The sequence below is a fragment of the Camellia sinensis genome, chromosome 1 (genome assembly GCF_055761805.1).
Source record: "Camellia sinensis isolate YWXY chromosome 1, ASM5576180v1, whole genome shotgun sequence".
Lineage (NCBI taxonomy): Eukaryota > Viridiplantae > Streptophyta > Magnoliopsida > Ericales > Theaceae > Camellia > Camellia sinensis.
The window spans coordinates 224,358,688-224,421,846 of NC_138961.1; the positions used below are offsets into that span (position 1 = coordinate 224,358,688).

General features: G+C 35.6%; 2 protein-coding genes across 14 annotated transcripts; one reads left to right on the forward strand and one right to left on the reverse strand.

The window, feature by feature from the left end:
- Positions 1 to 5,979: 5,979 nt before the first annotated feature.
- On the reverse strand, positions 5,980 to 11,826 carry LOC114283264 (uncharacterized). Of its 2 annotated transcripts, XM_028226082.2 has the most exons (12): positions 11,035 to 11,826; positions 10,853 to 10,928; positions 10,183 to 10,255; positions 9,879 to 9,962; positions 9,533 to 9,649; positions 8,689 to 9,111; positions 8,189 to 8,592; positions 7,968 to 8,067; positions 7,804 to 7,863; positions 7,641 to 7,727; positions 6,670 to 6,798; positions 5,980 to 6,523 (listed from the first exon to the last, which is right to left on the reverse strand). In XM_028226082.2, the coding sequence occupies exons 2-12, from the start codon at positions 10,924 to 10,926 to the stop codon at positions 6,221 to 6,223; spliced, it is 1,854 nt and encodes a 617-aa protein (XP_028081883.2). In that variant the 5' UTR covers positions 10,927 to 10,928; positions 11,035 to 11,826; the 3' UTR covers positions 5,980 to 6,220. The 2 variants fall into 2 exon arrangements, with proteins under 2 accessions (XP_028081883.2, XP_082752822.1); XM_082896696.1 differs by lacking the exon at positions 11,035 to 11,826 and having other exon boundaries at positions 10,853 to 11,028.
- A 19,011-nt stretch (positions 11,827 to 30,837) lies between these two features.
- Positions 30,838 to 52,665, forward strand: LOC114283274 (histone-lysine N-methyltransferase SUVR5). Of its 12 annotated transcripts, none has more exons than XM_028226092.2 (13): positions 30,838 to 31,279; positions 32,111 to 32,222; positions 34,879 to 35,431; positions 39,157 to 39,459; positions 39,547 to 39,690; positions 43,381 to 43,491; positions 44,608 to 47,421; positions 47,698 to 47,859; positions 48,373 to 48,489; positions 48,558 to 48,661; positions 48,762 to 48,899; positions 51,635 to 51,722; positions 52,114 to 52,665. In XM_028226092.2, exons 3-13 carry the CDS (start codon positions 34,949 to 34,951, stop codon positions 52,219 to 52,221), a joined length of 4,572 nt encoding a protein of 1,523 aa, XP_028081893.1. In that variant the 5' UTR covers positions 30,838 to 31,279; positions 32,111 to 32,222; positions 34,879 to 34,948; the 3' UTR covers positions 52,222 to 52,665. The 12 variants fall into 12 exon arrangements, with proteins under 12 accessions (XP_028081893.1, XP_028081913.1, XP_082752860.1 ...); XM_028226112.2 differs by having other exon boundaries at positions 30,860 to 31,279; positions 39,547 to 39,657; XM_082896734.1 differs by having other exon boundaries at positions 30,886 to 31,279; positions 34,933 to 35,431; positions 39,547 to 39,657.
- Positions 52,666 to 63,159: the final 10,494 nt, after the last annotated feature.

A 63,159-nucleotide genomic window follows, 5' to 3' on the forward strand; every position in this document is an offset into this window, starting at 1 on the left:
CTGTTATTGCATTACTACTTCAGTTAAAATGGCAAGCACTTGTTCCATTCTGTTCATTCGGGCATCCGAGGACCCTGCTGTACCATCACTTCCTACATTGTCCATTTGCTATAGGTAAACAAAACTTTATAAACACAGGCAAATAGTCCTCGTTACTTTATTCAAATTCACATGATTATACTTGGATTATGCTTTTACTTTCAAACAACACACTTAGACATGCAGATGGGATGCCCCTACTTCTCACTAGGACACCCTAAACTCATATGGACTTGTGTGTGCGGTATTACTCGTGCTCTGATACCACTTTGTCACGACCCAAACCTGCCCCTACGGGTTTAGCATCGTAACCAGCCAATAATCCTTGGATTACCAAAGGCCTCTAGGCATAATAACATATAGCAGGGGCTGCGGAAGCAAATAATCAAGACATACATAGTCCATAGAGCTGTGCAGACATACATGAAACAGATAACTTAAAACTTCATAACAGTGTTACAACTTACACATCATTTCCCAACTTACAATATCAGACATTTTAACCAACCACAACATAGTATAAACATAACCTATCATGTTTACAAAAACAGCCATGAAACTTGACTTCAATCGGAACCTCCTCGGGAGGCACAATGGTTGGCTGACAAAACTGAAACTTAGGCCGTCAATTCTGGGCCTGGTCACGTGCCTGCTCACCTACATACATAATATAAACAGTGAGCGACAGCCTAGTGAATAATAACAAAGTAAAGACTTTAATGAATGATGTCCATAACTTGTCTCACAACATTTCAGGATCATAATTAGATAGTGAAATAGAATCATAGTCTTATCCTTGTTCAATCATGTGTGGTACATCCATTAGCCTAAAACATGTCTCTTTGGTCAAGCATATCAAGTTCCATAAAGGAACCTCCGATACCGGGTAACATATCTCATACATGGGCCACGGTATTATTTCCCCCAGGCGAGGGCCTGTGCCACGGTATTGTTTTCCCCGGGCGAGGGCGTGGGCCATGATATTCTTTCCCCCGGGCTACGGTCTCATGACCATAAGCCACAGTATTATGTCCTCTGGACGAGGGCCTCTGCTAAGGATACCACAATTTCGTTTCAAAGAAAATTAGACAATCATTCATTCACACAAAACATAGCATTTCAGAAACTTGTCATCTCATATCATCATAAAATAATCATAGTTAAACATAACTTTACAGAGTTATTACTCACAGATAATTGGTAGCTCCAGTTAGATGACAAAGTGGGCAATTCACTTATCTCGAGGCGCGTGACCTAAATAACATGATAGATACATACATTGAATTCCCACACTCAAATTGCACATAACTTAATTCATTGTTCTTAGTGTGTTTCTAGTCTTTAATCCTCATTATGGAGTCTTAACATGGCCTAGGAATGCCTATGATGGAATGAGGATGCAAAAATATGCTGGAAAATATTTTTCAAAACTTGCTGAAAATAGGGTCCACGCTCGAGCGTGGCTTTTCCTGCTCGAGAGGACATGCAGACAATGAACCTCCGCTCGAGCATGACTTCTCTCGCTCGAGCGGACTGCAAACTCTTGAAAAAGTACTGGTTGCATGTTTTTCACGCTCGATGGACGCTCGACCCACGCTCGAGCGTGAGACTCAGACCCTCGCTCGAGCGCGGATTCCCTCGCTCGAGCGGACTGCAAAACACATGAACTTCTGGGCATATGCATTTCAGGCTCAAGCGGTACTCAGAGTGTACGCTCGAGCGTGAAGTCCTCCGCTCGAGCGTGGATCAAAAATCTGAAATTTCCAAATTGATCCTCAAGCACAAAACTCAACCTTTAAAGCTTCAAACTCGATTTTTCTTGGCCAAAACTTGAGAAAAAAACATGAAGACCCTAAAGCAACATGAATTAAAGATATTTCAAGAAACCATGGCCCAAAGGCATGCCAATTGAACACAATCCCAACTAAAACTTCATGAATAAAACATATATACAACATGCATGATCTCCCTTGAGTTCAAACACTTCAAACCAAGATTAAATTTGGTAATTTGATAGAAAACATGATGAATTCTCAAAACATAGATGAAATAAATACATGCATGAAAGAATCCTTTGAAGTTATGCTGAAATTGTGAAGAATTGCACATGCATGTATGGTATGGCCCAATTCTCCCAACTCTAATGCAATTCTACCATGAATTTACTTAATTCATCAATAATCTTGTAGAATCTAACTCAATTACTCAATTTAGCGTTTAGTCCCTTACCTAGAGGCTTGAATCTACACTGGTTGAAGTCAAAACTCCTAAATCTTCATCAATGACAACAATTCCTAGCATCCTATAATTTGAGCCCCAAATTCTTTAAGTTTTGAGCCAATTCTTCCTTCTTCACTCTCTCTCACGTTTTGGGTCTTGAGGATGGAAAAGGACAAGTCAAAATATGTATAAGGTGTGCAACAATTTGCATAAGCCCACTCAATGGCACACTTGTAATTAATTTGGATTCAAATAATTCAACCTTATTTATTCTAATTTAATCATCCCAAATCGAATTTAAATTAAACCTACCATAAAATCCTATAAATCCTGATGGACATATAAATCAAATCAATTTCTATATCGGATGCCGATAAGGCCTTCAATTCGCAAATCGAAACTAAAACATAAACAGATCTTTCTACGCTAAACAGATAGAGACACATTAATAATGCAGCACACATGACATTAACTCATAATTTCTTTTTAATCACTTGTTAGGCACACTTAAGCATGAACTAACGTTAATTAAGGGTCGGGGTTGTTACACTCCATGTCCTCGTCCTCAATTTCTACTGTCTTTGCCTCTCGCACATTGCAGATGGATTTCATTGCTGCCATGGAACAATTCTTTGCCTGCACATGATCCCCTCTAACCTCCTCAATTCCATGCTCTGTTGGGAACCGTAACAGCTGGTGTAGCGTTGAGGGAACAGCCCTCATTGCGTGTAACCATGGTCTCCCCAAGATAACATTGTAAGGGGAGGGGGTGTCAATTACTGTGAACTTTGTACTTACCTTCTTGAAGCATGCCTATGCCTCCAAACTTATTGCTCTCAAGAGCCATGTCGGCGTTCCATTGAACCCAACCATTGGACTGTTGGGCTGCTCCAGATCATCTTGGTGAAGGCCGAGCTCCTTGTAACATTTGACATACATAATGCCACAAGAGCTGCCTTGGTCAATCAGAATGCGTCTGACCTGGCATTCTCCAATCTTGAGGGATATCACCAGAGCATCGTTGTGTGGATGCTACACCATGTCTGGATCAGCTTCAGTAAAGGACACCATCGGTCCCTGGTATTCGTCTGCCCTAGGCCTTTTTTGCTAGACCTGATACACATGTTGTAAGTGCTTTACCCTCTGAGTCTCCCCACGTACCTCGTTCTCATTGACCTTCGAGTGAATCGCGTTGATCACTTAAGGTCCATCTGTTTGCGATTTCAGTGCTGGTAGAGGTGGTGCTGCTGGTGCCTAGGGCCGCCTTGCTTGCTCTTCCCTTATTCTGGCCTCATCTACTAGGTCTTTTAAATGACCTTGTCTTACCAGATTTTCCAAATGTGCTTTTAGGGCTCTACAACCCTGTGTCAGGTGTCCGTCTTCGTTGTGGTAAGCACAGTGCTTTCCCAGGCTTCTTCTAATGAATTCGCCAGGAACCTTTTCTGGTGCTCTATAATACGGCTGGTTCTTGATTCTTTCCAGAACTTTATAAACCGGAATCCAGAATACGGTGGGGACTGCCTGTGCGACCCTCAGTCCTATCTCTTACATGTTATATCCAGTATTAACTTGACCTCGCTTCGGCGAGCCGTTTCTCTTTTCTTGTTTCAATGCTTTTGTCCCTAGTGTGTCTTCTTCAGCTCTCGCATATTTCTCGATCCTGGCCATGAGTTCCTCCATACTTTTTGGCAGCGTCTTTGCGAGTGACTTTCGAAGCAGGCAATCATCGTTCAGGCCGTTCTTAAAAGATACGACTGCCAACTCTTGGTTACACCCTGGTATTCGATTAAAAACCTCATAATACCTTTTGGCATAAGCTCTGAGGCTTTCATCCTCGCCGATTCTTAGAGCCATCAGGGAGTCTACCCTCAAAGGCTGCAGTTTGTTTGTAACAAAACTAGCCACAAACATCTCGGCCAGGCCTTCCCAACTTTTCACAGTTCCTTTCGGCAACTTGTGAAACCAATCTGATGCGATTTCTCCAAATGATGAGGAGAACACCTTGCAGAGCAACGGTTCGTTCCCGATATATAGTGCCATTGAGTTCAAGTATAAACCAACGTGAAAGTTAGGATCGGATTTACTATCGTATATCTAGAATCTTGACATGTGGAACATTTTCAGGGCCTTAAACTTATCCAGCTTTACTGAGAACGGCATTCTCGGTTTGATCAGAGATGTGACTTCGGCATCTTGTCGCTTCCTCTAGAGGTAGTCTCTCAAGTCCTCCTTAGTCCATCCAGAAGCTTGGTTGTCAACAGATTTCAGCCTTTTTGGTGCGCTACTTCCTGTGTTGTTATGAGTCCTCTTGGACCTCCCTCCATTCGTTGTGTCAAAACAAAGCTCCTTTCCCTAAACATGCCGATGTTCCTTGGCATAAGTTTCCTTGACACGAGGTGTCTTTTGAGACTCTCCTTTCATCGATTCTTCTCACCCGACGTCCCGTGAAGGCCAATGAGAATGCTCATTTGCCCGGTCATGCTGAGGGACTGTAGGGATTGCTTTTTGCCCCCTTTTCTGGGCATCGTTCTTGGCCGCTGGAATCGGCATGTCCTCCAATGGGAACGGTGGCTGCCTGACGTTGTTCTGCATCATAAAATTGACAACTGATTGTAGGTCTACCAATTTGTTTGTCATCCCCTTCATCTCGCCGTCTCTCCTCAGGCATCTATCTTTCCATACCTGGAGGTCGTTTTCGTTATAATACTCGCATTGGCCTGCCTTCTTTGGAATGTCTCCCTCTTGGCTGATGTCCTTTTCCTCGGGATTCTTCATTACAGGTCTCTTCTCTTACATTGGGATCGGTATGTTTGCCACTCCCACTAGGGATGTCATCTCCAATCTTCTCTTTCTGCCTGTCGTTGGCCATCTATTCTCCTTACGTTCCCATAGACGGCACCAAATTGTGGGTGTTGATTTCCGACCACACTGCCAAACAGGAACCCAGCAGGAGAGCACAGGTAGAATAGATCACGCCTGAACAACCTGTCACAGAAAGATAAGACTCCGGCGATGGTTCATCCACCCGAGGGCACTTCGACGATCAAGTCAGTACTCAGTTATCTCTCAAAGATAGTAAATAGTGCTTAACTCACAAGCCATAATACAAAAAACATACCTTAGACTTTCGAGGGTGCCTTACTTTTATAACCAGCACTAACCTGATCCTTGTAGATACCTAACTTCAATGGACTCTAACTCAATGCTCATCTTGGATTCCCAGTCAGATAAAGATAAACTCCCTAAGAACTTTATTTTTATCCAGATTGAGATCCTCCTCCATTCTAGAACTTTTATCCCTTATCCGTTCATCTCGGATTCCGGTATCTCCGCAGATAACCTCGGCCTAACCGAGATCACCTCGGTGCCATGACCAAGACACGTGACACCTCAGCTAACACTTTGGTGTTACCTTGACCACGTATTGTAATTCACAAAATATATCCCCCCATGATGGATGAATATTTACTTCAATTGTGGATCCTATCAAACATAAAAATAGTATTGTTTTCTCGTATTTGTGTTCGAATTATTGGTCCCTAAAATTATTATTATAATTTTTTTTGGTTAAACCTTGTTACTTGATAAGTAAACATTATTGTTTAGGAATAGAAGCAACAATGCCACAGATTTTAAAAGACAGTAGCTAAGCTACAGTAAGTTAATGGAAATATCCAACATCAACATTAAAAAAAAGAAAAAAAAGAAAAGAAGACGATGAAGAAGAAGAAATATACTTCCCATTTAATTCATGATGGAGCAAAATGGAGATTACATTAACACAAAATACAAACTGTAGTCCAAGACATACAATCCTCCCATTTCAGCCTTTTCCTATTCTAATTCATTTGTACAAAAGGTACATAAAAACTCTCCCAGTGTTTTTTTTTTTTTTTAAAAAAGAAAACAAATGAACAATGCTATGGAGCTCTCCAGTATCAGAATTTACCAGTGCAAGCAATCACTTCACCAGCTCTTTTGATATGAGATATCGGAAAGCAAAATTGTAAGGAATCCATTCAATGCTCTTCCGTGACTTCCCAACCAGACATTTCTTAATACTCTTTCTCACAGATTCAGGCACACACTGTTGGATCATCTCTAACAAGCCAGCTGGACACAACCCTGAATCTTTAGCAAAGGACTCCACGGTTTTTGGTAAAAGAATTTTATGGTCTTTTCTTACACCAAAAGTAGCCCGAATGTACTCTTCTTTTGCAACTTCCAACTCTTGAAATACTCTCTTGGGTGTGTAAATACGAATCTGAACATGAACAAAAGATCACTATTTCAAAATGATAATAAGAACATAGTATAACTAGATGTTGTGTTCCCATATAAATAACAATCCAATCTATCTGCATCACATATAAATGGAGTGCTACTAAAGTAATATAGAGAGGCAATTACCGCAGGATCAGAATGGCTTCCTGAACATAGTGCGAAGTGTAAAAGGGGTACGGGATGTTCAATTGCATATGCTTGTCGTTCATCTCCAACCTTAAACTTTGTTCTGGAAGAAAGTAACAAGCGAAGCCACTACAAGCAGAAATAAGTTTTATTAGGCCCACTACATATGACAATAGTTACTTCAAAGTTCACACACATGATTGATTGTATGAAATTACTTCATAATTCAGGAGTTTTTTTTTTTTTTTTTGGAAGTTTGGGAAGGGGGATGTCTACAAAAAGATCCTCACATGAAAGATGTTCAACAATTTTTTGTCTCAATTACTTGGAATCAGTTACATGGATCCATTTCCGTCAATTGGCTTTATTCAGTCATATCCTTGGTTAAAGTAAGATAGCCATGCCCTTTCTTATTGCCTAAGCCTAAGTTCTTCTCCTTACTCTATTTCTTTTGTCATCGTCTACGTGTATCAAATCACTCCTCTTCTCAAGCACATTAATTGGCCTATGATACATATGACCATATCATATCAAATGATTTTTGCTCATCCTACCTTCAATTGGTGCCATTCCTAACTTCTTCCTAATGGAATAATTTCTTGTCACACTACTCATCCATCCCGACATTCTCATTTCAACTTAGTTCGTTTACTAAACATGTTATTTCTTAACTGCCAGTATTCAATACAATATACATCATAACAAGCCTAGTAACAGTACCACGAAATTGTCCTTTCAATCTAATAGGAATCTTAATAGCGTAAAACACTCTTGATCTGATGTAGTCCTCCGTTTCATCCATCCTACCTTAATTTTATGGCCCACATGCTTTAATCTCTGCTCAATTAGCATGCATATATAAAAGATATGAGAAGTAAAAGCTTAACTTCAAAGACTATAACAAAATGAACACCAAGGACTTCAAGAAAGGAAAAAAAGCTTCAAAACAAAACCCATAGCAAGGGATCTACCTGTCCAGGACGAGACATGCGGCATCCAAGGATAGAATTCTGTATTGTATCTGCACTTACTACATGACCTCCAACATTGTAGGCAGCCTGGATTAAATAAAATTGTAAGAAAATGAAATCCAAACTGAAATTTCGTACAAGCGAAACCAACAAAACTTCTTACTTTCAAGAGTAGAAATACTCTCTTTACGTTGTTCTGTGGAATCCCATAAGCCAGAAATGCCTGTTCAGAAAGCGGAATTCATTATACTGTGGTTAAAGCAGAGAAGAACTGTACAGAATAGATTATATTATAAATTTTGTATTTCAATTGATGAGATTCAATACATGCATCACCAACGCATTGTGAATGTTGATCCAGAATGCTAGCTTCTCCTCATATTTCATCTTCCTGGGATCTACTTCTTCTAATCGACCAATAAGTGACCTATGATATAACAACTCAATGAGAAAAATGAAACAAACCATAGATTCCAAGTTATGTTCATTATGCTAAAGATACACTCATTATGACTTTCTTGTGACTTTAAAATGTCAAAAAGTCTCACCTGAAATTTTGTAACATGTCCTCAACGTCACCCAATTTCTGACTATCTCTGTATATACATGGCACTTCAACCATTGTGCTGTAAGGTCCACTAAACTCCTTTAGTCCTTGCACGTGGAAAGGGTTATCTAACCGTACATCAAAAGATGAATCTTTCCTGAACCCGGTACTCCACAGATCACACTGATCTTTTGGAGAAAATGCACTCATTGATGACAAAGATGAATTGGGAGATGAGAGACCCTGATTTGTCAATGGTGGATCTGCAAGCTTGCAATATATAGCTGACATGCATTTGATCATATCTTCAGAAAGCTTATTAGGTGTCTCAGGAACATGATCAGAAATGCAGGTACCAAGATGCTCAGCCAGACTGATTACATTTGAAGAAGCATTCTGGGCATACTGTGGAAAAGCAACAAAATTCATAATCTACAAAATATTTGGAAATCAAATTCAACTGGTGATAGTTAAAGAATTATGTGATTAAACCTAAGTTACCTCCATCATGGATAAAGGTTGAGAATAACAGGCACGAACAGCTTTACCCAGAGACTCTGCCGGAGGAGAAGTTCTATTTGATGGAGCGGAACATTGTGATAGTGATGAGTAACAGCGGTGAATACTGGAATCTACTGGCTTCTCTTCACCTATATTTCTGGACTCATTCCATGGGTTTGCAATCGACAGAGAACTAGCTTGAACGGTTGAACTTTCCCTCCTTGTTGTAATATCAGATCTGGAAACTTGCAGATACCTTCCTTTTGGGGTAGTGAAGGGTGATTTTGATCTTTCATCTTTTGTTGATGGAGATGAGGAATTTTTTTGGTCAAATGCTTGCCGGTACAATGAGAGAAGATATTGCTCCAAATGCACAACTTCCAGCTCCAATACCGCTATTTCTTTAATCAGTTCTGTCGCCGGCTGGAGTAAAATAAAAGAATTCTTTCAATTCAACCAGAAAGAAATAGTGGTACATAGCAAAAAAATATATCCAAGTTAATACTATGATTCATAGAGTAAGTTTCTCACTGTGTTACTGATATGGTTAAAAGGTTATCAAAGATGAAACACATTAGTTATGTGAAACAACAGGCATACGCCACCAGTTACATCAAATTTAACAAAATAGTTTGATAAGTCAATCTTATTATATATGCATATTAGTTGGGGGGGAAAAATTCATAAAGAAAAAACATACAGACATTAACAATAATTGGTTAAGACTTGAGCCTTATATTTTGTAAACATATACCAGCTAAAAAGAAATTCTCAAAAGGGTGTACTGGTGTGTGGGTTAAAAAATAACATATGTTTCCATAAGGTGAAGATAAGGAAAAGCTACCTTAGGCATTGAGACTTCATTTGTTATGGCATGAGAGGAAGACCTATAACCCAGTGCTTTTTCTAAAGCATGGCGGACAATGACTTGGTCTTGTAGTCTTTTCTCAAGCTGTAGGATCTGCATAGAATGTGAAATTGATCATTAAATAATATAACACAAGATTGAATCCTCGTCAAGACAGGGCTACCAAGGCCATGAGCAAGAACATTGATTGCCTTATGCATCTTTTGATGCCATGTGCCTTGAGATCAACATGTTCTAGTTACATACTTCACTTTAAAAAATTTGGATTTCAGTGTAGGAAATCTAAACTGTATTGCAGGGACTGACTTATTTAGTTCTATACCTCTTGCCTCAGAGAATTTTGGACTTCAGAGCTAGGCGATTGTTTCTTCTTGGTCCTCACACAGTCCTTAAAGTGCCCCATATCCTGATAGCAAATTAACTCCAAGATCAAAAATTGGGAATTGCTTGTTAAATGATCCTCTAGCAGTTGATTCATTCAATTTGAGAGTTCAGCATGGAACTATCTAAATAGTATCACTCCGCTAGCAAATGCATTAGATAATCAAGAAGAAGTTATCCAACCTTGGCCCCAGTACTGTGAATTACTCACTAAGGGAAACAAGTCAGAAGAATACAACTCTTACCAATTTTGGCCGGGGCGAAGCTTTGAGGAAATTATCCAATTTGTCTTCTTCAAGTCCCCTCTTATCAGGGAAGCTGTCATTGAGAAAGAACAACTCTAATGTCAAGAGAAATAGATGTGAGATGAAAGCATTTGGCCATAAGCAGGTACATATTTGGCCATATTCAAATCTGTGTTATTGTTGACAAGCTCAAGCCACAGTGCAATCTGTGTAATTTTGTTACATAGAATAAGTCCCATCTCTACTGAATCCTCACAGTGATTATTTCTACCATAACCACCGATATACAAACCAAACTAAGCGCCGTGTCCCAATCAAGTGGGGTTGGTCTGCTACTGAATCCGTTATTTCGCCATTATGCTCTATCAAGGCTACATGCTCATTCAGATTAAATAGATTTACCAACAATATCAGAAGATATAAAAGCCAAAAGTCTACAATCTTGAAACAAAGAACAAGGTAAGACTTGGTGTCTGAAACCCAGATTCAAAAGTTCACAACATTTCTAAAAACTAAAAACACTTTCTACTACTAATTTTGGCTACAAAACCTCCAAAGTTTCCTACTCGAATTCAATGTTTCAACGAGAACGGGAAAATAGCAGAACAAATAAATACCCAAAACTGACTAAGATAGATTACCAAGTAATAACAATAAATCTAATGGTTACCTCTTGCAACGCTTGTGTACGGAAGTTACTCCCACTCCAAGCTCTTTGCTACTGCCACACCCTTCAAACCCCATCTCTGAAAACCAAAACCCAAAATGCTTCAGCAAGATTTACCTCTAACAATGGAGGGGAAGATAAATTAGAGAAAACAGAGTACTCCTTGGGAGCAAACAAAAGAGTACCCAGATGGAATGTGTAGGAGGGAGATGAACCAGAAAAGACCCAACAGACCAAATGGGTCCTCAGTCAAAACCCCACTTTGTCTTCTTGCAATGCAAAACAACAACACACCACCAAGTACTAGCAATCAATTGATGGTTCGCTTGTGAAGCGCGAACAGGGCAGAGGTCTAAATGGGCTGTGAAAAGATGACCCTTTGACCGGTATGTCTTCTCTATGAAGGGACTCACTCTCACTCTCTCTCTCCTGCTCTCTCCTCCAAATCTGTTAACTTTTTGGCAATGGAGAGTCTTTTGGCATCAAAAGAAGTAAAACCAGCTCGTGGGCTTTTCCGTTGGAGAAAGTCTCCTAGTGCACCCCAAAATGTCAATGGGTGTACAAAAAGTAGATAAATTTACTCAACCATAGGAGTTGTAGTAATAAATGGACAAATCAGAGGAAGATTAAAAAAAAAAAAAAAAAAAAAAAAGTGGGTGAGGATGTGGTTAATAATGGGGTTTCTCATATAACAACCCTAACCCCACATTCTCTTCTCTTGTTGGGAAGCAAATGGGAGTTGGTGACCGTTCCTCCACCTTTGTCTTCTACGTATTTATATACACTCTCTTGTGTTTTGCCTAATGTATTATTAGGCCATCTTTAAATCAGGTGATTTTTTAATACAGTTACAAAGTAGTATATGATAATTTATCATCATAAAAGTAAATGATCGCCAACTTTACCCAATTATTTGACTATGAAAAAACAATATGATTACATATATCTCAGTCAAGATTCAAACAATCACAGCAATAATACACGGGGCATCATTGCAGCAGCCCCTGCTTTTATTTTAGAACTAATTGAGTGAGCTCATTGTCGATATTTTCCTTACCACATAAAAAAAATAGTTGAACGTAACATTTTTTACATAATGGATCACATAAGAACATCTCCAACCTTTATTTCTTTTTTCTTCATCAAATTTGATTAAACGTTTGATTTGATGTGGAACACTCCAACTCTCTTTTTCCAAAATTTTCCAACTTATCCTAAAAACCTGTTTTAATCTTTGTTTTCATTAAAATAAATAAATAAATAAATTCAATCCTTACTCTTTTTAAAATTTCATAAAATTTAAATAAAAATATGATAGTTGAAAAGTTGGTGACAATTCTGATTCCTCCTTAATTTGATGAAAATTTCTTTGATCTCATAATTTGATTCGCATTTAATGAAATGATTAAAATTTATTTTTAGCTATTTATTCGTCAAATTCAAATTTAATAAAAAAAAAATAGTGAAAGATTAGAGATGTTCTAATAAGTCCATTCAGTGAAAATCTTTTGTGCAACCGGCACAACTCGCTTAATTCACTCTAAAACTGCTTAATTTGCTTTCTACATAGCAAAACACTAATTGGCAAAAGATAAACCAAAAAATAGTACGCCATGCCAGTAAGTAAAAGGTGTGTATATATATCCAAGTGAGTTGGTCCAAGTGCACACAAGCCAAGAACACTAATCGAAATGGGGGGTTATGTTAAGTCCAAAGATGTGAAATGTGAGCAGGATGGGACATTAGAGAGGCTAAAAATGAAAAAGCAAAGCAGGGGGGATAACCTCAAAAGGGATGAAAGTTGAGGAGAGAGGTTTAAAGGAAACACATTGGATGCTTGAAAGTGAAAGGAAATGAGGTTTCGTGGGGTTTCTCTTTTGTCTCTAATCTATCTTTTTCACACTTTGGAGAGAGATTGGGATAGAGATAGATACCACAACAATCCCACATTGTCTTTCAGCACCACAGAGACTAACGTTTGTCAAAGAATCCACAAAATAAAAAATATTTATTATTATTATTATATAGTTAAAATAGGAGTCCGGATCCCCTGCCACACTTTCCTGCCATGCCCCAAAACGACGTCGTTTTGGGGCAAAATTTCAAACAAAAAAAAAATAAAAAACAAAACAGAACCAGAGAAGAGAAGGGGACGAAGAAAGAAGACAAGAGCGACGGTGCCGATTCGATGTATGGCGAGAGAGAAAGTCATGATGTTGAAGATCGAGTGACTAAGGTGCCGCCTTACGGATCTTGGGGTCTGAAATCACAAAAATCTCTCTTGATTTTCTCTCTCTTCATCTTCGATTTGGTGATCGGGGTCGGTGATGTCGGTGATCGGTCGCCCTTTCCAGTAGATCTGGATTTGATTGTTGATGAAGATGATGAAGATGATGATGATGTTGAAGGTGATGATGATGTTCAAAACTGAAGATGAATTTTTTTTTTTTTTTTTTTTTTTGTTGATGTTGATAATCTGCAGAAATTCACTATTGTTCTTCAAAAATCAAAGAGTATATACATATACACATACAACAATATACATGAACAAATGTCTAGTGCTATAAGATAATTTTTTTTTTTTTTTTTTTTTGATGTTGATGATCTGCAGAAATTCACTATTGTTCTTCAAAAATCGAAGAGTATATATATATATACACACATACCACAATATACATGAACAAATGTCTAGTGCTATAAGATTCTCTCTGCCCTTCAAATAACTCTGTTTTTCATGGGTTCTCTTTGATTTTGTTCAATTTAGTGAGGTTTTGGTTTAATTTTTCTTAATTTCTTTTAGTTTTTGTTACTGGGTTTGTTTTATATTTTGCTCATGAGAGCTCACAAACCTTTGAGAGGTCAGGGGAAAACAAAAAAAAACAAAAATGATCCTATATATATACATATATATACATACGTGTGTGCATATATATATATATATATAGATGATTGGGTTTGAAGGGTGGGTTTGTTTTGTTCTGTTTTACACTTGTCCTCTTAGATTTGGTTGTTTGAATGTTTGAATGGGTGTTTAAATCGCACTTTTTGGAGATTACATGATAATATCCAGAGGTGTTCTTCCTCTTAGATTTGGTTCTTCCTCTGGTTCTGGCCTCCACTTTTTTTTTTTTTTTTTTTTTTTTTTTTTTTTTTTTTTTTTGAAAACTTACCCCAAAATGACGTCGTTTTGGGACATGACAGGAAAGTATGGCAGAGGATCCGGACTAAAATTAGAGCGCTTGACCTTTGCCAACATCGATACAAAAGAATACCAAAAAAAAAAAATATGGTCAGGCTTTCTTTTTGTCGTGTTGTATACCTCCTAATCTAAAGCTTCTTTTTTCATAGCTACATATGTGAGAGTGAGAGAGAGAGAGAGAGAGAGGGTGCATACAATTCTTTAATGAAAACCTTTTTCTATTTCTTTGGTAATTGAAAAGCTTTTTCTCTATTGGAAATTGGAGAAAATACCAAAAATATACTGTGAGTTGGTGGGTAGAAAGTGTACCATAGACACCACACTAGACTAGGAAACTAGGAAGATTTATTTAGATTGATTGTGAAAAGGAAAATGTTTAGGAGCATTAAAAATATAGTACTAAAAGAAACATTAATGATGTGGTAGTGGGTCTCGTTCACTTTTTATGCGTTGTTTTTTTTATTTTTTTTATCATTCCTAATGTATTAATGCTATTAGTAATATAATTTTTAATGATCTAAATCATTATTGTTGTGAAAATATGGCCCATTTTTTAAAAATTATTCAGAACTTTGTTCATATTTATAACTTGTTTTGTTGGACTATTGACACTGCCAGACTGCAGGTGGTGCAATTAACTTGGCTTTTCAGTTTTACAGTTTCATCTTCATATGGTGATCAGTGGTTGGGTAGAATAGTCTTCTCTGGATCCATATGATATTTTAAGGCCTGTTTGTCAGGAGGTGAAAATAAGTTTCCAAATAAATAAACAAAATGAAACTTCTATTTTATCTTACTACTAATTTTTATATGGGGCAAGTCAGATTGGTAGTTGTGTTCAATATCAGCTACGAAAGGTTCCAGATAATATTATTATGTGAACAATCAATATTATTTTGGAGTTAAGTGAAGCATCAGTTTTCAATTGAATCTGACAGATACACAGACATGCTTCATGGTTTCAACTTTCATAAACAATTGAGCTATGACCCAAATTTTATCTAATTTCTAAACACAACAGCCACACCCATGTGTGTCTCTATGATTTAGAATAAAATAAAAAAATGTTTTCAACAGCCATACTTCATTTTCTAAAAGAATTTTTTGATGGTAAAAGATCTAGCTAGAGGCTTACGTGTCTTGTTGCAAAATAAATCATACATATAATAGCAAGAAGAATCAATTACAAATAAATAAATAAAAATACGACATTTATGATTTGACAAGACTGTCTATGTGTACAGCTCAAACTAGTTTCATTATACTAAAAAAGAAAATAATATAAAACGGCTCTTTGTATAGATATCAATATGTATGTCAAGATTTGAATCAATACATTATTGTAATACCTTTAGTACTTAAAACAAAATTTATCACCCGAATTTGTATCTGCGTGATGAGATGTAAAATACTAATCAAGCGATACAAACCCAGCATGTTTGACCTGCAAGAGAACTAATTGTGTTCATTGACCTAGTAAGTGGATGAACATAACTTCTTTCTTGATGAGCTCCTTCCATGGGTCCATTGCTTTAAGTAGAGCCAACTACTATGAATTAACCAATCAGAAAAAGGGTTAAGTGAGTAAACAAAAATGATTTTTATGTTAAGAGACTAATTTATTTAGAAATTGTGGATGGGTTTCTTCAAAATATAAGTACAGTTGCTGCACCAAGCAACCATGCACAAAATTCAACTGAAATAGCATAAGACAAAAAAAAACATGAATATAAAATGTTGGATGAAATTCAAAGGAAAATTATCATATTCCTAGACCCATTTCCAAAAGGAATATACTACTCGCTCTGTCTGTTGTTGCTTCTTTTACCACATCTAATTGTTGTTTGTTTACATGGAAATATATTTTAGCCTAAAAGAAAGCAACTAAACAACGTAGAATTAAGATTTGATCCATGAATCCATGAAAAAGATATGTTGAAATAAAAGTAAACAACAAAATAGGCAATGGTAGGGAAACCAAAAGAGTTTGACTTTTTTAGTGGGTTTTTTCTTTTTTTTTTGAGTTTAAAAAAGTTAATATGTTTGAGAAAGAATTTTTTTGTGATTTTTTAATTGTATGAAAGAACACAAAAGACTACTAAAATTTTCATTTTGTCTTTGTTTTCGTGTTATATGGAAAAAATTAATGTAAAGGTACATGGGTTTTTTTACATTGCTGTAAGCCAACAAATTTGGATACACGTTAGTTTTTTGACTTTTTAATTTTAATTTTTTTTAAAATCTTTGACTTTTTTTAGCCAAAAAATTATATCCCAAATAGTGTTTAAGCATGAATTAACATATGTTTAGATGATCTTTTAATCATATTAATTTTAGATTTTTATTTTTATTTTTATTTTTTGGTGGTAATAAGCCCTTAGGTTGTATGGAGAGCTGAATTTTGAATTTCTAATGCATATGACAAATTCATAGGAGATGTTAACATGACTAAAACGTTTGGTCGGCAAATTTTAAGCAGCCAGTGTTTAAAAGGTGAAATGGCCAATTTATATTTGTATTTTTCGAGACATGAATCAGAATCTTTTGATGCATATTTCACGAGTGAGGCCTGAGGAGTCTAATTCGAGTTGGTAAATGGTGTTGGGAAAGTAAGTAAAGATTAATTTTTAAAAAAAATTATATCGTAATTCGATTGTCAAATTTAATAAATTGGATTATATTAAAGCATCTCTAATGTTTAATTTTTTTCTCCATCAAATTTGAATAAATGCTTCATCTGTTATCGCGCATTCTAACGGAGTAATCTGAGATTTTACCAAACCATCGATCGACGGAGAGGACGACTGGGGGATGTCCGGCCAGCGGACTGGCCGATGTAATTTTTCCAGATTCTGAAACAAAATTTTGCAATGGGTGGTCAGGTGGACAACCAACTGGTCATCCGGTGATAGTGTATGCTCTATATCTCCAACGACTATGTACAGTAAATTGATGAAAGACACAATCATTCTCAATTAGATGAAAAGTTTAAAATATCTTGAATTTGATACTAATTTGATGTAAATGTTTGAGCAACAAAAGTCTACTCTATTTTTTAAAAAAAAAAGATGAAGTGTTGGAGACTTTAGTCAATTTATGTGATCTGATTGGTTGCTTACTTTTGGATTGTGGTTTTTAATGAATTTTTTCCAACTGTACCTATGTCCATTTAAAAATAAAAATAAAAATAAGAGCTTACACATAATTATTTAATGGATCTTCTAGGAACAGGGAAATTAATTGATGAACAATGCTGCATACCCCGGGGTCGCGCCCCAGTGACGTGGTACGCCCCCACTGGCTAAAAACTTAAAAAAAAAAAAAAAAAAAAAAAAAAAACAGTTTTTTATTTTGGACCAATCCGGGGCCGACACCTCACTGGGGGTCGACCCCCAGTGGGGGTATGAAGCTTTTTTCTTAATTGATTAAATACAATCCTCTCAAATGAACATATGACCTAAAAAAACGTGAGACTCATCTTATGTGAGAAATTTGTATCTAATTTTGTGATCACTTTTTGTATACCTAAACTTTTTTTCATTTTTATATTATTAACCAATATTCATAAGACAAAAGTTTGAGAACACAAAAATATATCACAAAATTAGACAAAATCCTCTCATATAAGGTAGATTGCACATTTTTACAAGTCCTGCACTCATATGAAAAGATAAATATTTAATTTTATAATTAATTTTTGTGCAAATAAAAAAATTGAAGATAGGGAAAATTACAAAAAAAAAATATATAGAATTTGACGCTTTTAACAAAATGAACCCTAATTTTTAATTTTGTCAATTTAAATTTTAAACTTTTGATTTATTTTCAATCTAAATCATCTACAAATTTTCATGAAGTAAAATCAATAGAAAAATGATTATTTTAGTCATCAAATTCAATAAAAAAAATAATATTTTAAACATTTTATGTATATCTGTATTGAGTTTAATAACTAAAATGTTCTTTTTTTATCGATTTTATTCAACAAAAATAGGCTAGTAGTTAAAATTGAAAAGAAATCAAAAAAAATTGAGATTTAAATTGATAAAATTAAAAATTCAAGATTTATTTTGTTAGAAGGCATTCTGATGTTTATTTTGTAATTGTCCCTTGAAGATATTAGTTAACAAGGTCCCAAAATGCAAGCCCGTTGGGAATGAAGGAAGGAATAGAATAGAATCCCACAAATAGACAGAAAAAGCGAATTTTCCAAAGGCATTTGGACAAGAGAGTCCATGCCAATCATATATGGATGATATCTGCATAAAGGACATCTCTCTCCCCCCATGACTCTCTATGTTCCCTCCCCACTCTCATATACGCTCCCCCTCTGTCTCATTTTTCATATATACAAATGGTCCATATGGTACCAATGGCAATACAGAAGCACTAACAAGGAGAAAAAACACTAATCGACAACACCAACACCACCACGAGGCACTATGGCTCATGCTAGCTTTTTAGCAGCTAAACCAAACCACCTATAGCTCTTGGAAGATGAAGGAAGGGGCCAACAACAACAGGCTACAGAGGAACAAAACAGTCTTGATCAATATGCCCACTTCTACAATTGCTACCCACTCACTGGTTATATTATTCTAATTTTGAGGCTATTATTGCAATGCAAGCTAATGTTGGCATGTATATATGGACATCCCTCCACTTGCAATATTTTAGTGGTTGCCTTGCCTTTCCTAACATTGCTTTCTTTAAATAAATAAATTTGTTACTGCAAATCTCAGACCAAAGTACTCCCTGATGAGTGCAAGAGCCCCTCCACAGATTTTGTCATGTAACTTTCAATAGCTTGACACCAAATCAGCAAGGGAAATAGGTTGGAGAAAGTTTAGATGTATATAAAATTTTCAACACAATCAACCTATTGCAATACAAAGTAATGTTCTTCCTGTGATTGCAACATTAGCTTTTTTCTTAATCAAATAATCTCAGAAGAAGGTGTCCCTGCTAGAAGTTGATTGATTAAATGGCTAAATCAGGGGCCTAATGAGGCCATATAAGCTTAAGCTTATCTGAGACAACCCACTCATGCCATATCCAATCTGAGAACTAGTAGGGATGTATATATACATAAATCTATAAAAATATATTTTAGATGTTAATCGCTTTTATGCTGTGTTTGGTTAGGGGATTTGGGATGGGATTTGGAAAGGGAAAGGGAAAAGGTGTGTGAAACTATGTGAAATATAGGCATGATTTATTCACATTTCACCTACCTTTTCCATTTCCCTTTCCAAATCCCTTCCTAAATCCCCCAACCAAACACAGTATTAAAGTCTCCAATCCCGAACCTTGCCTAACTGACTTTTGTCATAATCACAGGCACTTTCTTTACCCTGTGTTTGGTTGGGGATTTGGGGAGGGATTTGAAAAGGGAAAGGGAAAAGGTGTGTGAAACTATGTGAAATGTAAGCATGTTTTTTTCACATTTCACCTACCTTTTCCATTTCTCTTTCCAAATCCCTCCTCAAATCCTTCAACCAAACACAGCATTAGTGTTTTTGAACAAATTTTTCTATGCCAAGAAATGAACAATTATTTGGCAACCAGGAAAAAAACTTGTTTATTGGCTTTTTTTGGTCATATCATACCTCTCTACTTTTTTGCATATTTTTTTTCAAAAAAAAAAAAACTAATAAGTCAAAAAAAAAAAAAGCCACTTCCCCAAAAAACTTATTTGTCTACATTTTTTTTTATTTTTAGTCTACATTAACTTGACGTATTCACTGATAATTATTATGTTGGAAAGTCAAATTTACATAGCAAGACATGTCTTCTTTCTCATATATTAATGAATTGCTAGTAGCTAAGATGCTGCGGAGAGGGCTCTGGGCTTCAAAAGCTCATTGTTTTATTAGCGTTGAACTATTTGAATAATAGTATCTTTAACTTTCAATTCAAAGTCCTTTTTAAGGTAGATTGTTCCTCAAACAGAATAAAGGATTCCATAGAATGAAAAGGAGCTGCAATTGCGGAGAAAAGCCTCCTAAAAAGGACTTAGAGGAGAGGAGGAGCGTCGACGTGAAGCCTCGGACCCACCTTTCCATTGCATTCCATTCACACCCCATTCCACAGCTAAAATGGTAAAAAAAATATTTACAATTTTTTTTTTTTTTGGGATAGATGTGAAGTCAGTTTGAATACACTGCAGGTCCTTAACGCTCTGTTTAATTAGGGGTCAGCATCGTCCGGATTAGATCGAATTTGGATAAAATCGAGATAAATTCGTTATTTATAGTTCTTAAAAAATTAGAATCAATTCAATCCGTTTAAATCATGAAATCAATCCGAACTAATCCATTTAAATACGGATTGGATCGGTTTAGGCCACGGATTTACATAATTAAATAACAAAAAAATATATATAACACTTTAATTTCATAAAAATATAAATGTAGCGCTATATTAGTTCCACAATAGTAGCATGTCTTTCTATAATAGCGACATACTGTTCTAGAATTTAAACAATCATAAGAAAATTAGTTTCACCATAAGTATTTAGACCATTACAAATTAAAACTAAAAACTAACAAACAAAAGTAATAAAAGAATATATGATGCAGGTTTAGGTTTGAGTTTAGTTTTATATGGAATAAGAGAAGATATGGGAGGATGTATAATAAAAATATAGACTATTTGTATACGGTCCGGATCGGTTCCAATCCAGAACCGTGGGATTCAATCCGGAACCAATCCGTGGACTACGGATTTTTAATTATTCAATCCGGAACCAAACCACGGATTCAAAAAATCAATCCAAACCTATCGGATTAGACTGGACTGGATCGGATTACGGATTTCACGAATTCTTTGCTCAGCCATATGTTTAATTGTGAAATTTTGAGAGGAATTTGAAAAGAGAAAGGAAAAAGAAAAAAGTATGTAAAACTAAGTGGAATGTAGGTATATTTTATTCATATTTACCAACCTTTTTCATTTTTTTTCCAAATTTCTTCTCAAATTTTCCAATCAAATACAGTATAACTATAATTTTTTTTAAAATAGATGTAAAGCTGTAGCACTGGCTTTACTATTGCACAAAGCATTACTCTTATCGATTTTGGGCTTGTCAAACGGCCCACTACATGGTTAATTGAACAGGGAAAATACAGCCGAACTGAGCACATCAACATCATTGAACGCTCATGGAACAGATTTGCCTTATGCCTCCTTGCTACGGAGTGGAATTCTGATTTGTTTACATTAGTGTAGTCATATTTTAGGCATTCTTTTGCAATTTATGAGTTGGGTTTGCGACTTGGGCTTTGCAATGGAAGGTTTAAGATTGCAACACAATTGTTTGGATCATATAATTTATTATTATTTATTTATTTTAACAAACGAAAAAGCCCAAAGGAAAAAAAAAAAGAAAAAAAAAAGAAGCAAAATTAATAGTGAATACTATTCAGTATATTTGGTTTCAATTTTTTGAATTTAATTTTTTTAAAATGGAGTTTTTTATTTTTCGTATTTTTTTGTTTTTAATGGATATTTTTAAAATTTTAAGCAATTTTTTTTATGTTTTTAGATGCACCTTATTTAGATATCTAAAAAATAAAATATTTATAAAAAAATATTTTAAAAAATAATAAATGCACAAGAATACGAAAATGTACTGAATTCTCTTCTTTTTTTTGTATTTTTGGTATTTAGTGAATTTTCTAAAGATTTTTTTCATAAATATTATACTTTTTAAGTATATTTATGTTGGATATATCTAAATTTTTTTTTTAAATGCTTAGAATATGAAAAAAAAATCAGTGAAAACAAACAAAATACAGATAATAAAAAATTTTAATTTTCTAAAAAGTGAATCTTGAAAATAGGAACTAAACAAGTTGAATATTTTTTTTTTTTTGCCAAATTATCCACAAGTCCTTTTTGAAAAGTGTGTGTTCTATTTAATCTCAAAACCTTTTAGACAGACCCAAAAATCTTGTGCCCATTTATCTTATCATCTTTCTCTGCACTTTACTTTTTCTCTTTATCTCTCTTTCTTTGATATTTTGGCGAAGACCACCACCATGCATTTCTTCTTTTCTTTTGTTAAAAATGGTTTTGGGAAAATCTGGAAAAACAGATTTTTTCCTAAACTTTGGTCTAATTTGTAGGTAGGACCCATGCGTCGAATTTCGAGAGTCAAAGTGATAATGCGTTTTATGCCGCTTTGTGATTCACGTAGTATATTTGATTGCTCAAAATCATTATCAGGTAATTAAAAAATTGAAGCCAAAGTGAGCTCTATGAAAATGGAGTTTTTAGTGAAAATTCCTTAAGGTTTGAATTATGGCTTGTCTCACATTGATTTGGTGAGAAATTTTGAGTGTGTTTATAAGGCTTGGAATTTGAACTTGGGGTAGGCCCCAAGGGGTACCCAAGTTTTGTAGAGAGAGAGGTTAAGGACAAAATGGGCTAAACCCATTAGACCCAAAATAAACACACGTGTGCGCTGTCCGTTCGACTCTGCTGGGCTGCGCTCGTTCGGCCCAATATTAATCTTTTTGGGCCAAAAACATTTGAATTTATTTTTTATCTTTGGAAAATAAATTCTGACCGTTTAAATTTAAATTTTAGTTAGAAAATTCAAATTCAATTTTTGCACCTCTTCACGGTTTCTGTACAAACAGATCCGAAATTCTGTACAGATTTGAAACTGTTCAAATACAATTTTTATTTGTCCGAATTTAAATTTTGAACCCAAAAAGTCCAAATTCAAATCCAACAGGTTCAGTACCTGTTCAAACAGGTATGCTACTTGTTCAATTCAAAATAAAATGGTGCAATTACGTCTATAAATAAGACAAATCCCTCATTTGATTTTCACACTAATTTTCGCCCAATTTTCTGCTTTTGCTCTTTGCATATCTTGCTGCATTAACTACATTAATTTTCTATAAGAAAGAGTGTATACACTTAGTGTGTTCGTTGTGCGAATAAATTGTAGTGCTGCATTTATTCGTTGTTTATCATTTTATCCTGGGAGATAGACGTTCACATATCTGAAAGCATCGTAGAGATGACGAATCTGTCTTAAGGATACAGTGTTAAACATTGGACTTGATCAAAAGTTTGTTCAAGAAATTAATCAAGTAAGTTGTTAATTTATTTTCTATTTTATTATTATTTATTTAAATCAGATTTTGATTTTGTTTTTGTAACAAAATAAAAATCTGTTTTTATTTTTTATTTTTTTAGTTTAATTTTTGTAATCAAACAATCTCTCTCATTTCCTATTTTTCTTTTGTATTCTGTTTGTTGTTTAGTACACAAACAGAATTTATTTATTTAAATACAGTGAAGATTGTCTAACAATCTTAAGACAGAATAATTTTTGGTGTCTTCATTATATTTAATTTTTTGTGTTTTCACAAAGTGATAATGGTTGGAAAACAAATAGTAGTAATATACTGTCTATTTTCTTTGGCAACTAGTAGTAATATACTGGTGTCATTAACAATTGTAGAATATTAATTTGTGTTACAGAAAATTATTGTGGCATTTTATTTTTCTAGTTTTAGTAACAAGGAAAATAAAATTATTTTGTGTTATAATTTATTTTCTGGTTTTAGTAACTAGAAAATTAATTTGTGTTTTAGTTTTTTCTGATTTTTGTAATCAGATATTATGGCTACTGCAACTGAAACTGCAACTGGAAGTGGTACTCAAACTATTACACCAACTCCGATCTCTATCCAGAACCATATTCAAGTTCCAATAAATCATGGAGAAAAAGAGAAAAAATTTAACGGTACTGAGTTTAAGAGATGGCAGCAGAAAATGTTGTTTTATCTTACAACTCTAAATTTGACCCGGTTTCTCCGTGAAGAGGCTCCAGTACTTAGAGAGAAAGAAAGTGATCGACAAGTTGTTGCCGCTGTAGACACTTGGAAACATTCTAATTTCCTGTGAAGAAACTACATCCTCAGTGGCCTTGACAACATGCTGTATAATGTTTACAGTCCTCTGAAATTAGCAAAAGAATTGTGGGATTCTTTGGAGAAAAAATACAGGACAGAGGATGCCGGCACAAACAAATTTGTTGTCGGTAAATTTTTGGACTTCCTTATGGTAGACTCCCAAATGGTAATTTCTCAAGTTCAAAATTTTTAAATAGTGTTGCATGATATTCGTTCTGAAGATATGTCTCTTAGCAAGTCGTTCCAAGTCGCTGCTTTAGTGAAAAAGTTACCACTAGCTTGGAAAGATTTCAAAAATTATTTAAAACATAAACGCAAGGAGATAACCGTGGATGATAAATTGTAAGATTGAGAATTGAGGAAGATAGCCGAAAGGCTGAAAAGAGGAATGAGAAAAATCCTATTGAGTCTAAGGCTAATGTGGTTAAACAAGTGCACAAACCACATAACAAAAAGAGGAAGTTTACTGGAGATGGTCCTAAACAAAACGACAACAATGGCAACAAGAAGTTTAAAGGAAAATGCTATAACTGTGGCAAGACTGGATATCGAGCTTCTGACTGTCGCCGCTCTAAGAAGGATCGTGGAAGTACAAGCAAGAAGACCATCAATCAAGTCAATGTGACAGAATTAGATCACATCTCTGACGGGGTAAATGACATTAACCTCTCTGCTGTGGTCTCTGAGGCTAATTTGGTTGGAAATCCCAATGAATGGTGGGTTGACACTGGGGCAACTCGTCACATATGTGTGGACAAGAAGATGTTCACTACCTACAATGAGGCTGCAAATGGTGAACACCTTTTCATGGGAAATTCTTCTACTTCTACTGTGGCTGGACAAGGAAAACTGATCTTGAAGATGACATCAGGGAATGAACTTACCCTCAACAACGTATTGTATGTACCAGACATTCGAAAGAATTTAGTTTCTGGGTCTTTATTAAGTAAAAATGGTTTTAGGCTTGTATCTGAGTCTGATAATTTGTATTAACAAAGAGTGGTATGTATGTTGGTAAGAGATATATGAGTAATGGTCTCTTCAAATTGAATGTAATGACGGTTGTACCAAAACTTGCTATGAATAAGAATAACACATCTTTTGCTTATATTCTTGAGTCGAATTTATGATATGGTAAATTAGGACATATGAATTTTGATGCTTTGCGTAGATTAATTGGTTTGGATTGTACTCCAAAGTTTGAAATTGATCTTAATCACAAATGCAGAATTTGTATAGAAACGAAACTAACTAAGGCTCTATTTAAATCGGTCGAAAGAATAGAACCCTTAAAGAAATGATGAATGTCATGTTACTAAGTTCAGGTTTACCGCAGAACTTGTGAGGGGAAACAATATTATCTGCTAATTATGTTCTTAACAGAATATCTCACAAGAAAACCAACAACACTCATTATGAATTATGGAAAGGTCGACCACCTTCTTATAAATACTTAAAAAGACTAAGATAAGAGCAAAAATAACGGATTGTGTGTTTATTAGTTATGCTCAGAATAGTAATGCATATCTGTTTCTGACTTAAAAATCAGAAATACTTGACATAAATGTGAATACTATTATAGAGTCAATGAATGCTGTGTTTTTTGAACATATATTTCCTTATAAGAAATGACAGGAATTAAGTTCACAGAAAAGAGCTTATGATTGTACACAAAGTCAAGAGACTAATGATAATCAAACACAAGAGACTAGTAATGGTTTCGACCAACATGATTTAACTGATGATGTACCAAGACGAAGTAAGAGAGCAAGAACATCAAAATCCTTTGGTCCAGATTTTCTGACATACCTGTTAGAAAATGAACCTCAAAGCTTTAAGGAAGCAATGACAGGTCCTGAAGCACTTTTATAGAAAGAGGCTGTTAATAATGAAATTGAATCCATTATGCAAAATCATACTTGTGAATTGGTGGATCTTCCGCCAGGTTCTAAACCTCTTGGATATAAATGGATATTCAACAGAAAAATGAAAGCAGATGGTTCAATAGACAAGTATAAAGCAAGACTTGTAGTAAAAGGTTATAGACAAAATGAAGGTCTGGACTATTTTGACACATATTCCCTTGTGACAAGAATAACATCTATCCGCATACTTATTACCATAACAGCGTTGTATAATTTAGAGATAGATTAAATAGATGTTAAGACAGCTTTCTTAAACGGTGGTCTAAATGAAGAGATCTATATGGAGTAACCCGAAGGGTTTGTAGTGCTAGGGAAAGAAAAGAAAGTTTGTCGGCTTGTAAAATCTCTTTATGGATTAAAACAAGCACCTAAGCAATGGCATGAAAAATTTGATCATGCTATGCTTACTAATGGGTTTAAGATAAACGAATATGACAAGTGCGTTTATGTTAAAAACACTGACCAAGGATATGTCATAGTTTGCCTCTGCGTGGATGACATGCTTATCATTGGAAGCAGTCAAAACATGATCAAATCAATTAAGTAAATCCTGAATACAAGATTTGATATGAAAGATATGGGGGTTGCAGATGTAATATTAGGAATGAAAATTACTAAAACATCTGATGGATATGCATTATCTCAATCACATTATATTGAGAAAATTCTTGGTAAATTTATCAAGGATGATATGAATGTAGCTAGAACACCTGTAGACATCAATCTTTATTTATCGAAAAATAAAGGTGATACGGTGTCTCAGTTAAAATACTCCAAAATCATTGGAAGCCTAATGTACCTAATGAATTTGTACTCGTCCTGATATAGCCTATGCTGTCAGTAAATTGAGTAGGTACACTAGTAATCCCGGAGAAGACCATTGGAAAGCGATCATTCGGGTTCTTAAATGTCTAAGATTTACCCGTGATCATGGTTTGAACTTTACTCGATATCCAGCATTACTCGAAGGTTATTGTGATGCCAATTGGATATTGAATACTATAGATTCAAAATCCACTAATGGATATGTCTTTATTCTGGGAGGCGCTGCTGTTTCTTGGAAGTCCACGAAATAAACATGCATCGCATAATTTACAATGGAATCTGAGTTCATTGCTTTAGACAAAGCAGGAGAAGAAGCATAATGGCTTCGTCATTTCTTAGAAGACATTCCAATGTGGCCAAAACCTGTGCTAGCTATTTGTATTCATTGTGATACTCAATCTGCAATAGGCAGGGCACATAATCATATGTATAATGGTAAGTCACGACATATTCATCGTCGACATAATACCGTAAGGCAATTACTATCAAATGAAATAATCTCAATATTATATAAAATCTAAAGAGAATATTGCGGATCCGGTAACAAAATGTTTGACAAAAGAGCAAGTGTATAGTTCATCAAAGGGGATGGGTTTAAAGCCTATTACATAAGAGTCATCATAATGGTAACCCTACTTATATGACTGGAGATCCCAAGAACTAAGTTCAAAGGGACAACTAAGTTATATGTGGCTCGCTATAAATCACCAACCCATTCCTATGGTGAGAGTGATATCTGCAACATGTGTTATATGTAGGGGTCTAAGGATAAACTTAGTTCTTAATGATTACTTATATCTTGATTTAGGCATAAAATCAAGACGAGTATAAGAGATTCTCACAATAAGAATCACCTATATGAGTGTCGAACTGGGGTTGGTTTTTATGAGAATGAAAAGGTTAAATTCTCTAGAAGCACTCACGAATAACCAGGAGCGTTCAAGACCAAAATGAACACAACCGTAAGAATCACGATGTGTCAGAAGATATTTTGTATGAAATCTATTGTCTTGGCTTACACAAATGACTGAATAATTTAAGGCATCGCGTCCATTGGTTAGCTAGTAAGTCCAATAGGTTATCACTAGGGAAGGTTTAAAGCCGAAAGCTACCTATCCTGATGCAAGATATTTTCGATTTATACTCTTTCGACAAATTCTGCATATTGTTGCATTTTCCGTTGTCATCAAATTCCATTCATATGGGGGATTGTTAAAAATGGTTTTGGGAAAATCTGGAAAAACATATTTTTTTCTAAACTTTGATCTAATTTTTAAGTGAAACCCATGCGTCGAATTTTGCGGGTCAAAATGGTAACGTGTTCTATGCCGCGTTGTGATTCACGTAGTATATTTGGTTGCTCAAAACCATTATCGGGTCAATGGAAAATTGAAGCCAAAGTGAGCTCTATGGAAATGGAGTTTTTGGTGAAAATTCTTTAATGTTTGAATTATAACTTGTCCCACATTGATTTGGTGAGAAATTTTGAGTGGGTTTATAAGGCTTAGAATTAGAACTTGGGGTAGGCCCCAAGGGGCACCCAAGTTTTGTAGAAAGGGAGGTTATGGGCAAAATGGGCTAGATCCATTAGACCCAAAATAAACACATACGCGCGCCGCCGTCCGTTTTAGGCTTGTCTGGCCTAATAGTAATCTTTTTGGACAAAAAACATTTGAATTTATTTTTCATTTTTGGAAAATAAATTTTGACCGTTTAAATTTAAATTTCAGTTGGAAAATTCAAATTCAATTTTTGCACCCCCTCACGATTTCTGTACAAATAGATTCGAAATTCTGTACAGATTTGAAACTGTTCAAATACAATATTTATCTGTCTGAATTTAAATTTTGAACCCAAACAGTCCAAATTCAAATCCAACAGGTTCAGTACCTGTTCAATTCAAAATAAAAGGGTGCCACTATATCTATAAATAAGACAAGTCCCTCATTTGATTTCCACACTAATTTTTGTCCAATTTTCTGTTTTTGCTCTCTGCATATTTTGCTGCATTAACTACATTAAATTTCTGTGAGAAAGAGTATATACACTTAGTGTGTTCGTTGTACGAATAAATTGTAGTGCTGCATTTATTCGTTGTTGATCATTTTATCCTGGGAGAGAGACGTCCACATATCTGAAAATATCGTAGAGAGGACGAATCTGTCTTAAGGACACATTGTTAAACACTGGACTTGATCAAAAGTTTGTTCAAGAAATTAATCAAGTAAGTTGTTAATTTATTTTTTGTTTTATTATTATTTATTTAAATCAGATTTGATTTTATTTTTGTAACAAAATAAAAATCTTGTTTTATTTTTTTATTTTTTAGTTTGATTTTTGTAATCAAAATATCTTTTTCCTTTCCTATTTTTCTTTTGTATTCTGTTTGTTATTTAGTACACAAACAGAATTTATTTATTTAAATACAGTGAAGATTGTCTAACATCTTTCTCTTTCTAATCTACAATTACCGGCGACCACCATTGATTAGGGTTCATATGCAAACACCGAATACTGACTTCTTACTTCGTGCTTACCGATGGCGACGAAGATGAGTAGAACTATTCAAATCTAATGTATTTACATCAAATTTGAATAAATTTACGTCAGCTTTTGCTATATCTAAATTAAAAATAATTGTCAAAGTACAAGTCTCTCTTTATATCTGTCTATTTCTTTCAATATCTCATTTTTTTTTTTACTTTTTTCTGTACTACACATTTCTATTTTTCTATTTTAAGGGAGAAAATTGTCAAGTTATGAACAAATTGTTTTTTACTTTTAGTTACAGGCGGTGAAAATTGTAAAATTTTACAGTTTCAATTTTTTTGGTTCTAAAATGAATAATTCTTTAGAATTGTAAAATTTTACAGTTTCATAACTTTATTTAGAACTGTAAAAATTTATAATTTCATAACATATTTTTTAGTCTGATTAATAAGAATAAATACTTAATAGAATCATATTTTGAAATTATGACATTATACAGTCTCAAAGTTTTCTTTTCAATTTGATCAAAATTGGAGATTATTTATTTAAACCCTACAAAAATTAAAAATAATATATATATATTTTTTCCCATTGTTGCTGTTTATTATTATTATTATTATTATGTTTTTTTCTTCTTCTTTCAATTTATCAATATTTAGTACATTTTGTTATTTTTTTGTTCTAATTTCTCAATTTATTTATTTTTCCTAACAATATTTTAGACATTCCAATAAGTCTTTGACGATATTTTTGATATCCAACGAACATTCTAGACATTCCAGTGACGTCTGGTGATGTTTAGAACACTCTGGCGATACTCCCATGAATTTTTGGTGATACTTTAGCAACTTTTCGGTGATGCTGAATATTTCGATAAGTTTTCAGTGACCGTCTGACGGAAGTTCGACGATGACGGGATGTAGCAGCATTTTTAAATTTAAAAAGAAAAAGATTTTTTGGTAACAATTATAAATATATAAAACTAATTGGTGTAAGTTTTTTGTTTTGGGATTAGATGGATTTTGAACTTTGTGTTTGGAATCTATCGGCAAATTTTTTTTTTTTTTTAGATGGTAGTAAATATTTATGTATATAGGGAGAAATAATAAGATAGTGGTGTCATAAAAAAATAATTATAAATAAGTGACAAATATTATAAATATTAATAATTATAATTATAATTTTTTTTTATAAATTTATAATAATTTTTAAAAATTATCAATGATTGATAATTTTTTGATTTATATATTTGTTGAGAAAATTATTATGCGATTGGAAGTCCCGTTTAGATTGCTAATCCTCTCAAAAGGGTGGGACTAGCCTTTCCTATGGGAAGGTTTCTCTCATTTTATAAAAATAATAAAATTATTAATTAAACAAATGTGATTTATATAATCTCATTTAAAATTTTCTTTTTTAATTCCACTATTTACTATTTATAAATAAAAAGCTATTATTATTATTATTATTATTTTTTCATTGATTTGATAAAAATAAAAATCAAACATATTTGTATCACAATCGACGGTGACTGTGGCATCGAACCACTTTTTAATTCGGTGGGGTCAACCAGCCCGACGGAATATCATAACCCAGCCAGATGCCTACATATTCGAATTTCTTTAAAAAATAAAATATAATATTATATATAAAATTCTTAATTTTAACCCGGAATTTACCACCAAACTAACAAGGGCACTTCATCCCCGTCCCCAGCCTCATTCATACAATACTAATACTATATTACAAACCAACAACCAATCAGTCTCTATTAGGTTTTTCCTTGTTTTTACCAGACCACTTCCTTCGTACGTACCGTCTCTCTCTCACACCATTCTCTCTCTACAATTTTTTGATTATCAATTTTCATATTGGGGACCTTGACACGCCCAAACCCCTTTTTCTCATACAAAAAAATCTGGTCAGTCACAACATCCCATATATATCACACACTTACTAGGGCATATATAGTGAGAGAAATTAAAAAAATTAGAGACACCCACATCCCACAATTTCACCTCCATACCAACAACAATGGGAAAAAGTTGATCTTCAGGTACATTATATACCCATCTCCTTAGGCTCATCTGTATTTTTTTTCTCTCCTTAGTATGCCATTGCATATATATATATATATAAATATATATATTTTATGTAACATTGATTGTATAGTCATATTCTGTGTGTGACCTAGCTCCACCTTCTCCAAAATTGTCATACCCAAAAAAGATAAACACACAATTAACCAGAAAACATGGATAATACCCTTCACTCATTCAATTGTTTTAATTAATTCACTCGTTTCTTAGGATATTGATGATTGTGATTTTTTTTGGTTACATGGGTCAGTGTTTGGTAACTTTTTTGATCCGGACCCACCTCTTTGTTCTTGGGTCATCAACAGCCTGAATTTAGGTCTAGCCCTGTTTTACACGTTGATGATCTGTCCATTAATTGTTGATTCGTGTTGGCTTTTCTGAATTCCCCCTGAATTAAGATAATGTAGGGTTTTAATGAATTTTTTTTTTTTAAAATTTTTATTTATAATTTGATCATGTGGGTTAGGGTTCCTGTTATTAATCATTGCAATTTAAAGATCCTTAAATGGGTAACTGAGATTTTGGACGGATGAGATTGTTGCATTTATTTTTTCACAGATTCTAGAAAAGTTGCAATTTTGCATGTAATGGAATGCCAAGACGTTTTGATCCATGATTTTTCAATTGACACACCCCACATGCTTGTGTGTGTGTATATATATCTATTTGTTTCTCTTTCTATTTATATTTCTTGCTTTTCTTTTTTACCTAAGCATGTGTCAGGATTTATTTATTTTCAGGGATGTCGAGTTAATTATAAGATGTGTTTCTTTGCTGTTGTTTTATAGGGCTAGCTGATCATTTTACAGTAGCTTGGTTGGTTAACTTGATGTTTTATGTGATGAATTGGTCGATGTTAAATTTACTGCAGTCTTTATGGAAGGAATTTGGCAGCTTTAGGTAAATTCAGATACATATTCTTTTTCTTTTTACTTGTTTAGGGGAAAAGTTTCTGCCTTGAAAGTTTAGATTATATGAGCAAGCTTCTAGTTTTGTATTTCTTATTTTCCGAAGCAATGAATTTTTTTTAGTAGCATTCTTTCCTTTTTTTTTTTGGTTTGGTGGTTTTTTTTATTAATATAAATTTATGGGGACTTACGTGTAGGTCTTAATAGGTGGACATATTATCGAATAGGTCTTGTAAGAATTAATGACGTTTTTTATCAAACACTATTAAAAAAATATCATTAATTGCTAATTTTCAACGACAGTTTGAAAATTGTCATAAAAAATGTCACTAATTATAAGTTTTAGAGACAGTTTAAAAAAATTATTACAAAAAAAGTCACTAAGTTCTAACTTTTAGTGACAGTTTGAAAAATTCGTTACAAAAAATGTCACTAATTGTAAATTTTAGCGACAATTTATAAAAATCGTGATAAAAAAAATCACTCACTGTCAATATTTAGCGACATGCAAAAAATCGTTACAAAAAATTATTTTTAGCGACAATTTGATTTGGACTTATTTTCGATAGGACTTGATGAGAATTAAATCCAACTATAAGAACCTATTGGTAGTTTACACTAAATTTATTTATTTATGAAGACGAGCATTTTTTTTTCTTTTTTTAATATAAATTTATAATTTTTTTAATCAATGGCATGTGATCATAAATTAAATCTAGTCTCCAATGAAGATATGGAGCTGGTAATTAATGTATGTATTTTTCCTCAGCACAACTGTTTAATGATGCCAGTGTCACAAGGTGCAGTTATAACTCCACCAAATATATCTTCAATCCTTTCATTTTGGTGGAAGGAGTGATTGATAAGGCAGAATCAACATAAGGGAAAAGAAGAAAAAAATTTAACCGGCATTTTAACTGATCATTTGACTTCATGGATTCACTTTGTGGTCTTAATTTATGCCGTGTGTCTCCCGTTTTGTGCAACCATATACTTGCGAAATATTTTTTAATCTCCTCTTTTACCACAGTTCTTGTTATTTTAGACCTACAACACTGGTTACTGTTGGCATTTAAATCGGTTCTTCTGTCTATTGATTTTCGCCTGTTTTTAGAAATTTTGATATTTGGTTGAACCTTATTTGGTGGGACCATGGGTTCAGTCCATTCTTGTTGAACTAAATGTACTACAAACTTCTGTGCAGATCTGTATGCAAATGTACTTATAGCTGTCGTAACTTTTGAAATTTGTAAGCCTCTGGACAAATTGGGTTTGGGAATCACTTGGTATTGACTTTTTAGGATATTGTTAAGTGCCTGGAAAATCTTGTGACAATGGCAGGGGATAATCACAAAAGTCTGCATTTATACATATGTATAAATGATTTGTTAGAATAAAGAAGACTTTTTTCTTGCATATGCAATCATTTCAGATGGCGTAAAGGAGCATAGGTTGTTGAAAGGATTTGTTCAGATTGAACAGGGAATTTCATTTACATAATATTAATTTTTGTATTTATTTATTTATTTTTTTGTGTGTTTTTGTTTTTACATAATATTATTTTTTGTTTCTTATTTGGTTTGGTTTGATGGTGGTTGCATTATACATAACATGATAACATATTACGATGCATTCTTAATAAAAAGGCATGAATGTTTTGTGGTGCAGATCATGGATTTTCAGCATGATAGTTAGAAACCTTTTTTACTTTGGTTTCGACAGTAACTGAGATCTGGTTTGAGTACTTACACTTCTGGAGTGTTTGTTCTTCAACATTGTTAGTTGCAACTTTGGAGACTTATTCATCCTCCTTCTACAAAGTTAATTTAATATGCCTGGCATTCAAAAAATAAATTTCATAATGGAAAGTGATTGCCTAATCCTGGTGTTTTGATTTTGTGTTTTTATTCATAGTAGTTGAACCTGGAAGTTTATGAAGATACTGTGGTGCCAATTTGTGCTTCCTGGTTGTTGATTAATTTATGATTAAAATCCTGAAATTGGGTGGACTTGGAATTGATTAGTCGCGGACATGGACTCATGGGCTGTTCTAATTTAATAAATATTCAAGTTCATTTCTGGGTTTGTCTTAGATTTTGTTGACAAAACATTAGCATGACTAATAGGAAGTGGAAAACATTTTTGGTGCTCATGAAAGTGACATCAAAGGGTGCTGAAGTTAATAAGGGTGGGGAGATTATCCTCTTTCCAACAATTTCTAAAAGCCCAAAATGTCTATTATTATCTTTCATTTCATTGTTTCTCATTGGAAGGAGCTCTACTGCCACAGCAGGTTTGATTTGGTAATTGCATGCACATTATGTCTCTGATAATTTCTTTCTGATTGTTTAAATATTTACAAAGGCCAGATCCAAATGTGAACATGTTTTGTAGATTTTTAAACTTTAAAGTTTGGTTCCAATGATTTGACAATTTTTTGGTCCAGGAATGTATTTTCATTAGTTTGTAAAGATAGCACCACTTTGAAACTTGTACGAATACACAGATGATAAATACAGTTTACATACCAGATGATGATTGATTAGGTTCTTTTCACATAGTACAAATTACATATTTTCTGCTCCTATGTTGAGTTTTATCCTTTATTATTGCATAATGGTTAAGTCTGACTTTTCCATGTGGTTAAGCTTTCCTTGAACAGCGGAGGTGAGTGATAATACAAACAGTATATGGCATTACAGATTTTAGCGCACGACTATGGAAGTGCTTCCTTGTTCTGGCATATATTATGTTGGGGAATCTGATTGTCCTCAACAGGATTCAGGAACAACTTTCATGTATGACGGAGAATCAAACTGCCTTGAACATGGAGAACAGGTTCAAGTGGCTGATGTTAAAGTGAATGACTTAGTGCTAAATGTTGAAGGGCCTCAGGAAGAGAGACAAGGGGAAGCTCAATGGACTGTTGATGAATTGCCAAGTTCTGAAGGCCATTATAATGGAGCTTCATATTTTGAATTTGAGGCTGAGGGCCACAAATTTTCTTGTGATTCTCATGATTCTGAGGATGAGAACTTGAATGGACAGGATTTTTGCACAGAACCTTGCCTGGCCTCTGAGACCTGTGATTTAATAGTGGATACCATTGATAGTGGAGTTCCAAGTATCAAGGAGGGAGAATCTTCTCTTTCAGAACCCAAGTGGTTGGAAAATGATGAACCTTTGGCTGTTTGGGTCAAGGTATGTGTTAACATTGTTGCTTTTTTGACTACTAGCTTGTCTCTTTTACAGTATCAATAACTCTAATTAATGTAGTGCACATATACAAGTTTGATAGTTCTGGGTTGCTGTTGCTTCTATGTACTTTCCTTGTGGATTTGAGGTTTGATTACAAATATTTAATGACGGCGGGTGAGGTAGAGATGAAGAGGTGGAAACTTCACATGGTTTTTGTTAAAAAATACTGTATTATTGATTGATATTGATGTGTTCTCTATATTACAATTACAAGGATTCCTATTATATAGGAGTGTGTTTGGGAGTAGGTGGAGAGTAGGTGAAGTGGAGGTGGTAGTGGTGTAGTGGGTTAGGTTTAGTGGAGTAGGTGAGGTGGTAGTGGTGGTAGGTTTATGGTAAATTCTAACAGCCCCCGCAAACTCAAGGAGGATAGAAACTAACCAACTTGAGTTTGAAGAGAGTAACAAAACAAGAAAATACATAAAAATAAAAGAGGATAGGAGACACTGTATGGTCGTGTCAGACCATTGGTGAAGACACTGGATGGTGGTGTCATAACGTTGTAGAGGACACTGTATGGTGGTGTCATAACGTTGTAGAGGACACTGTATGGGGGTGTCATAACGTTGTAGAGGACACTGTATGGTGATGTCATAACGGTGTAGAGGACACGGGATGGCGGTGTCAGATCGATGTAGAAGACAGTTTATGGGGTCATGTCGGACCGTTGCAGAAGACAGTTTATGGGGTCATGTCGGACCGTTGCAGAAGACAGTTTATGGGGTCATGTCGGACCGTTGTAGCAGACAATGTTGTGACAGTATACGGAGCCTTGCTGGACCCTTGTAGAAACTAACCGGAATCAATGTCGGGACAGTTTACAGAGTCATGTCGGACCCTTGTAGAAACTAACCGGAATCTATGTCGGGACAGTTTACAGGGTCTTGTCGGACCCTTGTAGAAACTAACCGGAATCTATGTCGGGACAGTTTACAGAGTCTTGTCGGACCCATAAAGGAGCTAACCGGAATCAATGTCGGGACAGTTTACAGAGTCTTGTCGGACCCTTAAAAAGTCGTACCCTCAAAAGGTGTGCCCAATCTTTCAAAAGGCGTGCCATCAAAAGGCGTGCCCAATCCATAAAAAGGCGTGCCAGATATGATGGCGAGGCACGTGAGTGCCTTGGCTGGCGCGCCCGTTTGTCGTCAAGTGGCGCGCGATATGCGTGGCTGCCTTGGCTATTTAACCAAGGTTGATGCTGAAGCTGAGGCAGACAAAAAACTTCTGAAAATCTGCTGAAAAAACTCTTCCTTTGCTGAGAGAGAAACTCTGTAATACTCTGTAACCAACCCGTCTCTGAAACACTCAGCAACATGGCCTCTTCTTCCCGTCCAGCTACCCAGAACATGGCCTCCTCTTCCCGTGGTCTGCTCACGCTCTTTCCAGAACTGAACGAGTCCACAAGAGAAATAACTGGTGCGGTGGCCAGTGAACCTCAACCAAACACCTCTGGTTTTGCTCCGTTGAACTTTCCGATGCGGTCGGTGGAGCAAAAAATGGCAGTGCAAACTGATATTGAGGCCAATCAGTATACTCTGAAGTCATGTACGGAAACCATGACTGCGGTCACAAACTTGTCGCACCGGCTGCAGAGCAGGACAAATGAGGTGCAACAGTTAAACTCCCAGCTGGCTCTGCTCCAACGCATGTATAAGGATGCGCGAGCAGAGATAAGTGTGCTGAAAGCAGAAAATAAGGAGCTGAAGCGGAAGGCCACCGTGATGTTCCGATTTGGAGGGCCACCATATGCTGTAGTGGAGGAGCAAGGAGGAGGCAACTTGCTTGGTGGTCTAGGAAGCACGGAGGTAATACCGTCAAGGGCCGTCCAAGACGGAGGCAAGAAGAAAAGACCTGCGGAATAGGCGAAGAAGTGAGGTCGATTGGTGGCCGGCTGCAGAAAAGAAAACAAAGCTGTTGGTTTTGGTTTGTTTTGTTTTGTTTTGTTTTTTTTTTTTTTTTTTTTTTGATGTAAAATGGTGATCGGGGTGAACCCCGACATGAATAAAATAAGTTTGGTGTGCAGTTCTTCCGCTTCTTCATTCGTCTTTTTTTTTTTTTTTTTTTAGGAATCAGAAAAAAAATATATAGAGATATATATATTCTATAGACTCTAGTGGAAGGAATGATGGGTTTGGGCAACAGCACATTGTGGGGGGTCTGACAAAAGAAAGAGGTTTGGTTGTAAAGTAAGGGAAACGTGGGTGGAAAAGGGGAAAGGCTGCAGAAGAAAAAAAGAGAGGTATGGGTGAAAATATAATAAACAAAGACAGAGAGAGAGAGAGTAAAAGAAAAGAAAGGTAAGATCTGTCAATACACCATATCTGTACAGCGAATGCTATCCCTGATGCCACTATTCCCGCATAGGCAACACTGAACAACTCTCCAGCAGAGTGAACAAGCCAAGCTTGTGGGTCTTCGGATCAAGAGAGAGCGAGACACCATGGCAAAGACGAAGCTGTACAAAGCCAAAGAGTCTTCGGAAGAAGTTAAACCAGAGACAACAATTGAAGAAGATGAAGAAGAAGAAGAGAACATTCATGTGAAGAAGATCGAAACTTTCAGTGAACATCCCGACAAGATCGCCCCTCTCGTCGGTTACTTTCCTTCTGGATTCGATCCTCTCAAAGAAGAATCATCGACACAGGAGCAACCCAAGGTTAGGGTTTTCAGGCACGAGAATCGGACCAAGAGGTTGCAACTCGTCGTCAGCCCGAATGGGTCGCAAGTCAATTTCGTCGGTACGAACACGGCTCCTCAGCTTTGTAATTATGCTCTTGGGGTTCTTGATAAGGAGTCTCAGACACTGAAGATTGTCCCTATTGCCTCCAACAAGATATTTAGATTGGAACCAATAGTTGCAGGGTCAGATTCATATGAAAAGGAACCTTCTAAGGAAGAACTCAGGGCAGAAGAGAGGGCAGATAAAATTAGAGAGCTGAAACGCATGTATTCAACAGCGAAGTCAGTAAAGCAGGACAAGAAAAGGCAACCCAGTGTCCAATTCTTTCCCCTAGCGTCTCCAAGCACAAGCATCACCGGCAAAGCCCTTTGCAGTGGCGGACTTGGACTGTAGATGGTCGGACCCTGGGTTTTATTGAAGGTGGTGGGCTCGAAGAAATTTCAAGATATGTGTAGAAAATTGTAGTGGACTAGATTGAGGTCCGGCGGGCGGCTAAGGTGAGATTGCCGCCTGCCGGTGAAGCGAGAATATTAGGTTGTAAACCTGCTCTGATACCATGTTAAAAAATACTGTATTATTGATTGATATTGATGTGTTCTCTATATTACAATTACAAGGATTTCTATTATATAGGAGTGTGTTTGGGAGTAGGTGGAGAGTAGGTGAAGTGGAGGTGGTAGTGGTGTAGTGGGTTAGGTTTAGTGGAGTAGGTGAGGTGGTAGTGGTGGTAGGTTTATGGTAAATTCTAACAGTTTTGATATCCGCTGAATTAGATGGTCTGAAAGGTGGTCTAATTCCAGAAAATCAGATCAACTCTCATGTCTGTATTACTATGTTCTTTTGTATCGGTGCTTTTATTTTTCTGTTGTTACTGCCTGTAAACAATATCACTTTAAGCTTTTGCATAAAATTTTTGATCGCAGTAACTTATGAATACAAGTGCTGATTTTATTTCTGTGTTCTTCTCTTCCTGTTTTTCCAAGTATAGTGGAGAGGGAAGTGGCAAGCAGGAATCAGATGTGCCAGGGTAGACTGGCCATTGTCAACAGTGAAAGCAAAACCAACTCATGACAGGAAAAAGTATCTTGTGATATTTTTTCCACGCACAAGAAATTACTCTTGGGCAGATGTGCTACTTGTCCGTCCAATTAATGAATTTCCGGAGCCCATTGCATATAAGACCCACAAAGTTGGAGTGAAACTGGTGAAAGATTTGACTCTTGCCCACCGGTTTATCATGCAAAAGCTGGCTGTTGGCATGCTAAATATTATTGACCAGTTACATACCAAGGTGTTTGATTGGTGATTCTTTTTTATTTATTTTTCCTATTCCTAATCTTGAATCCGTTTTTAATCGAGATCCTCCAAACATATTTAGGCTCTGGTAGAGACTGCTCGCAGTGTGATGGTTTGGGAGGAATTCGCAATGGAGGCTTCCCAGTGCAAGTGTTATTCTGATCTTGGAAGGATGCTTCTGAAACTTCAGAGTGTAACTCCCTCTCTATTGCTAAATGATAGAAAAGTAAAAATGTGAACATGTGTTCTTTTCTGTTTTCTTCACTTACTTTTATTTTTTCCAATTGATAATCATAAGATTGATATGTTCGCCATCTTTGTTTGATTTTCATTACTCGAATATTGCTAGCATCAAATGTGTTTCCTTATTTAGTATGTAGTTTAAATCCCATTTTATTGGGAGAATTTATACTTCTTTAGTTTCTATCTACCTTTATATGCCTTATAGATACTTTCAGAAAAACTTGCCAGCAGTATCTGGTATTGAAATACTAAAGCAAATGTGTGCATTGGGGTGAATCCTCATAATGAAGTTTCTTGACAATGGACGGTGATGGAGTACTGAGGTCGAAGGGGAATGCGCGTGCAACGGATAGAGGGAAAATTATAATCCTCTATGCTGCATAACTATGGCTTGATCACCTTAGTTGCAGGAATTGTTTACTGAGGATGATGTTTCTGCTCTAGAACCGTGATTCTGCTGTTTAGAGCATGAATCAAGTTAGAATAGCATTCCTGCCGAGATAGAATTGCAGTTCCAACTGGGAAGCATAAATCAAGTTAGAATAGCATTCCCGTCGAGATAGAATTGCAGTTCCAACTGGGATTGGACCGCTCTCAAACATATGAATCCCAAAAAAACAAAAGAAATACTACCAATACAAAAGAAAATATGCAGAGAACAAATATTTATTTGTAGAGAATAGACTTTTATCCAAGATTTTGGTTTTCCTCTTAGAAATTAAAGGATGAGGTTTTTTTGATAGATCTTTCAATTTGGGGTATGAGGACCGAGGAGGAAAAATGTGTTATTAGTGTTCAATTGTTACTCTTGTAATGAGAACTTGTTATGCTGATATTACTGTAGACATTTAGTAATTAGTGTTTATATTATAATTAAGAAAAAACCATTTCTTATAGTATATTTATCTATATAATACATAATTGCTCTCCTAGGCATTTCCAACCTTATACGCTTTTGCATGCCCCCATTCTGCTGCCTCTGTTCAGCCCCACTTCGTGTGCAACTAAGTTTCTGACATAATGTGAGAAGTGAAATTTTCAAATCCATGAAATTAGGTCTGGAATTTTTCTAAATTTCAATAAATTGAAAAAAGCTTTTTAAAATTTCAATAAAAATTATGTATTTTATCATATGAGTCATAAGAAAGTAGGACTATGTAAAGGCTGACAGGAGATTAAGGATGCATTTAGCTAACACGTAAGTAGTTGAGATGAAGGCCTTGTGGGGATTTTTTTTTTAAACACGTTTAAAGTTTAGTTCCCATCTAAGAAGCATGGACACGGACACGTGACATGACACGGACAAGCCGACACGATAATTTTCAAAAAATGTAGGACACGACACGCGGGGGACACGCATGAAATATATAATTTTATATATTTATTATATGTTATATATATGAATATATCATTCAAAAACAATAAAAAAATGTAATATGACATTAATCCTTATAAATTTATATGATTTTTGTTTTATTATTGTATCTTAAGTTGTTTTGTTCAAACTTATAATTTGTTTCACGTGTCTAATTGATAAACATGTGTGTTTAAGAGATTTACACGTGTGTCCTCCAAGTGTCCAAAGAGTGTCCGGGTCTTTAAAAGATAGGACACGTTATAAAGAGTGTCGGACACGTGTCGGGAAAGTGTCCAAAGAGTGTCGGTGTCTGACATGGACACGACACGGATATGTTACTTTTTTAGAAGTGTCCGTGCTTCTTAGGTTCCCATTAATGGGGTCTAAGAGGGGTGGATTGCTTAAGACCTAAATTTTGACAATTATGAACCAAATGGCTGTCCTGAGATTCGAAACCACAACCTCAAGGTTATTACTATTAGGCCGAATTTTAACCACTTAACCAGTGGTCCCTTTACATGATTGTTATAGAAATAATTATTTTCTAATACTAATTGTCTTACATTAAATATACTAATTGTGTCTTACTTTAAATATGACTTGCATAAAATATTATGGCTTACAAAGGTTGACTGGAGAATAATAATAATTTTTAGCAGACTCAGTTCCAATCAGATTTTTCCATAGTTTTAATGGATGCTGTATTCCTTTATCGCCTGTTTTCTCATCATAGGAACCAATTTCCTTGCTTCTTTTTATTAAATGTTTAAGATGAAGGCATTTGTTGAGTTTTAATGATTTCTTTTTCATTTTGTTTCATTAATTTGTTGAGATTAACTCAGATACTTATTCTTTTTTTTATTTTTTATTTCATTTGTTAAATTAATTGTCACACATTTTACTTGTTTGTTGCATTTGGATATCGTTAAGAGTATCAGATAGGTACTCTTAGATCCTCTATTTAAGTTGCTGTTTCAGCTGAAATTTCATTTTTCTCCGTGCTGAATCTCATGCTTCCATTTTTTTTTTTCATGTTAATTTCATATGTTTTGCATGATGTATAGAACAATTTAGTGGGAAATGCACATGTATATGTGGAATCTGCAAGAAGTTGCAGGCCTTGAGTGACGCAAAGGATTGATGAAGAAAAATAACCTGATTAACATAAAGATCATTATTTCTTAAGTAATGTTATATGTAAATAGAAAATAGAAATAGAATAAATTAATGTTTCATCTTTTAATACTCTGAAGTTGGTGTATTTATCCAAAAAAAAAATAAAAATAAATAAATACTCTGAAGATGGTGGCAATAATATAATTGCAAGAATGGAAAAGGATACATGCACACATTTTGATAGAACTAATGTAAATATCATTTATTGTTATTACAATGAAAGGTAAGAATGTGAAGTAAATAGCCTAATGACGCATTATTAAGGGCAAAAATTGGAATGTATATGCAAATATATAGTCATTGATGCTTACACATATAGTTGATTTCATTACGGGACTAGATAATTCTAGTTTAATCAAATGGTGCAACATTGAGAACAAAGGCATTTGAGAGTTCTTCACATTTGGGATAAGAATTTTGATGCAGCCAGAGTGATGTAGTGCCTTTCATTGTGGTTTCTTAGATTTAGTAATTTTCTGGTGAGGTATAAGAAAATTGTCGACTCCATTTAAGTTTGAACCAACCTCTGTTTGAATAATTGTGATTTTTTCTGCACAACGGCCCCCTCCAAAAAAAAAAAAAAAAAAAAAAAAGAAAAGAAAAAGAAAGAAAGAAAAAAAAAAAAGGAAAAAAAAAATCTGTCCACTACTGCACAATGTGTGTGGGTCTGTAGATTTTAATTAAATCTTTTACCTTTTGTTAACCACACTGTCTATCTTAAATGTTGCATCATGGTATTACTGATAAAATTATTTTTCAAATGAGTGATATATGATGATGAAAGCATCTTTTATCCATGCAGAAGCAAATGTGTTCAACTGCTTGTGTTATAAACGCATCTACTGTTTAATTAAGTGGAATTCAGTTACTGCATTTGTTTAGTTGTTAGAAGCAGTAACTTAAAGAAAGAAAACAAAAACAGGATTATCAGGAGTGGGAGCTAAGGTAGCATTTTCTTTCAACCACAAGGTGTATGTAGCTTGCATATGTGTCTTGGATACTGCATATTCCAATTCTGCTATTCATAAATGTCTTGGACTATGTTGACTATGAAATTCCAATTCTATACGTAATTTACATGGGATCTTTCCCTACTAAGTTCTGGTCAATGTTGAGGTAACACTTTGTTTTATTTCGCAGCTGATACTGCAGTGCTGTTTAAATTCTGACTGGCTTCAACATTCTTTCCATTCTTGGGTACAACAATGTCAAAATGCAAATAGTGCTGAGTCTGTTGAAATGCTGAGGGAGGTACATCCCCTGATTTGGCTGCTTATTGATTTACCCACTCTATTAAATTTGATGGAGCATTTGGTCTCTTTCTTTGTTGTCTTTAAATTTCTGCTTTCATTTGATATTCCAAACAACCAACCAGTAGTTATTTTTCAGATTCCAATTTCTGACAATTATGCTTTGCATTTGCATGTTTTGATAAGCCCATGCATGTGTTAGGTAACTGTAGAGTATGCGTAAGACTGCACAACATACATTATAAAATTAAAAAGGAAGTTATTCTTTGATGAAAGCTAATTATTTTATTTTATTTTATTTTTTTATTGAGTACAAGCATTCTCTTTTGCCATGCTCTACTACTGTTCCATTGCTGAAGCATCTCTACTCTATTAAGCGATCTCCTCTGCTGGAGCCGATTTAGAGTGACTGCCACCACCATTGTAACATAATCACATCACCACCTTCACTTCCGTCACTATTGGCATCACTGGCCCATATTTTTTAAATACCAATATACGATTGGTTAAACCTTGGCCATATAATATTCCATTTACATACGTGACATATTATATGACTTTGTGTGTAGTTATTTATTTGATTTTTAACTTGATTTTTACTTACTTCTACCTCTTTTCTTTCCCTACCCAGTAGTTGTTTAAATTCTAGCGATGCCTTATTTTGGTCAGGGTTATCTAATTGTTGATTTTATGAGTGGATGTTGCTTTAGAGATTTCCAATTTTTTTTGTTTTATTTTTATTTTTATTTTTATTTTTATTTTTAAATTGAAGCATTTATTATTTGACTTGACAAAGCTGCCAAGTTGAATCCAACCCAACCTAACCTAAGCTTGGTTTGTATGCCTAGAATGAGTTTGGATATGGCTGTTGCTTGATGTGCAGTGTGTCCAACTCATGGAAGTTTGTATTAGAACACTTGTAACTAGTTTTTGGAAATTACAATGCATCACTTTATTTATGGGACAGTTTTGTTGTTTTGCTGAGTAGCTTGAGTTAGAAATAGGATGAAATGCTACAACTAACCAAGTCGTTATACCTGTAACAAAAAATTGATCCTTATTGTAAAATTTGAGCTGTTTTTTCCATATTGCTGATGCATGTTCCTTTCGGATTCAGGAATTGTTTGATTCTATTATGTGGGATGAAGTCAGCTTACTCTTAGATGTAGCAGTGCAGCCCGAGCTGGTTTCTGAAATGAAGAACTGGAAACATGAAGTTATGAAATGGTTTTCAACATCGCATCCACTACCTAGTGGTGGAGACATGGAGCAGCGGACTAAGGATAGTCCTTTGACTGCGGGACTTCAACTTAGCAGGAAGAGACCTAAGCTTGAAGTTCGTCGTGCTGAGTCACATACCTCCCAGGTTGACACCCATGGTTCACAACAGGCTATATCTGTTGAGATTGATGCCGGATTTTTCGATGGTCGAAGTATTGGAAATACCCATACACTAGAATCCGAGCCTCCTAGTGAGGATTTGGAGGGCACTGCAATTAAAGACTCTGCTGGTAGTTTGGCTGATAGATGGGGTGAGATTGTAGTTGAAGCTGGAAATTCTGAAGTTATTCATACTAAAGATGTGGATATGACACCTGTGAATGGAGGGGTGGATAGGAAATCCTTGGACCCTGGTGTTAAGAATCGGCAGTGCATAGCTTTCATTGAAGCTAAGGGAAGGCAATGTGTACGGTGGGCAAATGATGGTGATGTTTACTGTTGTGTGCATTTGGCGTCTCGTTTCGTTGGCAATGCTGCAAAAGCAGTGGCAACTTCCCCAGTTGATTCACCAATGTGTGAAGGTACCACTACTCTTGGTACTAAATGCAAGCATCGTTCTCTATATGGTTCTACTTTCTGCAAGAAACATAGACCCCATGATGATATGAATATAGCCTCGAGTTTGCCCGATAAGCTTAAGAGAAAGCATGAGGAGATTGTAAACAGATTAGGGATGACAAATTGTAGAGACATTGTATTGGTGGAAGAAGTTGAAACACCCCTCCAAGTGGATCCAATCTCAGTTTTGGGTGGAGAAGCCTCCAATGAAAGGAGGTTAATTGAGATGCCTGGGCATTCCAGGAACGAATATGACAGCACTGAGGTGCTGCACTGCATAGGCTCGTTTCCCTTGGATGGCAGTCATCCTTGTCTGGAAAGTCCAAAGAAGCATTCCCTGTATTGTGAAAAACACTTACCAAGCTGGCTTAAACGTGCAAGGAATGGGAAGAGCAGGATAATTACAAAAGAAGTGTTTATAGATCTTTTGAAGGATTGCCACTCTCGGGAGCAAAAATTGCATTTACATCAAGCGTGTGAGCTGTTCTACAGACTCTTCAAAAGTATCCTATCTCTGAGAAACCCAGTTCCTAAGGAAATCCAACTTCAGTGGGCCATTTCTGAAGCTTCTAAAGATGTTAGTGTTGGGGAATTTTTGATGAAGTTGGTTTGCAGTGAAATAGAGAGATTGAGGAGACTCTGGGGCTTTAATGCTGACCAAGATACACAAGTTTCCTCTTATGTCAAAGAAGCAGTTCTGGTTCCGGTGGCTACTGATAGTGAACATGACATACAAAATACCATCAAGTGCAAAATTTGCTCTGAAAAGCTTTTGAATGACCAAACGCTTGGCACGCACTGGATGGACAATCATAAAAAAGAAGCACAATGGCTGTTTAGAGGTTATGCTTGTGCCATCTGCCTTGATTCTTTTACTAACAAGAAGGTTCTTGAAACACATGTGCAGGATAGGCATCATGTGGAATTTGTTGAACAATGCATGCTTTTCCAGTGTATTCCTTGTAGTGGCCATTTTGGGAATCCTGAGCAGTTATGGTTGCATGTGCTCTCTGTTCATCCTGCTAATTTCAGGCTGTCAGATGTTGCTGAACAGCATAACCTCTCTGCGGGTGAAGATTCTGTGCAGAAACTTGAGCTGGGTAATTCAATATCTGTAGATAATAAGAACTCAGGGAGTCAAGGTGGTTTTCGAAAGTTTGTTTGTAGGTTTTGTGGGTTGAAGTTTGATTTGCTACCTGACCTAGGCCGTCACCATCAAGCTGCTCATATGGGGCCAAATTCTGTTAGCCATCGCCCCTCAAAGAGGGGTATCCGTTTTTATGCTTATAGATTAAAATCAGGGAGACTAACCCGTCCTAGATTTAGAAAAGGTCTAGGATCAGCGTCATATCGTATTAGGAACAGGGGCAGTGCAAGTATGAAGAAACACATCCAGGCATCAAATGCAGTTAGCACTGGGGAAATGAAACTGCAATCTCATGTAACTGAGGCAGGAAGTCTTGGTAGATTGGCAGAATCTCAATGCTCAGTTGTCGCAAATATATTGTTTTCTGAGATTCAGAAAACAAAACCACGCCCAAGTAACCTTGAAATTTTATCTATTGCTCGCTCTGCATGCTGCAAAGTATGCCTCCAAGCCTCATTGGAGGAGAAATATGGACTATTGCCTGAACGTGTGTACCTGAAGGCAGCCAAACTTTGTAGTGAGCATAATATTCTTGTGGAGTGGCATAAAGAGGGTTTTATTTGTCCTAAAGGATGCAAACCAGTGACAAACTCACATCTGGCGTCTTCCTTGATGCCTCTCTCTGAGAATGTAGCAGGACTGAGATCTGCACTTCCAGAAGATCCTATGAACAATGAGTGGGAGATGGATGAGTGCCACTGTGTTATTGATTCCCGGCATTTTAAACGGAGTTCCATGCTGAAAACCTTCATCTTGTGTGATGACATAAGCTTTGGACAGGAATCAGTTCCAATAATCTGTGTAGTGGATGAAAATCTTTTGGATTCCCTTCGCACCGCTCGAGATAGTTCTGATGGACAAATAACTGCATACTCTATGCCTTGGGAGAGCTTTACTTATGTCAGGAAACCATTGCTTGATCCATCCCTTTCTCTTGAAGCAGAGGTATTGTCACACTGCTTATTTGAGTCCCTGTTTAAACCACCTTGATCTAGCTTATTTTAGTTTTGTGCAAATTAGCTTGATTTAGACTAATTAATAATTATATCCATGTTTTACATCTCCCTACCCTATCACCCAACCATTTGAATGTGGGGTTGATTCTCTTGTTAAATAAACCATTTGCACCTAGCTTGAGAGTGTCCTCTCGCCATCTTTCTTTGAGTACACGCCCAAGTAAGATGATATCATTTATTTTTCTGGTCGCATTTTCCTGTCCAGAGTTTGCAGTTGGGGTGTGCTTGCATGCATTCAACATGCTCTACTGCAACCTGTGATCATGTGTACCTTTTTGATAATGACTATGAAGATGCAAAGGATATACATGGCAAGCCCATGCATGGCAGATTCCCGTATGATGAGAAAGGTCGGATAATTTTGGAGGTAATTTAAATTGTTCTCATTGTCTGTTACAAGTAACATCCTTCTTTTTATGATAATTTTGTTTTACAACAACTACCTGTGCTTCCAGATATATAGATGTGCATATAATCAAAATAATATCTGACAGACTGAAACAGATATGCACTTTTAGAAACAGCATATCTTTGTCATCCTGTACTTGTTTAACTTAGTATCAGTTAGAAAAATGCAGTTTTCTCTACCATTGCCAATCCCTGGCTTGTATGACATTATCCATTTCAGGCTCCATACAGCAGAGATTTATAATAACACTGATTCTTGTAATTTTTAATCATCTTGGAATATATTTCTGTTCAAAGCATGTAAAAGAATGTTATTAATATCTTATGTTGGGAGCTTCAATAGTGCTAGATGACACGGAAATAGGGCTGTTCCCCCTGTTTTTTGATGAATACAACTTTCAACTGTTTTATTTTTATTTTTTTATGGGTTAAGCCTGTATCAGTTACTTGAATTATATTACCCTTTATACAGGAGGGTTACTTGGTCTATGAGTGCAATCACACATGCAGCTGCAGTAGATCCTGTCAGAATAGGGTTTTGCAGAATGGTGTACAAGTTAGATTAGAAGTCTTCAAAACTGAGAAAAAGGTAACATTCTTATTTTATTTATGGTGCTTATGAGTCTGAGATCAATGTCATGCCTTGTTGATTTACAGGGTTGGGCAGTCAGGGCAGGAGAAGCAATTCTGCATGGTACATTTGTATGTGAGTACATTGGGGAGGTTATAGATGAGCAGGAAGCAAACAAGAGGCGCAATAGGTTTATGTTTGAAAGACCTTTTGATCTGCAATTTTTGTTGGAGTTTACTCATTTATTATTTATTTCTTATGGATTTTAATTGACTGTTTTGGCTTTTCAGTTATGGAGGAGACGGTTGGGGATATTTCTATGACATTGATGCACACATTAATGACATGAGCAGATTGATTGAAGGGCAGGTCCCATATGTGATTGACGTCATGAATTATGGAAATGTTTCACGGTATATCAACCACAGGTGAGGGAGTACTTGGTGTTACATGGAAATGTTTTGCAGTATGTCAACCACTTGTGAGGGAGTACTTAGTGTTACTATCTAAGGTACTGTGGTTCAGAAAATTCTGTGGATGATTGATGGTGAGGTGTCCTGGTGGGACCTTTTGGGAAGATAATGAGCTCTAAGATGACGGGAGAGCAGCAGAGGTGGTGGCGGTGAGAACTTGGGTGATATTAGTGAGAGAGAGGATGGTAGTGGAGAGAACTGGCACTCGCTGGAGGTGAAGGAGATGTCTGAGCAGTGTTTTAAAAAGCTCTAGGCGCATTGAGGCGCTAAGGTCTCCTGGAGCTTAAGCGTGAGGCGCAAGGCGAAGTGCGCGCCTCATTGAAGTGAGGCGCAAGTTGTTGAAGATAACCAAAATATTAATATAGGCGAAGTTTTTAACATAAAACAAATATTCTTAGAATTTAAAAAGAAAAAAGAAAAAAAAAGAACGACATTCAATATTTCAAAAATCATGAAAAATAACATTTAACGTTTCAAAATTTTCTCAAAAATAACATTCGATCTTACTTTGCCCTTATACTATTTATCGTTCTTTATCAATTTATTAATGTGATTCATTTCTTTTTTTAGATAAGGAACTCACACCATATAATATCTTAGTGGTTTTAATTTTAAATCAGGACCAAATTGCCCAATAGCTTCAATCAGTGGCCCGAAACTATTGTAATTTACTACATTGAAAGGAATCCCAAAAACCATATATCCATCTTGCAATCCCAGAGATTTTGCTTAATGCCTAGAGCTTTTTTTGATATGAAAATTGTAATTCAAAGCATGTGTTTACATTTTATAGTAAAGGGGTTGTAATTCCATATGTTACACACACAAAGAATAAGGATGGAGCAAAAATTTAAATGAAGCGCATGAGGCATGCGCCTAAGCCTAAGGCACGCGCCTCAAGCGCGCCTTTCCTATTGCCCCTCGCCTCAAGCTGTCTAAGGCGCCTCAAGTGCGCCTTGCGCCTAAGCACGCGCTTAGCGGCGCCTTTTAAAACACTGGTCTGAGGACTGATGATGATGATTCACGCATGCTTGGAGGCCTCCTCATATATGTGGTCGAATCATGGAGGCCAGTTCACCTCCGGATAGGTGGCTTACCCTCCTTGGTTTGACAAGATGGAGGTATCTCAACTACTTACAAGTTCTAAGACCTTGGGGTTTGTATCATGGGAGTTGTGGAGGCTCATTTATCAACCAAAAAAAAAAATCGTGGGAGTTGTGGAGGTAGCTACAGTACGTTCTCCGAGATATCATGTCTTGGTCAAAGCCTTTCTCTTTCTATAAGACTGGTCAAGGTGGGGATTCCTCGATTCAAGCCATATAGCTCTATTGGTCCCGAGTAAATGGGTTCCTAGTTTCTTCTCCCAACCTAGGTGACTCTAATAATAGTGTTGGAAGTGCCTTGAATCATGTAGGTGAAGTTGTTGGAGAAATGGCGAACAAGGCGCATAGGAATCATGGCCTGGTGAGGAGTCCCTTGGCCGAGACAAGGCGCATCGAGCCATGTTGCCATTGAGCGGGATTCGCTGAGCGGAGATGCCTCGGTCCAACCAAGTGATACCCTGGGCCATGCCTCAGAGTACTGTATGCTTTGATGCGTTTTGTGGCGCCATGCCTCATTCCTAAGGTGTCAAGCACGTTAGCTGGCCAGGCTACTATGGTGGTTCATCTGCCCCTCTTAGGCGCTCATGACTCCAATGGTTTGTCTGGGAGATGATGTGGCACTGGGCTGGTTGCCACATGGCGTGGCTATTTAGATACCCCAACTTCTTTAGTTGCTTGGCTGCGTATTCATACACTTTCACGAGTCATATAGGATCACCTGCCACCTAGAATTTAAAAATAGGAGAAGTTAAGGCAGCATTTGGTTGAGCCTATCAAATGTTTTCAGAAGCTATAAAAGCAATAATTTTAAAAGGCAGTGTCCTAAAGATGTAAGCACAACTGTTTCTTCCCACATGAGCTGCCAGTTATCTTTTGCTCTATTATGAACAAATAGAGGGTACAACTTGGCTATGAACCTTCAAAGAGTTACTTGCAAATTAAGACTGTTTCTTATTCAAATTTGTCTCATCTTTTTTTATTTATAACAAAAAAATTGGAGTGTGTGAGATGAATACGCAGTATAATGAAAGTGAAATACATTGGCTTTGTTAATGCGTCTTAAATTTGACTGTCTCTTCAAAAATTGATGCGTAGTTGAGGTGGTGTTCATACTTCCTAACGCTATGTTTGGTTTGGGGATTTGGAAAGGAAAAGGGAAAGGGAAAGGAAAAGGGAAAACATAAGTAAAATGTGAATAAAATATACCTACATTTCACCTAGTTTCACACCTTTTCCCTTTCCCCTTCCCTTTCCAAATTCATTCCCAAATCCTCTAACCAAACATAGCGTTAAAGGGCTCAAAGTATTCTTCATTGTAATTAGATGATATTTTTAATTGATTCTTTTGTGAAATTTGAGGTAGTTGAATGCGGACCCATTCAAGAACGTGATTTTAAAAAAATGTTCAAAGATTGGCATTTCTTATTATTATTCAACATGTGTAGTTTTTTTATTTTGGGAATTATTTTGTTTAACAGTTTCCTCAGAATGCAGAGAGATGGTAGTGATAAAGATTTATGTTGGGTTTGAGGCTCTATTGAAGTTAATTTGAATGCCTATTGACTTTTGTTTTCCATTGTAATGTAGCTGCTCACCGAATCTTGTGAATCACCAAGTTCTTGTGGAAAGCATGGATAGTCAGCTTGCGCACATTGGTCTCTATGCAAGTCGAGATGTAAGTGTTATCCCCCTTTCCTAACTTATTGACCATCCGTAGGTTATAAACATAGGAAGATGGGAGGTTCAATTATGTGGTCCATCATGCTTCCCTAGATGAGTACCCCTGTTGTGGGAGTTGGAAATGTTTCTCATGATAAACTGCTGGGTAAAACAACTCAACAAAATGAAAGAAAGTAAAAGAAAAAAAATAGATCACCTGTATAGGACCATCTAATGGATGGTCCTGACATCTTACCTGGTCTACTAAAAAAGTTTATGCCATTTTTTTTTTATGATATTGACACTACCATTGAATCTGTTGTCATTTAGTAGTTTGCATCTAATGTTGACTGCTTTATGGGGGAAAAAAATAATAAATAAATAAATAAATAAAATTATGTGAGCAGATAGATGCGGGTGAAGAACTAACATATGATTACCGATACAAGCTATTGCTTGGAGAAGGATGTCCGTGCCACTGTGGAGCTCCCAATTGCAGGGGCCGGCTTCATTGAATCTTTAATGAATTTTATGTCCTGGTGGTCTTTCAAAAATAAATAGACGATGGCAATGGGAGATTCCGAGATGAGACTAAAAAGGTCTGAAAGGAACAATGTGATGTCTCATATCTCTTGCTCTTCAAGTAGTACAATTTGTGATGAGGCAGCATGGTTCATAAGCGGTAACACCTCTTAGGCTTCAGACATGCTGTAAGTGTGTCTTTTCTTTTGATTAGAGTGTGCCCGTGTTCTTTAGTTTGTACATCATACTTGCAAGAGAACAAATTTAAGCCTTTTCGTTAATTTTATACTTGTTGGAGTTGAATCTGATCGAGTTTTCTGAAATTGTAGATGGGTCTATGCCACATATTTCTTAGGTAGTATTGTAATGGAGGTTTTAAATTTCCAATGTTCAAGATAGTCTTAATTTATAGCGCTAGAAGCTTTTTTCACCCATTATTTTTGGTTCTACCATTTATCAGCAACCATTATGATGCTTGATTCCCTCGTGTTATTGGGATACTTGTGTATTGTTTGAGAATTTTAATTTAATTTTTGATTTCTATTGATCGCAAATTCTCTAAGTGAGGTGTTTCCATTTTTATTCCATCTGGGGTGCTTATTGGACATATTGCTTAGGTTTTAAGGTTATGCTACGTTTTGAATTTTGGTTTGGAGCCGTTGGATATACTCTTTGCCAGCAACCAACATGGGATTCCTCAATTCCAATTATTTATCGCCATGCCATTTTTTTGACTTGTAAGGAGAAAGTAGCCAAGAGATCGTAATTCTAACTGTGGGTGAAGACATGATTGAACCAACATGGCAAAATATGCTTAATTAGCAGCTTGTATTGATATTATCATTCATGGAATCAAATGCACACGACCTAACACATGAGGAGATCCAAAGATGCTTATGCCATGGTGGTGGACCAAATATTACAGCATAACCCATCACCTTTTCTCTCTCTCTCTCTCTCCCTCTCTCTCTATTGAGTATGGTGCTGTTTTATTTGGGTAGTAGCATTAAGATTGATGATGAAAACGTGTATTTCTTTTTGATGATTGAGCATCATATCTTAGCTGCACTGGCTGCATTATTGCACTTACACAGCAACCCACGGTCCCCATTACTTTAAATAATGTGCCAAGAAAAAGCAAAGCTAAAGTCAAAAGAAATCCTACACTTAATGGATTTCCACTACACTTTTTTTTTTAGCCCTTTTAAATTTTAGGAGAGTTTGACAAATATTGGGATCCATGTAAGGCCTAGTTTGGGAAGACTAAGTAAGTGTACTTTTTGACTTTTTATGAAATATGGGTTGAGTTTGGGTTGGGTTTGAAGTGATGTGTTAGAGAGGTGATATGACTTAAATAAGATAATGTGACTTAAATAGGATAGTGACTTTTTATCTTTTTTCAATCATGTCAAACTTATCATTTAATTGCCATGAAAAAAGTTTAAATGATTAGTTATATATTTTAATATTATTTCTACTCAGAAGTGTGATGACATATTTAAGTTTTTTCTATAATCTCTATCAATTGAATAAAAAATATATAAAATAAAATTTTGAGGTTAACATCTTCTTTTTTTTCCCTTCATTTAAGGTTATATTTTCGTTTCCCCACACCCCACAATGAGGGTGCCCTAGCAATTTAAATAGTATCTCCTATTCAGAGTCAATCTTGTAACCAAAAATAAATAAATAAATAATAGGATTTAGTTTTTTTTTTTAATAAAAAAATTGGATAAATGAACTTGGATTAAAATTAAATATTTTTATAAATTATTTCATTAATTAGAGATTAGTTTCATGAAATATAACTTGTGAACAAAAAAATAAATAAAAAATACTTGAATGTTTCTATACATTTTGTATTTTTGTAATTTTTTTTTTGATATGACATATTAACATAATACAATTACAGATTCAAAAAAACTAATTCACTACCTTTAAATTACTTAGGACTAAACATATCCGTGTTCTGATTAGGAATGACAAAAACACTCCGATACAACATGTTTTGATCCTAATAGAACGAATTTGGAAGGTTTCTCAATAGAGTCATGGTCAAGTTTTGCGGTGAACAAAAAAAATAAAAATAAAATAAAATAATAATAATAATAATAATAATAATAATAATAATTATTGGATTTAGGTGAGGTTTGGAAAGGATAATCACTTCAATCCTAATTTGATTATATGTAATATTAAGATTTAATGCCTTATCAAATATTATAATCAACTTGAATTTGGACCACTATTCGAAATCTTAGTGATGGGTCGTTTTACACATAAAAAATAAACACCAAGCTATACTAAATTCTTTTTGAATAATGGCAAATACAGGTATCGATCCACAGGGACAAACGAGAAATTAAACTAATTTAATTGTTAAATTCCTAAATTAATTTTGATAAAAAGATTGATTGTTTATAACCTAATAATAATTAAATTAAACAAAGCAAATAAACTAGCAATTATAAATAAAGGCGAATTTACTGATTTGGGGAAAAACCTAGGGTAATGAATTCACCACTAGTTGCACAAACAAAGCTTCAATTTGAGACTCAATTATATTACGGTTCGAATAGAATAATACTTCGCAATTACAAGTTCAAAGCATTTATTAAGAAAATCATCACGTTCAATGCATGGGCACGAACCATCTCAAGTAGTACAAATCATTCGCTCTAAATTAGGGTAGTGACACGACTCGTCCCTCGTAATATGGTTCATCTCATATCTTGAATATAAAATAATAGAAAACTATTGTATGAAAAATATTCAACAATCACAGAAAGCTGAATACTTGAAGAAATAGTAGAAATATATATATATATATATATATGAAGTTCTAAAACACCATACAATTACTCAAATCTTTACATAATCAAAAATAAAAAAGAAGACCTAATTACGTAACTAGGGTTTCATCAAAACCTTAGAAAAGAAGAGCCTAACTACTCATGGAGGAGTGGGAAGAGATGGAGCCCTTCATGGAAATTTGCTTTGAAAATTGAGAATCACCTTTTTCCAAACCCTAACTTCCTCTTTCTATTTCAGAATTTTTGAATCCTAATCCAGTCTCCCTTTCTTCTTTTTATACCTCTGTTGTCTTTCAAACAAGTTTAAAAACAGCGGCACGATTTTTGAAGTTCTGCCACACGTGCAGGAAAAGGCAACACACGTGCAGAAAAAAGTTAACACACTTGCAGGAAACACTTTTCTCCACAAGTCTTGCATTTTTACTCATTTTATGCTCCCATTATGTACAACCTGATTGACATTAAATAAACATAAAATATATATTTTGACAAGCAGATAAAGTTAAAAAATCCTAATAAACGGCCCAGTGTTACATAATTCAACCTTAATCACTTAGTAAAATTTTAGACTTGTTATCTCATATTTACTTTTAGTGAAAAATTTATATTGGAGACATCATCTATAGAAGAGATCAGCAACTTAAAAAAATTAATTGTGATTCCCATATCAGCTAATAACCTGCTATACTATGTCACAACCGTAGTGTCCTCGAAACCCCCTCTCTTCTTGCCTGAACACTTTAGACAAACGGCTATACGCAAACTGGTATATTGATTTGTCATGAGTTGATTTCAACTACTCCATTGAAAAACTAAATGGGTCAAGCTCAATTGAGAGTGTTTTTTTTGTTTTTTGTTTTAATCTGTAAAATATATTGATAGAGAAAAATTGTATGTATTATTGATTGATTGTGTATATTACAAGATTGATGTGTTGTTATATGTATCTGTATATTACAAGTCCTATATATAGAGAGGTTTTGGGAGTAGTAGGTGTAGAGTGGGTGGTGGTAGTAGGTAAAGTGGAGGTGGTAGGTGGAGTGGGTGAGGAGTAGTGGAGGTGTGTAGTGGTAGTGGTAGGTTTTAGTGGTGTAGGAGGTGTACATTAACAGCCCCCCTCAAACTCAAGGAGGATAGGAACTAACCAACTTGAGTTTGAAGAGAGTAACAAAACAGAAAAATAAACTGATAAATAAAACAGGATAGGAGACACGGTATGGTCGTGTCAGACCGATGTAGCAGACAGTTTATGGGGTCATGTCGGACCGTTGTAGCAGACACTGTGTGGTCGTGTCAGACCGATGTAGAAGACAGTTTACGTGGTCATGTCGGACCGTTGTAGTAGGACAGTTTACGGGGTCATGTCGGACCGATGTAGCAGGACAGTTTACGGGGTCATGTCGGACCGATGTAGCAAACAGTTTACGGGGTCATGTCGGACCGTTGTAAAAGACAGTTTACGGGGTCATGTCGGACCGTTGTAGAAGACAGTTTACGGGGTCATGTCGGACCGATGTAGTAGGACAGTTTACGGGGTCATGTCGGACCGTTGTAGAAGACAGTTTACGGGGTCATGTCGGACCGATGTAGCAGACACTGTGTGGTCGTGTCAGACCGTTGTAGAAGACAGTTTATGGGGTCATGTCGGACCGATGGAGCAGCTGTGGTGGTGCACCGAGGAGGCGACTTAGGGAGTGCACCATGAGCGACTTATACATGATACTGGTATAACCCCCCCTCAAACTCAAATAGGTGTGAAGATAGAAACCTATTTGAGGTTGAAACAAAGGGATTGATAAAGCTGACCGGTGTAGAAGACACTGTATGAGTGTGTATATAGGCTGCCCAAAAAATATACATGGATGTAGATATCGAGCCCTCAAAAGTCGTGCCCTCAAAAGGTGTGCCCGCACCCTCAAAAGGCGTGCCATCAAAAGGCGTGCCCGAATGCATCAAAAGGCGTGCCATGAAAAGGCGTGCCAGTTTGTCGGCGAGAAGAGGCGCGCGATGCGCGTGGCTGCCTCGGCTATTTAACCAAGACGGAGCTGAGGCCGAGGCAGAGGCTGAGACAAGAAACTGAGAGAAACCTCTGAAGAATTCTGCGTTGTGCTGAGAGAGAGAGGCTGTAACACTGTTGTGCTGAGAGAGAGAGTCTGTAACACTCTGTTGCGAGAGAAAATGGCTTCGTCGTCCCGTGGGCTGCTCACTCTCTTTCCCGATCTCAACGAGTCCACAGGAGAGAGAACTGGTGCGGTGTCCCGTGAACCTCAACCAAACACCACTGGGTTTGCTCCGTTGAACTTTCCGATGCAGTCGGTGGAGCAAAAAATGGCAGTGCAAACGGATGTGGAGGCTAATCAGTATACTTTGAAGGCATGTGTGGAGTCCATGACGGCGGTCACCAACTTGTCGCACCGGCTGCAGAGTAGGACAAATGAGGTGCAGCAATTAAACTCCCAGCTGGTTCTGCTCCAACGCATGTATAAGGATGCGCGAGCAGAGATAAGCGTGCTAAGGGCAGAAAACAAGGAGCTGAAGCGGAAGGCCACCGTGATGTTCCGATTTGGAGGGCCGCCATATGCTGCAGTGGAGGAGCAGGGTGGAGTGATCGTGCCCAGTGGAGTGGGAAACACGGAGGCAGCACCGTCAAGGGCCGCCCAGGACGGAGGCAAAAAGAAAAGACCGGCGGCAGAGTAGAGAAGAAGTGAGGTCGATGTATGGCCGCTGCAGAAAAGAAAACAAAGCTTGTGTTGTTGTTTGTTTGTTTGTTTGTTTTTTTTTTTTTTTTTTTTTTTTTTTGTTGTTGTGTAAAAGTGTGATCGGATTTGATCCCGACATAAAGAAAGGATAAGTTTGTGAAATGAAAACGAGTTATGCTTTTTTTTTTTTTTTTTTTTTTTTTTTTTTTTTTGTTAAATCGTCCTTTTCTTTGGGTAAGAGATTATAATAAAATATATATATATATATATATATATTAGTATTGAGGGAATGATGAGTAGAATGTGGTGTGGTGGGTGGAGGATGAATCATTTATTTTAAAAAAGAGAGTTGATGGGAAGGAAAAGACAATGATTATGAAAAAGGAGAGAGTGAGAGTGGGAGTGGGGAACATGGACGGGAGGGTATGGGATAAAGAGAATAAAAAAAGTAAAATAAATAAATAAAAGAAAAAGTGTGCTAATGCTCATGTATAAGTCGCCCATTCTGTCAAAGGCAAAACCACTTGATCAGCTTCACATCACTTTGAGCTCACAGAAAGAGAAAAAAGACGCGGTGCACTAGGAATGGCAGAAGGAGATGAAGCAGACGCAGAAGCTATGGCCATCAAAGCACTCTCTCTCTCTCTCTCTAATAGTTGTTACATTTTATGAGCTTTTGCTTTGGATCACTCTCAGTGATATATATGTCGATGATCCGCCGACCGGGAAGATCACTTTTCAGATTCCGGCTGGGCTGCCTCTCGGCGGAGCGGACACCACAGGAGGTGCCGCCGCCGTGGGGCTGGCGGTCAGATTGATTGGAATCGGATCGGGTCATGGGTTGTACGACCCAGGTGTGGTTGGAAGTGAAGATGGATTCGAAGGGGCTAATGAGATTCAGATCCGACAGCGATTCGGAGATCACGAAAGGGTTCTGTTCGTGCTTGATTTGAAGTAGGAGGAGAAGCTGTAGGAGTAGGAGGTATGTGTAAGTGATATGTGTTGAAAAACTCCCGCGGGCAGCGAAGGCAAGGTTGTCGGCCGGCTGCCCGCCGGAAAGAAAGGAGTATAGGCCTAAATCTTATGGCTCTGATACCATGTAAAATATATTGATAGAGAAAAATTGTATGTATTATTGATTGATTGTGTATATTACAAGATTGATGTGTTGTTATATGTATCTGTATATTACAAGTCCTATATATAGAGAGGTTTTGGGAGTAGTAGGTGTAGAGTGGGTGGTGGTAGTAGGTAAAGTGGAGGTGGTAGGTGGAGTGGGTGAGGAGTAGTGGAGGTGTGTAGTGGTAGTGGTAGGTTTTAGTGGTGTAGGAGGTGTACATTAACATAATCGATGAAAGTAAGTTATTAGATTAGAAATTAATGAGAGTTAGTCTCTCCATTCATTATAAAACACCAAGTATTTGCCTTCTTAATTTAATTTCTCTAAGGAGAGTTGAACTTATGACCTCTCCTTAAGAACTAAATCCTTAGAAAAATCATGATGACCAATTAAATTAGGTCTAATTGGTTAATTGAGAGTGAGGTTACCTATGACAAAAAAACAAACAAGACATTTATTTAGTTTTTTAATTTTCATATATATATATATATGTTTTTTGTCTTTTGTAAATTTTTAACATCATAAATATGTTTACAAACATTTTAAATGTGTCTAAGTTAGATAATGTTGGACTATTTTAATATCTTTTTATTTATTTATTTATTTTTTTTTTTGGTGACCTTTTATCTTGTCTATGAATAGAGGTTAATTGGAATGGGCTTGGTGATGAGTTAATATTTGAAGGTTTTGGGACTCTCTTTTTTCTCTAGTTTAATGGTTATTATTTTTTGGTGTAATTTGTAAGGTTCTAATGGTCTATAAATTGTTCTTCTCATCTATTCTTTTTTAGACTAACTCTTTTTACACTTGAGCTATTACTAGCTAAAGAAGGGTGTTTTTCTTGGTAAAACTTTGGGTTCATCATTTTGTGCAGAGTTGGCCTGAATCATACGATAAGTGGTCGAGCTGTTGTATCCTGGAGGGGACAAGTCAGAGTTTAGTGACTGCTGCATCAGTAATAAAGGTTCAATGCAGAGCACACCTTCATGAAGCATACTAGTCTATCTTTGTTTGGTAATCTCTTTTGTCTTTGTTGATATTAAAATGAGGGGGAGATTGTTGGACCATTTTAATATTATTTATTTATTTATTTATTTGGTGATCTTTTGTCTTGTCCATGAATGGGGGTTAATTGGAAAGGTCATTGGCTTGATGGTGAGTTAATATTTGAAGGTTTTGGGACTCTCATTTTCTCTAGTTTAATGATCATTATTTTTTGGTGTAAATTGTAAGGTCCCAGTGGCCTATAAATTGTTCCTCTCATCTACTCTTTTTTTGACAAACTCTTTTTACACTTGAGATATTACTAGCCAAAGAAGGATGTTTTTCTTGGTGGAGTTTTGGATTCATTATTTTGTGCAGAGTTAGCCTGAACCATACGACAAGTAGTCGGCTGTTGTATCTTGGAGGAGACAAGTTAGAGTTTAATGACTACTGTATCGGTATTTGGGTTCTTCTTGCCATAGTGAACTTGATCTCCTTAAAGAAAATGAGATATTCGTGCCTTAGCCTAATCTATTTGTATCTCATTTTCTTTGCATTATTTATCAATAAAATATAAGGTAGCGTTTGGTAGAGTTTTCTAAATATGATTTGATAATAGAGTTGTATTTTGAGTTTGTGAGTTTTGAAATTATGATTTGAGCGTAGAAAATTTGTTTGGTTATGAGTTTTGAATTAAGTTTTGAGTTGAGTATTGAATTGAGTTTTTAATGTTTGATGTGACATTTGAAATAAGAAAATTTGTTTAGTTATGAGTTTTGAAATGAGTTTTCAAATTCCGAGGGAACTAAGAAAAGAGTTTTCAAAACTTAATTCAAATTATTATAACTCATAACCAAATACATTATTTAAAACTGTATTGAAAATTCTGATTAACACTTATAAACAAATTCTTTTTAAAATTCAATTAAAAAAATTAATTATTAACAGAAAATAACATTAATCAATTTTTTTAATTGAAAATATTACAAAGAAAATAATTTTTTTTCAAAATAAATATTTAATTACTAATTTAAAATAATTTATAATTTTATATTTAAAAAGTTTTAATAGTTGATATTTTTAAATCTAATATTACTCTTCACAATTTTCCCAATTTATGTATATATGGTCTTCACATCACAACCCCCAATCCATTGCAATTTAAATATGATTGAATCCTTTTCATCGTGTTATAGAGAGAGTGAGTGAGAACATTTCGTCCTTTTGGTATCAGAGCCAAGTTATGTTGTATTATGTTACTCATTGAATCATTATTTCTGTGTCTACTCGTTCTCCTGTGTTGAAATTGTTTACTGTTTACTGCCTTAATCTGTCTAATTTATATCCGTGTCTTTTCATGTTGCTATTAGCTACCCATCATTCGTCCCAAGTCCTAGGTAAGTCCTTTGGTTAGGCAGTGTTGGATTTTAGGGGTTCTTCGAACTGGGTATGTGTGAAAACATCGTATGTGAAAACATGATAAAATTAGACAATGTATTGAGCTCACTGTAAACTATTTCAAGCTACAATGAGTTGATTATTTAGAAGTAATTCTGCAGTTAGTTCTAGGTCAACAACTTTGTCTTCTATACCTAATCAAGGTTTAGTAATCAATGAAGAAGATATAAAAATACAAAATGATAAAATTGATTTAAGTTGGAATATACAACGTTTACCAATTAAAGAAATTTATAAAACTACTTTTATACAAAATACGTTTAATGTTAATCTTCATGTTAAAACTTTAGAACAAGTCTATGCTTTAGAAAAACCTAGAGAAACATGTCAATTATTTGATACTAATACTATTAAACGACATTTAAAAACTAGTCACAATTTTATTCATTTAGGATTAATTCAGGTTGGAATCAAACCATTAACACAACAAGGTAAAAATACTTTTGTTTTACTATGCTTAAGAGATGCTCGTTTTCTTTGATTATAATGATAGCTTAATGGATATGATGGAAACTGGTCTTCACAAAGGACCCGTCCATTTTAATTGTTTTTCTGATTTCACTCTTAGTCTTAGAGACCCCCATATATTAGATGCTTTAACTCTAAATATTCAATTACATGGCTCATTTACAAATATGAAAGAAAATGTTCATAATATTGCTTTAATTTATCGTATTCATTACAAATGTATTAAAACCAATTTAAATGTTCAAGCCTTATATAAAATTCCTAAAGACAAAACCTTATTAATCCAAAGTAGTAATAATGATACTAATATAAATATTCCTTAAATGATTGAATGAAAAAATATTTCTCTCCCGACCAATGGATTACAGTTAATAAAAATTACAAGCATAATCAACGACAATCTACTTGTCAAGATATTCAACAATTTATTGATGGATCTGATAGGATTAAATTTAATCGATCTCAATCTTCTCGCCATAGTATTTCTAGTATATCTACTGATGTTGAAACCAAAGATGAAATATTTAGTACACCTTTATTCAGAAAAAATAGTCAAATTCATCTTGGTCAACCTTCACACAGTAAAATGAAAGGAATTGATAATTCAACAACTTCCCAAATTAGTAAACCTGTTTATTCTACTCACACACATTTACATGAAGAAGATACTGAGTCTCAAGACTCTCCAACTCAAACTGATTTCGAAGTTATACCTCCAATAAATCCTCAATTAATGACTATTAGTAGACTCTTTACTCCTGATCTTGATAAATTACATATTGAATTTAAATCTAAAGATAATAAGACTAAACGTTATTCATATCGTACTAAATATGATTTGACTCAACAATCTAAAATTACTCGTCAATGGTACAAATTTATGATTGAACATAAAATTGAAATTCATTTCTTTACATATTTAGAAGACCATCATAAAAAAGTTCAAACAATTACAAAACATAAATGGAAAACTTCACCCAATACTACTGTTAGCTCTAGTCATCCTCTGTTATCTACTATAATTATTGAACATCAAGGATCTGAAGTCCCGGCCTCTCCTTTTAAGTTACCCGGCACTGACCCTTAAATCAAAAAAGTTATTGAACAAAATAATTATACTAATCAATGTCTAAAAACTATTGGTAAACAATTAGATAAGATAGAAACTAATTTAGATGATTACTCCGTTAACCATACTCCTACTAAACAATCTTTAGATCAACATTTGCTTAATTTACCTAGTAATCGTTCCAAAAGAAATAGTTTAGTCACCTAAGATAATTCCACTGTTAAAGCTATAAAACAATTATTTAATAAGTTAACCACTTCTGAAAATGCTTCTCCATCTAGTGAAAAAGGTCTTACTGTATTAAACCAACAACCTACCCA

Coding starts and splice junctions, on each gene's coding strand:
- LOC114283264 (XM_028226082.2), bottom strand. CDS start 10,926: ATGGGGTTTGAAGGGTGTGGCAGTAGCAAAGAGCTTGGAGTGGGAGTA. Junction 10,256..10,852: donor GTACACAAGCGTTGCAAGAG/GTAACCATTAGA, acceptor TCTCAATGACAG/CTTCCCTGATAAGAGGGGAC. Junction 9,650..9,878: donor AAAATTCTCTGAGGCAAGAG/GTATAGAACTAA, acceptor CATTCTATGCAG/ATCCTACAGCTTGAGAAAAG.
- LOC114283274 (XM_028226092.2), top strand. CDS start 34,949: ATGGAAGTGCTTCCTTGTTCTGGCATATATTATGTTGGGGAATCTGAT. Junction 39,460..39,546: donor TTGACCAGTTACATACCAAG/GTGTTTGATTGG, acceptor AAACATATTTAG/GCTCTGGTAGAGACTGCTCG. Junction 39,691..43,380: donor TATTGCTAAATGATAGAAAA/GTAAAAATGTGA, acceptor TTTATTTCGCAG/CTGATACTGCAGTGCTGTTT.